Source organism: Hibiscus syriacus, unplaced genomic scaffold (genome assembly GCF_006381635.1).
Source record: "Hibiscus syriacus cultivar Baekdansim isolate YM2019G1 unplaced genomic scaffold, ASM638163v2 tig00110989_pilon, whole genome shotgun sequence".
Taxonomy (NCBI): domain Eukaryota; kingdom Viridiplantae; phylum Streptophyta; class Magnoliopsida; order Malvales; family Malvaceae; genus Hibiscus; species Hibiscus syriacus.
In genome coordinates, this window is record NW_024062943.1 from 70,787 (window position 1) to 129,454 (window position 58,668).

Sequence of the window (58,668 nt, forward strand, 5' to 3'; positions counted from 1 at the left end):
TTCTACATTGAATATTATGAGTCCATTGCGTTAGCACCCAAACCCAGAGTACATGTGATCTTCAAAAAAAGGATAAATTACATGTTTAGTATTTAAATTATCAGTTATGATATGTTTTAGCACTTAAATTTCAATTTTCTTAAATTCATACCTAATATTTATTTTTTTGTCATTTTAGTATCCGTTAAAAACTTAACGTTAATTTTTGAAAACAATTGAAAGTTTAGGTACTAAAATGGACTAAATCTGATAATTTAGATACTAAATGCGTTAAGTTTTAGGTAAACTACACAAATGGTCACTAATATTTGAGTTAATTTTCGTTTTCCCCATTGAAGTTTCAAAAGTAACAAATTGATTACTAATGTTGTCAATTTATAACAAAATGATCACCCCACTATCATCTCTGTTAAAGTGATAATGTGGTAATGTTAATATATGATTAATATTTAGTTTTACTCCTAAACTATTGCTAAAACATCACGTAGGTTCTTAAACAATGATTTTATATTTAATCTACCAAAAGAATTAAATTTTTCTCTCAAAAAACTCCACCAACTCCACTATATTTGAACCACCTCTATTGCAAAGCGACACTCAAAAAATGAAACCTGGAGAAAATTTAATATTGTTAAAAAATTGAAGTATTGACATTTAAGGTTTATTTTTTCTTTTTCTTTTTTAACAATGGCAACTGAATTTCATTAATATTGGAAGGAATCAAAATTACAACGCATCAAAATGTGGGAAAAATTGGAGACAATAGTTACCAAAATACACATACAAAACTAAAATATTAAACCGAAAGATACAAAGAAAAATAAAACCTTCTATTGAGAATGACGGCCAAATCAAAATACAATAACCTTCATAAAATTCATTGTCTCCGTCGAATGATATGTTTTACGAAATGCTAGAGGAGTGGTGAGTAGACCAAACAATCTAGTAGGCTGCTTCTCTACACAACTCTGTTAGAGTATGCTCAAAGATCAATCATATTATGATTGTATTGATATATTTTCTTTACCATATTTATTGAATAAAGACATTACCATTATTTTATTTTGTTATATTTTTGTGCATTAAATAAACTAAAACATAATAATATACATATAATAATATGATTATTATTAAAAGATCCTTAGTCAAGTATTATTATGGGCATGAACAATAATAATACGCTTAAGACTAACATGTTATTGATTGATGATAATGAGTTGTCATTGACATAGAGATGTCAGAATTGATACATGCATATGTTGTTAGAGAACAATGTATTGGATTGACTCACTATGAGCATATAGATTATTATGTGATGGTCACGATATTGCTCATGGTGACAACTATATGTATGATCCTTAGACTTGAGATCATTACTATCTCAACATATGCTTTTGTATGTTTTGATACAGTTAAACATACTCTGTAACTGGTTGCACTATAAAGATTGACATTGAACATATCACAATTATCGTAACCGTCTTTCGGTTGGGCCCCGAATTGGGCTTCGACTTGAAAAATGTGGATTGAGAGTCGCCACCGATCATTTATTTAAAAATAAATGGGTTGATCGGAGACCCTATTTCTTACCTGATCTGCGTCTTACCAGAAATATGTCGGGCTCGAGAGTCGGTTACGGTCAAGGAAGGATTAGCACCCTTGAACCGCCCTTTCGGTACTATGTAATTTCCAGTTGTCTTAATTAAGAAAATTGTAATTTTAAATTAAAAGGTAAAATTTGATCATGAATTACTTACCTCTGATTAATTGATGAAAATACCCTTAAAAAGTCATAAGATGTGTTAGAGGGAAAAAATGAATAAATGAAAAAATGAAGAATAAAAATAAGTAAAAAATAAAAGGAAAAATAAATAAATAAATAAATAAATGAAATATTAATATATATATAAATGAGTAAAATAGAAAAATAATAATCATAAAAATAATGATAGTAATATGAAAATATAATATAATATAAACAAATAAAAAAAATCAAAAACAAAAACAAATAAATATATAAATCAAATATAAAAGTATACATATAATGATAATTGGCTTATAAATAAACTATTATAAACATACATATATACGTAAAATGATAAAGTAAAAAAAACTAAATAAAGATAATTACAATATATATATATATATATATAGTAATAATAGGCTTATAAGTAAAATATTTTAAAAAAAGTATATATATAAATAATAAATATAGTATTAAAAAATAACCAAATGAATATAAATAAATAAAAAATATATGTATATATAATATAATAATAATAATATATAGTGTAAACAAAATCAATTAAAAATCATTTAAAAAAACATACATATATATATTTATATAATGACAATAATGTAAATAATAAATAAATAAAAATATCTATACAATAAATAAAAGGATTAATATAAAGAAAAATAAAGATTGAGGTCAAATTTGAAAGACAATTAACGTTGATATTGCGCATTAGGGGGATAAAAAATGAACACGCCTCGGGGTAGATCTAGGTTCGAAACTTCGAAACCCCACCCATTTTTGGTCATCGGCGCAACCCATGTTTTGGGTTATTCGAACCAAATCTCAAAAAAATAACGTGCACATGCGAGAAATGAACGAATAAAAAAAATGCTACCTTTTATTTCCTTTTTCGAATCGTTTACAATAGCTTTGCTTTTGTATTTTCCGTGTTTTCCTCTGTATTTTGTCTGTAAATCTTGTGTTACAATAGTGAGTTACAATGACTATTTATAGTGTTTGTGGATCATATCTTTAGGAGTTTAAATCATAGTAGAACTCTATCCTATTTTTAGGAGTTTGAATCCTAGCAAAATTCTATCCTATTTTTAGGAGTTTGAATCCTAGTAGGACGAAAATGTGTGTTGACAGCTGCCCCTCTTTGCCCATAGTCGTGTAACGGGGATAGGGCAAAGATTAAAAGACACACTTTTCGTTCGGTGGAGTTAAAAATTGACTCTGATGTTTCAATAACTCCCTGTCGAATTGAGTTACGGATGACTCCTCCATCGTGAAGCCGAGTTCATCTTGAAATGATATGAAATTGAAGCCGTAGTTCGGAATTTGAATCAGCACGTGGCTTCTCGTTGCCCTTCGGTCTTCTTCTCGGTTTAAAGACCTTGGATCGGAATCGAACTCAGAAATCTTCATTGACATATAGTTTTTTCTTGAAAATGGTTGCTTGTCCCTAAGGCACGGTTAACCCAGGTCCTCTTCTCGACTTGAAAACCTCGTCTGCAACCGGAAAGTAGTGTGATTGATGTGTCATCGAGCTGAATGGAATCAAACTCCATAATTTTGATGGCATATAACCCTTCTAGCCTTGAGTTATGATGTAAATGATGTGCCTTGGAACTGAGCGTAGTCGAGCTCGAAGGTCTTTGTTGACAGATACTCCTTCTTTGAGTTGGATATCCTTCGTCGTGAAGTTGAAATCCAATCTAAAGATGGATGATGCTTGTGTGCACGATTCCCTTCGTCGTGAAGTTGAGCCTGAAATTGGATATCCTTCGTCGTGATGTTGAAATGTCTGCTTGATCTTTCTGAGAGTCGACATCTAGATTCCACTGATAGCACTCAGCCTCAAGTTCCTTTATCCTCTTCCCCAGATCATTGTTCACAGCTTCAAACTCTGTTTTGGCTATCTCAAGTCCAGAAGGGACATGCCTGAGATGCTCCTCCATGGTCCGTGTGTCCTCACAGTTTGGCACCGGGGTGTTGTCATTTTTTCCTAATCTTCGCCACTCTAAATAGTCTGGGGTAAGCATGTCTTTAGCAGCCACAATATACATCCGTAACACTTTCTTCCATGAATCGGCAATTTCTTTGATCCTCTTCTTATAACTATCACCGTGATACTTAAACTCTGATTTAGCTAGTCCGCATATTGCTGAGACAAACTGACGTGCCCCATAATGTCTAAGTGCTAACAATGGAGCATACCCAACTGCATCCCAAAGTTCAGGTAAGGTCATAGTGTCAGAATCCCCACATTGGAAAAGAATGTCACTGAGGAACAACCAGGGGGCTCTCCAAGTAATATCTCAGTCTTGATAGACGAGTGAAGACTTTCCATCCACTTCTCTTTTGAAGTTCCTTCATGCCATTTCATGGTGATGAACTCTCTCAAAGGTGAATACGTAGTGCTAAATCGGTGGTAGGTAACCCCATTAGTCTTCCAGAAGTGGTTGTGAATCCATACTTGAAGGAGCTGAACACATCCAATGAATCTACCTCCGCCAACTCTTCAGCAATGGTTGAGAGACCGAAAGGTCTCGGCTAAGATGGTTGGTGATGGGATGACCCATTTCGGAAGTTGCTCAAATAGTTCCAACACGGCTGCGTCAATGCATCCCAAAATCTTCGGAAAGATGATCAAGCCATACAGACCTAGTGCAAAAAAGGTCTATAGTCTTTCATTCATCAGGGTGGTCATTCATTAGTTTCCTTATGTGGATCCACTCAATTCCCTGCCCGTTACCTTTGTTTCGGAGTCGGTCAGTCACCCACTTTTCATCAACTCCTGCAATCTTAGCCAGTCTGTTCTTGAAAGGCTGACTCTTGATGTGTTTGATATAGGCTCGCTCCAGTTTAATGCTTTCACAGTGCAATAGTGTAGTATACTCCTCGATGGTAGGTACCATGTCCTCCTGGTTAAAAGTGAAGCAACTATATCCCGGGTTCCAGAATCGAACCAAGGCTCTAATTAAGGGTTCATCGGTCTTAACATTAAGCAAAAGTGCAATGTCACCATATCGCTGACTGAGCTTCTGTTTCCAATCATTCTTCCAACTGCCCAGATGTCCCGAAACTCTTGGACGTCGTTCTGCTTTAGGCTAATAGAGGCGCAGCTAACTAGTTCTAACACATAGCTTCCTTGAAGATTGTCTCCATTTTCCTTCTGAGTCTTCTCGGACCATAGTCGTACCTCGGGGTTTTTAATCTCTTGTATTACAACACCTTTATCCATTAATTCAGATTATTTTGTGTAATGAACACCTTTTTAGGGATCAATGGCCTCTTGTTATGATGCAAATGATGAAAACAAAATAAAAGAGGACAAAATAAAAAAAATTAGTGAGGTAAATCAAAATAATAAAATGAAAAATCCTACCCCACATGATATCTCCCGAACATGCTTAGTATTCCTACTCGGACATGATCTCTATCCCGCATGCTAATTTCAAACAAATCCTAACCGCATATTTGTCTAGTTCGCATGCTTTGAACAGAAAGTAAAGCATGAAATTATTCTGGCATCCTAGGGTTTGAAATGAGATTTTGGGGTAGGTTCTAATTCTTCAAAGTCTCCCGGTTTAGGTGCTAGAAAACGGTACCCGAGTTCTCCTTGCTGGTGCCCCCTTGGGCTTGCCAGACCCTTAGTCCTAAACCCATCACAGGCTTGTGTGGACTAAGTTAAACTCGAGAGGACACATTCCCATATGTCTATGCGGAGAATAAATTCACACGAAGACATAAGGTATATGAATCCCTAAGGCTACTTGCTAGGCATATGCGGTGAATAAATTCACATGAATGCGTCGCTTTCACCCCCACTTAAAACGGGTTCGGAGCTCGGGTTTAGAGCCTTAGATGAAAAAATACTTTAAGGGCTGAAATCATTGAGAAAACGGTTAGTACAACTATTTACTCGAAAAAATATAATCAAAAGTAAGCAATAATGATCGAAATGTTACCTTAAAATTTAAACTTAACCTTTTCGTTAAAAAGACAACTGAAAATTACCTTAGCCTGACTCACTTGAAAGTCCCTAGCGGAGTCGCCAAACTGTCGTAACCGTCTTTCGGTTGGGCCATGAATTGGGCTTCGACTTGAAAAATGTGGATTGAGAGTCGCCACCGATCATTTATTTAAAAATAAATGGGTTGATCGGATATCCTATTTCTTACCTGATCTGCGTCTTACCAGAAATATGTCGGGCTCGAGAGTCGGTTACGGTCAAGGAAGGATTAGCACCCTTGAACCGCACTTTCGGTACTACTTAATTTCCAGTTGTCTTAATTAAGAAAATTGAAATTTTAAATTAAAAGGTAAAATTTGATCATGAATTACTTACCTCTGATTAATTGACGAAAATACCCTTAAAAGTCATAAGATGTGTTAGAGGGAAAAATGAATAAATGAAAAAAATGAAGAATAAAAATAAGTAAAAAAAATAAAAGGAAAAATAAATAAATAAATAAATAAATAATATATATATATATATATAATTGAGTAAAATAGAAAAATAATAATCATAACAATAATGATAGTAATATGAAAATATAATATAATATAAACAAATAAAAAAATCAAAATAAATAAATAAATATATAAACCAAATATAAAAGTATACATATAATGATAATTAGCTTATAAATAAACTATTATAAACATACATATATACGTATAATGATAAAGTAAAAAAAACTAAATAAAGATAATTACAATATATATATATATATATAGTAATAATAGGCTTATAAGTAAAATATTTTAAAAAAAGGTATATATATATATATATAAATAATAAATATAGTATTAAAAAATAACCAAATGAATATAAATAAATAAAAATATATGTATATATAATAATAATATATAGTGTAAACAAAATCAATTAAAAACATTTAAAAAACATACATATATATATATATATATTTATATAATGACAATAATGTAAATAATAAATAAATAAAAATATATATACAATAAATAAAAGGATTAATATAAAGAAAAATAAAGATTGGGGTCAAATTTGAAAGACAATTAACGTTGATATTGCGCATTAGGGGGATAAAAAATGAACACGCCTCGGGGTAGATCTAGGTTCGAAACTTCGAAATCCCACCAATTTTTGGTCATCGGCGCAACCCACGTTTTGGGTTATTCGAACCAAATCTCAAAAAAAAAAAAATAACGTGCACATGCGAGAAATGAACGAATCAAAAAAAAATGCTACATTTTATTTCCTTTTCGAATCGTTTACAATAGCTTTGCCTTTGTATTTTCCGTGTTTTTCTCTGTATTTTGTCTGTAAATCTTGTGTTACAATAGTGAGTTACAATGATTATTTATAGTGCTTGTGGATCCTATCTTTAGGAGTTTAAATCATAGTAGAACTCTATCCTATTTTTAGGAGTTTGAATCCTAGCAAAATTCTATCCTATTTTTAGGAGTTTGAATCCTAGTAGGACGAAAAAGTGTGTTGACAACAATATATGTAGTGTGGTGTGAATGATCGAGATATGATTTGTCCTTCATACATAATAGAAAATATATCACATGCCATTTGATTGAGTGAGACTACAAATGCATGGCCATGCTCGAATAAGTAGATATGAGATATAAAAAATTATTCGTTTATTATATTATACTCTAGATATCAAGAAATAATAGTTGATCTATACAAGTGTGACTGTTCCAAGACTTGTGCATATTCTAGATACAAAGGACAAAAGGATATAATACATTAAAAGAGTTAGTCACAAACATGTTATGTCGAATCATGATTTCCTGTAACTTAGGTAATAATGATATATTGCTAGATGTCACTCATTGTTTGTAATATTAGAATGGTTCTAATTATTACTACTAATATTTTTACATGAATCTAAAGGGTCACACCCAATGGTTGAAAAGAGCAATTTATAAATGTGTTACATATTGTACATATATTAATTGTTTTTAAAAAATTCATTTGAATGTAAAAGGTATTATTTTGTTCGAACAATTCTTGGAAACACACTCCTTGTTAGTTAAAGCGCGTTTCTATAAATTATTCGCACAAAATAATATTTAATGTATATATTCTTTAAAAAAATATTAATATACCTATATTGATCGAACCCATGCACATTTAATAGCTATCTAAATCATGCAACAAACAAGAAAAGGTTAAAACACAACACAACACAAGTCGAATAGATCACACTAAAATATGACAAAAATACATAAACTTTAAAGACCAAACTGCAAAACCATCAAAAGCCTAGGGTGACCATTACGAATATTGTACAAATTAGGCACCAAAATCGTAAATAAACCAACATCACTATTCAGAACTAGAACAAAGAAAATTATTAAAATTTGAGGGTCAAACTATAAAACAAACAAAAGTCATGGCCATAAACAATACAACACCTAAGCTAGGTACTAGAATCATAATTTAACAACCATCAATATTTAGGTTTAAAATGAAAATTATTAAAATAGGGTACTCAAACTAAAATAAGCATAAAAATAACATAACTAGTGTAAAGGGACTAAAAAAGAACACAAATAAAATTTAAACTACAAATTAAAATGAATATAAATCTATTTCAGTGACCAAATTAGAAATTTACAGAGTTAGAGGGACCCGGGGAGGGGTTTACCCACGCGCCCAAATAATAGATTCCTCTCCTCAAAATGGCGTCGTTTTGGCATGGGTATATATACCCAAGCCATGGCTGAAAATGGTTAATATTTCTCATTTTTCATTTCTCTCTCTCTCTCTCTCTCTAAAAGGAGAGAAATCATTTTCTCTCTGACTTCTCTCTTCCCATCCTCACCGGGGGAGGTTGACAGCCTTCGGCCACTGCCCGTCGAAACCCTCTGTCACCGTCCACGACGACCGAAGTTCAAAAGACAACCCAAAACGACTCTTTCTTCCCTAAACTCGAATCCAAACACCCCAAAAGCCTAAAGATACCTATATCGTCCTAGATCTACAGGAAACCGAAGAGGTTATCTTCGAAAAATTGGTGGTCTCTGGCGACGTTTGGCTTCTCGTGAGCGATGGGGCGTGAAGCTTCTCTTTCTATTTCTTTATTTCCTTTTTATATTTGAAATGGGCTCTCGATTTCCCCCGAAATCCCTTTTTTTCCTCCGATTTTTTTATTATGTTGTTGCTCTGTCTCGTTCTTGGTTATGTTGTTATGTGTATATGTAGATCTCTCATTCTTGACTTTTTTTTCGTTGCATGTATATGGAACTGACTTTCTTTTTCTTCTTTTCCATTTTTGCTTCTTTCAGCTTTTGGTGGTCTGACCGAGGATGACGATTTGATGGGGACAAAGCCCTGAATAGGGTAGCTATAGCATGCAAAGGACGGGGTAAATATTTTTTTACTCCGAGGCTATCTTCGTCCGCCCCAAGGTAGCTGGCGAAAAATCCGGTAGTGGCAGTCCTCAAGCAGTAGGGAACCACGGGCGCGTGCAACTCACACGGGGAGCGCATGACGGCGGCGGCTTGGCACGTGGCAGCTGAAGCACCTTAGGGTAATACCTTAATCATCCAAAGATCAGGACCGTTGGATCTTAGGCAGATCCAACGATTGAGATGAGGCGTCGGCTGGAAGTTGATGAGAGCTAGGGTTTCTGCAAACCCTAGCAACTTGGGCTCACTTCGGTTTGGGCTTGATGGATTGGTTAAGACCTATTTCAACTGTTTTGTGTGTGGGTTTACTGTGTTGGGCAATTTGTAATTATCTTGTAATAGGGAATTAACAATAATAAAAATGATTAATAATAATAATATTAATAATAATAGTAATAATAATAATAATATAAATTATAACCCGGACAAAAACGAGTGTCTATAATCTGTTATTCATTAAATTAAGGTTTGATATTAAGAGAAAAGTAAATTTATAAAATCATATTTAATTTATTCATACAATATCTATTTGACCCGTTATTCATTTTTTTAATTGTACCCGTTATTCATTAAATTAAGATTTTAATATAGGAAAATAAATAAATCTATAAAGTTCACTTTAATTTGTTCACAAAATGTCTACCTAACCTATTATTTATAAGATTAAGGTATGGCAGGCTAGCATCAGCCTCTGTTTCGTCATGCTTATAATAATAAGAAGAAGAAGAACAAGGGTAAATTACATGTTTAGCACTTCAATTATCACTTTTCTTTCGTTTTGGCCATTCAACTATTGTTTTGTTTCAAAATCATATATAACGTTATTTTTAGGTTTCATTTGATCACTTGCCATTAGAAAATTAACAGAAGTATTGACGTGAGATTTTTAAATTGTTTCCAATAAAGATTTCGCATTATCTTTTGGTGACACATCGACATCATCATTACTTTTTTAACTGTGGATGAAAAAAATGAAATCAAAATGCGACGCTACATATGATTTTGAAATAAAAAATAATTAGGTGATCAAAACGGAATAGCAGTGATGGTTAGGGTATTGAACGTGTAGTTTACCCTAACAATAATAATAATACGATATTCTCTAAGCTTTGACCTTCTTTTGGTGGTTGATCTGTCAATTTCAATGTAAGAGCGTTGACCTCCAGTCCTTTATTGATTTACAAAACCAGCGGGAAGCTCATGCATTGGCCTATAAATACCCACTGTAGGCTCATCCGTTCTCTGTGTAGCAAACAAAAAATCTGTCGAGAGCTTTCTGTTTTATTCTCAATATTTTCGAAAAATGTTAGGTCCCGTAGATTTAGACATTCAGAATCTGTTACTATATCGATAACAAAACATCAACTGATTTTGCTGCTTTCTTGGTGAAAAATGAAGTTGAAGACAATGAACAACGTTTACAGGCAACTGCCGGTAAGAAAACAAAGGTTTCTTAGCTTCTCGAATCAGATAGAAAGAATTGTGTTGGGATTATGAATGCTAATATGCGTATTGATATGTGGGACGACTTCCATCAATCATTTGTAGGAGTGCATAATGATTATGACCGATTGATACATGTTAGTACTTGTACAAGGTATATGGTGGATCAATTCACTACAGCAAATGTGTTCTGCAGCGGCATTTTCAGGGTAAACGTCACAAAATTTAAGCATGTAGCGGCGTTTATAATCCAAACGCCACAAAATGATACTTTAGCGGCGTTTTTTCAAGAAATGTCGCAATAGAGTGGAAATATAGCCGCGTTTGTAGATCAAACGTCATAACAGGGTCGTTTATAGTGGTGTTTTTCCAACAACGCCGCAACAGAGTGGTAATTTAGCGGCGTTTGCAATAGGGTTATTTATGGTGGCTTTTTTTAAAAAACGTCGCTATAGAGAAGTAATTTAGCGGCGTTTATCAAACAAACGTCGTAGTGGCGTTTGTGTAAAAACGTCGTAATAGAGTAATAATTTAGCGGCGTTTATAGTACAAACGCCGCAATATGTTTGTTTATAGTGGTGTTTCTATAAAAACGTCGCAAAAACATGTACTATGGTTGCGTTTTAAAAAAACGCTGCCAAATGGTCAATATATGCTCGACTCTTCTCTCCTGCCCGATCCCTAAAATCATTTCAACGCTCCTTCCCTAAAAGGGATTTCTCTGGTACAACAACGACCCTCAGACGATTCCAAGCGAAGTCGTCTTTTATCTATCCCGGCAACCAATTCGACCCTCTCACCGGCGAACAATTATCTCACGATTGCACGGTTTGATCCCTTCTCTCACTACTGAACTTTTTCATTTATTTTTGTTGGTATTCTGAAAATGGGGAAAACCCAGAAAGCTAACGTAATGGAGAAAAATAAAAGCTTTCGAATATGGAAAGAATATATATATATATATTTTTTATGGGTTTACTGCTAATTGGGAGCATTGTTTTTCTGCTTTCGAATAGAAGAATAATAGCTTCCGAATAGAAAAATAATAGCTTTTGAAAACGTGAACAAATGGTTGTGGTACAAAGAGCAGGTGTTGCATTCAGTAAGAAAAATTATCGTCGGAATGTCCACATGGCGTCTTTGCTCTGACGATGGATCAAATTATCATTGGGAGGCTATCAGTCCGAACTTGCCGTTGAAACTCTATGATGACCCGAAAGGCCCTCCTATTGTAAAACACCCTTCCATGGTCGATCTCCTAAATGAAGGTAATAATTAATTGCTGAAAGTTTCTGGCGCTATATTTTTTTTACTGTAAAATTTAATAGATCGCACGCATGTAGAATGTTCAAAGCTTATTGAGAACGATGATAGAGCCAAATTTGGTAACTCTGTGGTGTTGAAAGAATCTTCAATTGCAAAAGCAATATCTATCCTCAATGAAGACGATGTTGCCTTTACTGTTAGTCCAAGTAAACGTTTCTATCATCTATGTAATTTTTTTTATGTTTGATTTTGTTCCCAAGCCAACTCAAATCAAGTTTCATATTGTAGGTGGAAGGTCGTTATCTGTTTCAAGTGAAGCACTGAAGCGCGCAAGGAGTCTTCTTGGTGAACCAGAGGTAGGGGATTTATTTGGTGAAATGTATGAAGAGTTTCTCCATATAGAATTTTCACAGAGGAAAAACTTAATGATGCGTCGTCAAACAAGGAAAACAACTTTCTTACGTCCATTCCCCACGAAGGAGCAATGAAGACTAAATTCTAGTGAACAATATATGGTTAAGACTGTTAATGCATACTTTAATGTTTCTAAATTTGAATGTATTTTGTTGTTAAGTATTTGTATGCATAACGTGTGTCTTAATTAAAATCTATGATTGTTTTTAATTAAATAAAGTTATATGATAGTAAATTAAGTTTATTTAGAGAAAAAATAAAATATTTACAATCAATTAATCTTATATAGTTTAATGAAATTAGCGTCGTTTGTATCCAAAAACCCCACCATAGACCTGACTTTTTGCGGCGTTTGTATCAAAAACCATCGCAATAAGTTCATACATAGTTGCATTTTTCCAAAAAATGCCGTTACAAGGATAGTATTTTAGCGGCGTTTTTGTACAAACTCCCAGTAGATTATATCTATTGCAGTATTTTTATACAAACGCCGTAATATAATAGAAATTTCACGGTGATTTTATGAAAACACCGATAAATAGGCATACGTTAGTGGCGTTTTTTGAACACAAATGTCGCAAATGATTTCGACATTAGTGGCGTTTATTAGAAAACGCCGCTATAGAGTACAATTATAGAGTTTAAAATCCCTAAATTTCCTGATTGAAACCCGAGCCTTATTCTCTTCATAAACCCTCCATCAGTTCATCCGCTCTCCCTCACGCAAATCGGTCCCAGCGTCCAGTATTCACGCCATCGGTCCCATCGTCGCGCCATCACCGGCGAGTCCTATAGAGATATGTGTCGATTGTATGGATGAAACTTCCAACAATTTCTTTAACAGTAATACCCCTCCCCGGTTGTTTTGGGTTTTCTGCATTATAAATAATTTAGAGATTACGTTTGAAGTTTAAAATTCGAAGCAGTTTTGCGGGTCTTATCTTATTGTTGGTTTTCCTCTCAGTTCCTATAAAATCAAAATGTTCGTGCCTCTCTACTATGAATGTATTTGCTTATTAGGAGCTACAAATGGCTTCCATCATTGTTTATTTCAAAGTGTATTGTCAGGCTTTGTTCCTCTTATAATTTATGTTAATTCTCAGGTAGTTATTCATACTACAAGATTGCCAAAGCAGAGCACTGTAGGGGTTGTTCTTCATGACCTCAAGACAAAGGTAACCATTGCAATGCAATTTTATTTAAAACAATCCTTAACTTTTGCCTTCGATATATTAAAAATAAAATGTTCTTCTATGGCACCACCAACTATGGATGCTTGATCACCCTGTACATGCAAAAATGAAAATGATTTATGTTAAACTTCTGATTTGGGAGAAAAATGGTAATTTACAGTATCCTTTGATGTTTCTTATTACCATAATTTAGAGGAACAACTTTTTATTGTATGATTTTCAGCTTTTGCATGACTAACAAACAAAAGAATAATCCAAAGAAAAGAAAAAGGCAATAATATAATTCTTTTAAAAATTTGCCGATTGTAGTTGAAACTTTTTCACCTTGACAAGCTCTGATGGATTTTGCTGCAACATTATGCTAAACTATTATTAAACTTTAGACTTCAATCAGTCCAGCTTTTCAGAACTGTACTGAATCACATCAGAATTGTATTTCTCTTAAGAACATCAATTAGTTATCGAGTAATATGGATAACATCAATTTAGTATATAAACCCGTGTTATACATGTTCATCATAATTACCAGGGCATCCCTACATAGAACTGTATATTGTCCCTTATCCTGAGTTTTAATGGTTGGGAACTAAAAGGAAAAGAAGAAGAACATACCCTTTGGACATAAGATTCAGGCATGAGGGAGCGTAGAACAACCAGATGTTCATTCATTTGCTTCCTCCTGTTTCTCTCAAATGTAATATGAGTCATTCTTTGAGTCTCAGCCTCTTCTTTTTTCTTGCAAACCCTCGGCTTTCTCCTCCGTTTTTCCTCCCTTGAACTTCTAAGTTTATCATCAGGTCGACGTTTTCCGCTGCTGTCGAGGGGATGCATTGTGGGGGAGGAGTATTCACCACCATAGGAAAGCAATTCAGAACCGTACTGCTAGGAAACCGTGGGGTACCCAAATTTATATAGAAATAAGAATACCAACAAATAATGGATTACTCAACTGAATTAGATTTAATGATCATTTTACCTTCCAAATAAAGCATTCCATTTCATTGATGGCATGTGATAAGAATACCAACAAATAATTTAAAGGTTCTGCACTTTTTTTTATTCTTCATGCCTCTTTTGATTTCATGATTCCCTATTCCTTTCCCAAGATTTTAACCCTAAGCCTTCATGTTTAACATGTCAAGTTTTAACGATTAGGATCCCATTGGTTAATAAATATTATTTTTGTAATATTCTTTTGACTATGTATTGGCCTTTGGCTATGGTTTATGCATCGCATTATTTTGGTGCTGATAAGCTAATGTTTCATGGAAAACTGGAAAGTCTAAATATTTTATTGTTGCATTGTTGTTAACAAATATTTTTTGGTTGCTGTATTTATATTTTCAATTTATATTTAATAAACTATGAAAAACTGGTTCAGTAACTGTTTCTTGCATGATCAGCTTTGTTTGCTCAAAATGTAAGTAAAAAGTTTTATAGATCTTAACAATGTTGTGGGAAGGGGTATATTTGGAGTTACTAAATGTATTATTACTTGAACTTAGAACAGTTTATTTGGAGTTGCAATCTTTTTAAAACATCAATCTTGTTTACGTACTTCCCTTTTGTACTCTGTCTAAATGAAATATGTATCTTCTGTAGGTCCTTTTAGTTTGTATGCTTATTTTCTGGTCTAAGAATTGAAGCAAATCTTGTTCCTGAACCTCGGAAATCACTGGTGATGTTGGAGTTTGATCGAGTTGCACAGGTATAAGTGGTATTAGCACCACATACTTACTGAACGCATTATAAGTTGCTATTTTAGTTTATTTAATTGGCATGCATATATTAAGTTTACTTTATATTAGTTGTGGAAACAAATAATATTTAATTGGCATGCATATATTAGTTTATTACAGAGGTTCATAATTAATACGAAGTGGCATGCAATGTTTAATTCTGGCCTTTACTTTAGAATTAAGCTTAAATGTAACTATTTATGATCTCTCAGTAAAGCCTCGCTAAGGTTAGCTGTGGATCACCAAACATTTCTGGTTCTGGTTCATCGAAAGAGCATCATATTCAACATTTTCCAGGTTTGTCCATGACACTCATTAAGAAAAGTATTTTTATGTTGCTTTAAGATTGTCAAGTCAAGTGTATTAAATTATTCTTGGTGTCGCATAGTTGACTAGGGCTTAAGTGGGTTGTAATTGGAATTCTAACTTCTAACAATGATGCATTTCACTGAGAAATAGTATGCATTTCACTGAGAAAATGTTGAGTAGGCCTTAAGTCGGTTGTCCTTTTGGGTTATTCTTTTTCTTTATTTCTTGAGCCTTTAGCACTAAATATGACAGTTTAATGCTTCTGTTTAGGTTCTAAATTTATATATAATATTAGCAATTAACATTTGAATTTGAAACTCCAGAAATACGAAATGGATAAGAGTTGGATGGATTTTTCAAGGGTTAACGACGAATATCGAAATGGAGTCGAAAACTTTCTAAATTTAGCTTTTCTGAATGCAAGCCAAGATAATATGATTCTTTGCCCTTGTAAGAAATGTGTCAACATTAACTGACATTCGTGAAGTTGTGTACGAGCATCTAGTTATCCACGAGTTATTCGACTTATTATGCTCCTTCTCACCATCCAACTTTCAGAGAAGATGAGATGGAAGGGATGTTACGAGATGCATTTAATATGCATAATCATCAGTCGTATGTTATAGAAAATTATTGTGAAAATGATGTTGATGATTTCATTGAGACGGAAAGAATTGGATGTGATGAAGAGCCAAATGTTGAAGCGGCAAAGTTTTACAAGTCACTGAATGAAATGAATGAACAACTTTATGAGGGATCAAAGTTTTCAAAGTTTTCTTTCTGCATTCGTCTTTTCCACTTAAAATGCCTGGGAGGGTGGACTAGTAACTCCTTTACGCAATTGTTGGAGTTATTAGGAGAAGTGTTTCATTTTGCAAAAATCCCTCAATCATGCAAAGATATGAAGAAAATGATAAAAGATTTGGGTCTTGGATATGACAAAATTCATAGTTGTTCGAATGATTGCATGTTGTATTGGGGTGATCGAAAAAATCAAGAGTCTTGTCATGTATGCGAAAAATCTCAATGGATGACTACAGAGGCAGAAAATGTTACTGAAGATGACGCTCAAGCACGATCAAGAAAGGAACCGGTCAAGATTCTGCGATATTTTCCTCTCATATCTAGGCTACAAAGATTGTTTATGTCCTCAAAGACTGCTGAGTCTATGAGGTGGCATCATGATGGCAGAACCGATGATGGATTATTACGGAATCCTGTGGATTCTTTAGCTTGGAAGTCATTTGACAACAAGTATCCAAGTTTTGCGAGAGATCCTCGAAATGTCAGGCTCGGTCTTGCAACTGATGGGTTTAATCCATTCAAAATCATGAGTACTTCGTATAGTACTTGGCATGTTGTACTTGTTCCATACAATTTGCTTCCCTGGATTTGCATGAAACAATCATCTTTCATCTTATCCATGAGAATTCCTGGCGAGAAAGGCCCTGAAAATGATATTGATATTTACATGCACCTACTAATTGCAGAGTTGAAACAATTATAGGAAGGGGTCGAAACGTACGATGTATTGACGAAGAAGAACTTTAATTTACGCGCAACTTTATTATGGACAAGTAATGATTTTCCTGTGTATGCAAATTTATCTGGTTGGAGTACCAAAGGTCGTTACGCTTATCCTTGTTGTGCTCTACAAACATGTTCGAAGTGGTTGGTTAATGGAAAGAAGTTATCTTATATGAGACATCGTCGGTGATTACCTGATAATCATAGATTTAGAAGTCAAAAAATATGTTTGATGGGGATGAAGAGTTTCGAAATGCTCCTGACCAAACAACCGGTTCTCAAATATTCAGAATGTTGAAAAATATCAATTTTACTTATGGAAATATGAATCAACCAAGTAGTAAACGATCAAAGAAAAAGGCAAAACATGTCAATGAAGAGGTTGAAGTTGACGAACAAACTGATGATGAGTCTGATGAAGAGGATGATCCAAATGAGGTAGACTTGTGGAAAAAGAGGAGTATATTCTTCGAGTTGCCTTATTGGAAAAAGCAGATTTTGACATATAATCTTGATGTAATGCATATTGAGAAGAATGTTTGTGAGAATATTATCGGGACCATTCTAAATGATGACAGAAAATCTAAAGATAATCTTAAGAGTCGACTTGACTTAGTGGACATGGGAATTCGACATGATCTTCATCCGCAATTACGTCCAAATGGAAGAAATTTCTTGTCGCCTTCTATTTTTTCACTTTCGAAGAAAGAAAAAGAAGTGTTTTGCACGGTGTTGAAGGATATAAAGGTCCCATATGGGTATACATCAAACATTTATCGATGTGTCAGTATTAAAGATCGAAGACTTTATGGTTTAAAGTCACATGATTATCACATATTAATGCAAGATTTACTGCCAGTAGTTGTTTGCGGTTGCATGTCGAGTAAGGTGACGTCTTGTATCATTGAACTTTCTAATATAATGAAAGCCATATGTGGGAAAGTTCTAATGGTTGAAGAACTTGATAAACTACAAGATCGAGTCGCCTTGACTTTATACAATTTAGAGAAGATATTTCCGCATTCATTCTTCACAATTATGGTGCATCTGCTAATTCATCTTCCTCACGAAGCAAGAGTTGGTGGTCCAATTTTCTATCGATGGATGTACCTTATAGAGATGTGTTAATTGAATTACACGTTTCAAGTTACTATTGATTATATCTTTTAATAAAATGTATTTACGTAGTATGTTGTTTTGTGTATAGGTTCTTGGGCAAGTTGAAGTCTTATTGTCGTAATAAGCGTTATCCAGAAGGATCAATTGCTGAAGGGTATTTAGTAGAGGAACGCATGACATTTTGCTCTAGATACTTGGAAGATGTTGAAACAAGATGGAATAGACCAAATCGAAATGATATGTTAAGTACTGATGACTTACCTCAATATTATTTGTTTGGAAGTTATGGTCAACCATTAGGGAAAGTTGAAATTACACACTTAGATGACACGTATTGGGTACAAGCACACCCGATATGTTCTTTTCCATCACGATTCAATAGATCCCTTTCGCACGTAAGTCTTTCGGACCTAATCTTAATGAAATCTCTTTATCTTTTATATTTATCAATTTTTAACGACATAATATTCTTTATAGTGAGTTTAAAGAAGTATTGAGATATCGAGCACGCTCCCGAAGATTAAATCAACGAGAGCTACAGAAGTTATTCATAGAAACTTTTCATGAATGGTTAGGCCAGACGGTAAGCAACTAAATCTTACGGAACACTTATAAATTATATATGTCTTGCTTTTTATATCGACATCAATGCAAATTAATTCACCATTCATGTGTAATAGGTTTGGAGTGGGAGAGAAGTTAGTGATGAAGTTAAATGGCTTTCTCAATGTCCGAATAGAATAGTTAAAAGATATAATGTCTTCCTCATTAATGGGTTCAGGTTCCACACGAAATCTCGTGAAAGATTAAGGAGGACACAAAATTGTGGAGTCGTAGTTACTTCGTCAACTATAAGTTATGCTACTGTAAGGGACAATAATCTGCATGAGGGAGATGTCGATTACTATGGAAATCTTACGGACATTATTGAGTTAGATTATTATTAAAAATGAAAGGTTGTATTGTTTCGGTGTGATTGGGTTGATGTAAATAGATGTATAAAAAGAGATAAATCCGGGTTTACAATGGTGAATTTCTCTCGATTAATTCACACGGGTCAATGTTTGATGGATGAACCATATGTATTTTCTTCTCAAGTGAAACAAGTATTTTATTGTCACGATCTAATGGATGACGGTTGGTATGTTGTGCTTCGAAATACTCCCAGAGACTTGATAGACATCGAGGATGGAAGTAGAGATGACATTGAAACAGGATCAGAATGTTTACCTATACTACCACAAAACTTAGATGAAACTATCACTAATACAACACAATTTCAATGGGTTCGGGAGGACGTTGATAAAGATATTTATGACAACTGACATTACATAAGACTTTTGTATGATTTTATATCTTCATTTATTTATTTATTTATAATGTTATAACCTTTAACATGTTGTCTTTCAATATATTCATTACTTAATTCATTTTTTTATTACTCATGTTTGTTTATTATAGATATCATACCGAGGAGAAAAATAATTGATTTGTGGGTTGTTCGAGCTTCTGAAGACCATGAAGAAAGAAATAACGAGGAATCGAATGCACCCGACTCTTCTGAAGTTCCTAAAACTGTTGAAGAAGAAGTAGAAATTCAAAGTAATCTTCGAAACATTATTTACTACTTTGTTCATTTTCAAAACTGACCTTTAATAATTTATTATATAGTTGAAAATGCAAGAACACGCAAGACTCGAGGACGTACAACTTTGAAGGAATTATACCAACTTCCTCCTGGGCATCGTGTCAAAGTTTCAAGAAATGATGTCGGTCATCCTATTGGCCTAGAATCACGTCTTCTAGCAGGTTACTTAGGCATAGTTGGACGTAATGCGATTATATTACCCATCAATTACGAGTCATGGCGCGAAATGCCTAATAGTAACAAAAATCAAGCGGTGGATTTTATTAAGGTAATAATGTCATTATAATAGATACTCTATAGAAATTCAATACTAATTTATACTTACGGTGCACACTTATTTGCTGTATAGGAGAAATTTTCTTTAGAGGTCTCTGACGATTATGTGAAGCAAGCGTTAGGGAAGAGATGGAGGGACCATAAGAGCTCCGTAAAGAAGAAATACTTCAAGAATGATCTCAGTCTTGAAGAGAAGTTGCAAACAGTCCCACCAGGAATGCTCAGGTACCAATGGGAAGATACAGTCAGATTTTGGAGTTCAAAACAAGGACAGGTATGATGTATTTTTCAGAAATAATTTTAACGAATTTTAAATCATCATTAAAAGTGATTGTTTGACATTGTAGGACCGAGAGCATGTTGGTGTTGCTAGCAGACAACAACAAAAGTTTACGCACATGGCTGGATCAAAGAGCTTTGCTTGTATAGCTCATGAGGAGGAATTATAGATTATTGAAATAGTTTTTTGTATTCCATGTACATATTAACTCATAGTAATTATATTATGGTACATTGTGGGAAAATACATCCGGTTCTAAAGTTGGTCGAATCCAACTCTTCGACATACGAAGAAGGATGGCACTCCTATGACTGTTGGCGTTGCAGAAAATATGGTACATTTATTGGGTATATGTTTTAAATTTACCTGACTTTATTTATATTTGTACCATGACATTTTTTATTTTAATTAATTATTCACTTTATTATTAGGAAAAATTGAGGGAGAAAAAGGCGGAGCATCATGCTACTGCTTCGAGTCAAGGTATTGTTAATGATGATGACATTAAAAACCAAGCTATTAATGACGTTTTGGGTCCTGAAAGATATGGTCGGGTGCGCTGTCAAGGATCATTCGTTACTCCCACCAAATAGTTTGGATCCAGCTCATCACAGTACATGTCATCACAGTCTCGATCTTCCCACCACGAAGTTAGTCGTTTAAAAGAAAATTTGGCTGAGATGGATCAACAAATGGCTAACTTGAAAGCGGAAAATGAAGCAAGGGAAGCAGAGAAAGCAGCAGCGGAAGCAACCAGAGCAACAACAGAAGAAGAGAAAGAAGCAGCGGCAGCACAGAGAGAAGCAGCATATCAGCAGAGATATGAAGAATTTGAAAAATGACTCAATGATATGATACTAACGATACAGGAAACGTAACCTCAGAATCCACCATCGTAGTCTCATTTATGTTATGAACATTCTGTTAATGTTACTGAACCTTGTTTAACTGAACTTATATTACGTTAATGAAAACTTTTATTTATTATATTGGATTTGATGATGTTTGTTATGGATATAGAGTTTGATGTTATTGTTGTTTTGTTTGTTGGATAATGGAACATATTGAAAAAACAGATTTGGGGTAATCAAGCATTATTTTTAGAACTGTTAAATTCTGTGTTATTTAGCGGCGTTTGTAAAAAAAATGTTGCAATATACCATACATTTACCGGCATTTGTATACTAGAAACGCCGCGATATACCCAACTTTAGCGACGTTTGTATGAAAAACGCCGTTAATTCTCAACCCTTATTGCGTCGTTTTCAATACAAACACCGCTAAATCTGAAAACCTACTGCGACGTTTATGGGAAAAACGTCGCTAAACATCATCACCTTTTGCCGCGTTTGTGGAAAAACGCCGCAAAATATCAACGCCTACTACGGCGTTTGTAAGTAAAACGCCGCGAAATCTCAACACCTACTGCGGCGTTTGTAGGGAAAACGCCGCTAAACACCAACACCTATTACGACGTTTTTGTTAAAAAAAGCCGCTAACTTTAGCGGCGCTGTTTTCAGCAGCGCTTTTTGTTGCGTTTGGCAAAACGTCGCATGTGTTTTTAGCAGCGCTTAAAAACGCTGCTATATATAAAAAAACGCCGCAAAAAACCTATTTTACTATAGTGATTTCTTAACGTCACTATATATGATGATCATTTGGATTTGTATAATTGTGGGTGGATTTGGGACTCTTATCTTAATACTTTGAGCTGGTGATGATGATAAGTTGAGGGAGATGTGGAAAAATGGGTTATGGGAACATGAAAGGACGAAAAAAAAATAAGATCTATATAATGTAAATCGTTTATGTATTGTTGTTGTTCTAATAATTTTCTTTCTTCTTATCATATAAAAAAAATCGGAGGACGCTTTGTGATACGATATTGTTGTGTATTGTAATTAATAAAGTTATATGTGCATTGTTACTGTAGTGAATAAAGTTGAATACGTATTGTGTATCGTTATCAATTAAGTTGTATGTGTACTGTAATCATTAAAATATTTAATTTTCTAAGAAAAAATTATCTTCATATTGCAACGACGAAATCTCATAGTTAAAGGGATGATTATTATTCCTAAAAATCTCGAATAAAATTTTTCGAATAGATATTATCTTATAATCATCTCAGAGACTCAAACTAATAAAAATATTACATTTTCGTATTATTTATTGTTGTATATCATTAATATTGTTGTTTAGACTGATTAATTTGTTCTCAATGATATTGGACTAACTAATAATGGAGCATAAAATATATCTATTTTTACATGTTTTAATGTACTATTTTCCCTCTAATGTTTGCATATTTTCTCACTTGATCATCAAAAATATTTTCTGTTTATCTCTAAAAGTAATATCTATTCAAAAATATATTGTCAATCACAACATGTTATGTCAATTTTAGTAATTTTTACTTTTACAGTATGTTGTATGTATATTATAATAAATAAAATATCTTATTTTAAATATTTCATATGAAGTGTGTTATTTACTCTTTGTATATTATTGATATTGTTGTTGGTATTGGTTAATTGGGTCTCGGTGATATTAGGACAATCAATAATGAATCATCGAAAGGTATCTATTTTTATTTGATTAATGTACTATCTCCTAACGTTAATGTTTGATGTCTTAGGTCTACATGTGATGTCACGTTATTAAAAAAATATTTTAAATTACTGTTAAATATATTTTTATAAGTGTATATGTAAATAATTATAATTATAGTTTACTCTAAAAATATTTTTTTGTTAAAGTGACATCATATATGGACTTGTGACGTCCGTATGAAATATTGACAATAAGACAACTAACACTTTTCATCTAGCCAGAGGAACTTCGCTACAAAATAAAATATTGGGTCTAAAATGATCTAAAAGAGAATATAGGAGAAAATGATCATTCGTACATAAGTTAAGGGTAATTTTATTATTATACCTAAATTATTTTTTGTCGAAAGTTTCCTTTAACATTTACAAACATTTTTCAAATTACCCCTAGTTATTAAAAACTTTCGGTCAATAAGATTATACCACGACAATGTTCTGATCAGGTCAAATCCATCTGATTTTAATAAAATAATAAATGGTGTGTTAAGTCTTTCGAATTTTATAAAAATAGATGTGAAATATAAAAACAAATAAAGCACCAGGCTCGTACTTCATGCCAACACCGCCCTAGAACAAAGCGATGCCCATTGTTGGAGTTCAAGATCAAACTTGATTGTGGTAGAAATTATCTTTGATTAGGCTTAATCAATCTAAAACTGATGTTAGTGCATTCTTAATAATTTTAAATATTGATTTTCATTATTGTTTGCTAATAATTGACTTACTAAAATTGGATTAATAAATGATAGTTAAAGAATGAAATTTGTATTAATGATTGTTATATAATACTTGATATTTAATTGGATTATATGAGATAATTTGAGGTGTTATATTGGGTGACCCATAGATATGGGGATGCCCACATATGCAAAAGTTCTCCTTGGTGCACGAGTGTGCGGTGAGGGGTGCAATGTACCAATCCAATACGTGAACATAAAGCAGCTCTCGTTTTAAGATGGAACTTAAATGATTTCTCAAATAAAAATGCATTAACTGTCTAATGAAATAACAATAACTCTAGGCTAGGCCAAGCTTTAAAACTCTGAAATCCTGATTCAAGTTTGGCCTGAAGCAGGCAGGTTAGGCTTGTAGGCCTGGGGTCACCCGGCCGATACCAATGGGATAAATATATCATAGCGAGAACCATCTAAAAGCCGATTAAAATTCCTGTCCAATCCACATACAAAACTTCAAAGTAAAATAACATTATGGCAAAGAATCCACCTTCTAATTCACATTGTCTGTCATATCCGTGTCTTCAGCCATTATTATCTCCATATCCCTTATATCTCGCTTCAAAACGTTGCCAAGCCTTGCAATGGCCTCCGTTTGCTGTTGTAATACCTATTCCCCAGAAAAGATCATTCATGGTCAAGTCACAAATGTCTAGATGCAGTATGCATTATGGTTGTTGGTGGAAATAACAGGTAATTATGCTTTAAAAAAAATAGCATGAATGCTCTTGTCATAACTCCCCCGCCCGCGGAAAATGTAGAGTACAGAAAAGCTTAATAGGTTGCTCGGTCATACCTCATGCATATCAGCAAGACTCTGCTCGTGTATTTTAGTTGATCCTGGAAGATAAAGAGAACCTCCAGCACCAATAGCATTTGCTTGAACACGAGATTCGGCTAGTAGGTTTTGAACCCTCCTAGAAAGTTCTGCTCCAGATCCTTTCAACTGTTATTGCATCTGCTTGTCAGTAAAAGATCTTGACGATAGTATAACAGAAAATACAGATGTAAAGGATCAGAGGATAGGAAGACTAGCCTGTCTGGTTATTGTAGCCAACTTCTCAGCTAATTCAACTTCCCCTTTCATTAAAGGCACACGGCAACCCTTACCCTCTAATGCTTCCACTATTCTCATCATCTTTATGGCCATCATACAACAACAAAAAATCGATATAAGTACAGTAGTACACTGACCGCACTCCAAAGACAGTTGTATCCAGCACATTCTCTTTTCCTCATTATTTATTTATATGATTTTTGGGAGTTGGGGGAGGGCGTAGAATCAAGTAAAAAAGAAACATGAACAATCAACTTTATCAATAAAATTATGTTTCTGATCAGCTCCTAGGTTCAGGCCAATCATTTCTAATAGATGATAAAAAAGAATTAAATTTTGCCTCACCCTTAAGAGGCGCCTTTGGAGGCTTTGCTCCTTTTGTCTCATTCTCTCGATCCATGGAAGAGTTTCAGCTTGAAAATGCCTTTGAAGCTACCAAAAGAAATAGAATGTGAAAAGCATGCTAAGGAGAGTAATCTATTGAAACTAATAGAGAATACAATACCATTTTCACATTGCTCTGGGTCATTCGTAACCTTTCAGCATCTGAAAGGATTACTTCATCTTGTAGCTGCAATAATCAGCAAAACAAAATGTCAAATAGTTCAGCCTATATGGAACTCCTACTATCACAAATATAATTGACTTAAAATGAAAAAGCATAATCACTGGTAAGACCAAGTCTTCTGGTACATATGAGTACTCATAGAACTCTTGTATATTTGACCACATTAATTACTGTTTCTTCCAAAAAAACTTGCAACAAAACTTACAACATACAACACTGTTCAGCCAGATCTCTCCCTTTTCAATTGCAAAATATTCTTTGTTTTATCCTTATCCAATCACTTTCAAGGTTTCATGCCATTTCTAACACCCAGAGGTACTGACAAACAAAATCCACCATTTTAGAAACACAAACACACAATAGAACATGAGATTCTTCCCATAAAGTAATCAGATCAGGACAAGTCTTTCTAAAATTGGCATCATTTAGTTACCATACCAGTTTCAAAATCTTATAGAAATCCATAAAGTTGCTACTAGGACCATATCTGATGAAGATTTTCCAGCAATAACAATACATAGTTTAAAAAGACAATGAAGAAAATTCCCTCCCCATGCCCCAAATATAAGCAATTATTACCTTCAACCGCTGTGAAAGATCCTTAAAACCCTGAACAAGCTGAGGCCAGAGTCTTTCCCGATCAGCACTCTCCATACCCTCCAGTTTCGCAATAGCTTCCGCCCACATTATCTACAAATGTAAACTATCATCCGACCTTAGTGAAAGTAGAACTCCATGAACCCAACAAAAATGAGAAGTAGTAGTAAACTCACATCTGATACACCAGCTGGCTTCCCCCTGAATTGCGGGTCAATTACACTGAACAACAAATGCTGCATAAAAGTGAACTTAGCAATCAATAGACATGCAAACCATCTAAAACCTCATTCTGGGTCTTTATCAAGTTCCATGGATTGAAAAAGAAAATCATCAAATGATATGATTACAGATATTGCATTTATCAGAATTAGATAACAACACAAAACAGAAACAATGTAGCTTCAGGGTACAATATCTACAATTGTTCTTCCTCTTGATTTGATTCAAAAATTAATTCAAAGTAAAACTAAGCACTGGGACAAAAACAAACCTTGAAAGCATACTTAGGGTTCCCAGGATCCTCCTTGTAAGCATCCACAATCGCCTAGAAATCAAATAGAAAAATCAAGAATCAAATAACTACTACCTAGGGTTAGGGTTTAACACTTGTAAAGGAGAGAAATTACTTGAATATCACGATCGGCGAGAGAGAAGGGAAGAGGAGCGACGGGAGCCATTTGAGTTGTCAATTGAGCATTGGGGAAAGGAGTGGCGGATAACGTATTCTGGAATCCGAAACCAGTAGAAGGTGCAGCGATGGATGGCTGCTGTTGTTGAAACAACAGAGTCTGTTGCTGTTGCGTTTGAGAAGAGAAAGGAGTTGAGAAAAGAGAGGAACCGCCAAAGCCTGTAGCGAAAGATGGTGTCGAAGGAGTTCCAAACGCCGGTGTCGAGGAAGGAGTTCCAAACGCGGGTGTCGAGGACGGAGTCCCAAATGCGGGTGTCGAGGAAGGAGTTCCAAACGCGGGTGTCGATGACGGAGTTCCAAACGCCGGTGTTGAGGAAGGAGTACCAAAAGCCGGTGTCGAGGACGGAGTACCAAACGCCGGTGTCGAGGAAGGGGTCCCAAACGCCGGAGTTGAAGAAAGAGTTCCAAACGCCGGAGTGGAAGAGGGAGTCCAGAAGGCGGAAGTAGAACCTTGACCTCCGAACATTTTTGGATCGGCTTGATTGTGGAGTCTAATGAGTTCTTTTTTAAGGTGAAGGCGCCATTCAAAGAATCAAGAATGAGGCTACACACTTTTGCTTCAGTGTTCTCACTGGAGTATTTCAAAAGAGGGTAAAACATGCAAATAGTTCCTTGAGAATAAATTAATTTTTTATTGAGTTTCTTAATTATAGAAAGTTATAAACACATCACCCAATTATTTGTAAGAAAGATATAAATTAGTTTGTAGAAAATGAGCAGTCGTTTAAGCAGACTATTAAAGGCGGAATTGGGTAAATAATCCAGAAAGGTGAATTATTTAATCCAATAGGATAACAGAAAATTTATTTTGAGATCTAAGGTAAATGTTATAATATTAATGAAACTTGTTATGTTGGCGTGACGAATTTTATGGGATATATTTTTTAATAGTATGTGTCACATGGGTCCCACAGCCTAAATTTATTTAATATATTTTATTAGACTAGTCATGCCAGCGTAACGAGTCCGAATAAAAAGTAATTTTTTTAAAAAATTTTAAAAACTTTATTTAATATATATATATATATATATATATATATATATATATATATTTTTAATGGTGAAGGAACTTGTCACGCTGATGTGATCGTTATTGAACAGACAAAATTTTTTATAAAAAATCAATGGAACTTTTGTGTTGAAATAGCATCAAGAGAATAAATGTTATTTCTTGATGATTTTTCACTTGGAATCAAACATTTTATATAGAGACATAACATTTCTTCTCTTGAAGTCATTTCAACACAAAATCTTTAACACAACAGTCAACAAATTAAAAATTATACCCCTTGGAACTCGTAACAAAGGTGTGATGAGTTCCTTCAGCATTAAAATAATATATGTTTTTTACAATGCTTTTAAATTTTTTTTAAAAAAATTATTTTTTTATTGAGACTCGTCACGCGGACAAGACGAGTCTCGTAGGATATATTAAATATATTCGGATAATAGGATCCACGTGACACGGCCCATTAAAAATATATAACTCATGAAAGTCGTCACGCCGACATGACGAATTCCATGAACACTATAACATTTACTGTAGATTCCAAAATAAAAATTCGAGTGCCTAAATAATCCACCTGCGTGGATTATTGGGCTAAAAATTCCACTATTTACCTATTGTCTGATATTAGAGAAAGTTGTTTTTATTACATCTACTTTTCCTGTCTTATTTTAAGGGGAAAATACAATAAATTTCTCTTTAAAAGTGTAATAAAATAACTTAAATGTTTCAAACTTCATCTTCGTTTTTCTTAGAGCAAAATCATTGAAGTGTCATTCATGTATAATATTTAAAAATGTTTTTTAACTTTTTAATAAATAATTATTTTACTCATTTTTAAAGCGTTTTAAACATAATTATTCAATTTTGGATTAAAACAACCGTTTCATTGATAAAAAACTTTAGTCAACTTATAATTAACTCCTTAAAATGATACAACTAACATATACGAACTTGTAATATAATGTGATAATGTCACACACACATATATATACCACGACAATAATTTTTAAAAGAAAATTTATATTGTTCTATTAAATTATTTGATAAATATTTTGACAAATTCCATATGATAAGTTAGAGCCAAAATCAATTGCTACCACATCAAATTAATCATGTCTACTTATCATGTCAATATATGAACGGGTATTATAATCTCATATCTGACACCAACATAAAATATTATTATAAAATTTATTGACCAAAATCGAGAGAAAGATTTGAAACCATTCTCCACTAATTTATTCTCTCCTTCATGGAGACAAAAGATAATCGTCTTGTCACTAAATACAACCCTTGTTAAAATTTAAAAAGAAAAAAGAGTAAACCATCAGTGATCGATGTAACCACCTTGTTTCGTTAACAAATATCATATCTTTTGTTATGCAGTGAAATAGAGGTTAAGCCAAAGGGAAAGCTGTCAGTTACAGTAGTCGAAGCTAATGGTTTGAAGAACATGGAAATGTTGGATCCTTGTGTGGTCGTTTATGTTCGACCTCTGTTCAAGGTTAAGACAAAAGTCATGGACAACAACATGAATGAAACTTGATTGGAATCAAACATTTAAGAATACTATTTATACTGAATGCTAATGTCTAAACTTGACAAGTTTCTAGGTTTATTGACATAATTACCTTTTACCTTAGGCTTATGTATGTCTTCTATGTAGTGGTCGTGTTCAGAGTCCCTCTCCCTCCATCTAGAGATGAACATTTGTCGGATTTCAAACCGATCCGGATCGGTTTTTATCCGATCCGGTTTTTTCTCATAGAAAAAAAACCGGTTTATAAAATAACCGGTTCGGTTTTTAACCGGTTTGGAGGGCCAGATATCCTAACCGGTGTAACCGGTTTCGGTTTTAAAAAAACCGGTTTTTTTAAAAAATCGGTTATAAAAAAACCGATTTTAATATTCCAGATTACTCATAGGGAACCGATTCCCCCCCAAGGGGGTACCGATTCCTCACTGAATGGTTTGGCTCCGAGATTTCCAGAATGCTCGGAGGGAACCGATTCCCCCATAGGGGGTACCGATTCCCCCCTATTCAACGGTCGAAATATTTGAATTTTACACTTAGGGAACCGATTCCCTATGAGGGTACCGATTCCCCCACGCTCCAAGCATTTTTATTAAATGTTTTCACACTTAAACGGCTATATTATCTTCATTAATTATCACTAAAGTTCAGAAGTGATTCAAAGTGTATTTAAGCAAGCTTAGAAGCCAATGATCAAAGACAAGAAACATCAAGCAACTAGAATCAAGAGAGAATCAAAGAGAAAGCATCAAACCTCAAGTTCGATAAATTTAAATACTTAATTGAAATACTTAATTAACTCAACATAATTGAAATACTTAAATACTTCCAAGTTTGATAAATTCAAATACTTAAAAACTTCCAAGTTCGATAAATTCAAATACTTAAAAACTTCAAGTTCGATAATTGAAACAAAGTTTACGATAATTGAAATAAAGTTATAAAATAAACTACATTGTCATCTCTTCTTCATCATCTTCGCCTTCTTCGTTTGGAGGGGATATTCCAAGTTCGACTTCTTCAATGTGTAAGTTTGCTTCCAAATCGGCATCAATTGCATCTTCTAGGGTGGTGATATGTTGCTTACGAGCCGCTCCATCCAAATAATCCTTTAAACAAATGCATACTTCCACCGACTCGGGACTTAGTCTTGATCTCCGTTGCGATATAACCCTGCCACTAACAGAAAAAGCGGATTCCGAAGCTACCGTAGAAGCTTGGACGGTTAGTAAATCACGGGCCATGGCGGCTAGAATCGGAAATTGTGCTTCCTTTTCTTTCCACCAAGCCAAAATATCCAAACTTTCAAACTCTTCAAATGTCATTTTTGATAGAAAATCGCATGACATATAATTTCCCAACTCGCTACTTGGGGTGGTAGTACGTGATCGTTTGGATTGGGAATTTACAAGAGTGTTAAAAAGATTCAAATTTATGTTACTTGGACGTCTACTAGATGATTCCGCATTCATTCTCATTTGATCGTGTATTACACTACTTGATCCGTATTTATTTAAATAAATTGCAAACATGTCTCGAAAACATTTGTTAAAATAATTTATTTGGTTTTGGACAAAGTTGGGTTCATCATCGGTTAGATTAAAAGCAAACGTAATTTGTTCAATTAGTGTTTCAACCCCACCAACATTTAACGTTGGGTTTAAAGCGGCGGCACAAGTAAAAATGGGGGGAATCTCCTTAAAATATTTTAAAAGTTTTTCCTTCATTGCAAAGCCAATTTCTTGAAAAACTTCGGTTTCAAATTCAAAGTCATTTAGTCGGGTAGCCAACAAAAATATTTGATTAAGAACCAACGGGCTAGTAGGGTAATAAACACCGGATAAAAAAGTTGTTGCATTTTTAAAAACCTCAAGCAAATCGGTTATTTTGGCTATAGTTTTCCAACTCGAATCCGGATAAATGTTTGGGACATGACCCCTCTCGAAAAGCCGATCGTGAAATGTTTGCAATGTTTCCCTTTGCCTTAAGGCAGTATGCATCATCATCCAAGTTGAGTTCCAACGAGTTGGACAATCCAAATTAAGACCCAAAGCTTTTTTATTAACGGACTTACAAAATCGTTTATAATCATTTAGTCTTTTGTTGTTGTTACAAAGAACCGATTTTATCATTGTTTTGAATTCTAATCTAATCGGCTCAATAACCTCCAAACCGGCTTGCACGGATAAATTAATTATGTGTGCAACGCAACGAGTATGAAAAAACGCACCGTCTAAAATCGGTGAAAGTAATATTTTCAATCTTGGAACCGCGTTTGTATTATTCGATGCATTATCAAAGATATAGAAAAACTTTATTTCCTAATTTATAAAGACAAATTACCCTTTTTAAAAGTGTAAATAAATTAACACCGGTATGCGGCTCACCGAATAATTCAAACGCGATTGTCCTTTTCATCATTTGCCAATTATCTTGATCTAACCAATGTCACGTAACGGCTAAAAAAGAATTTTCGGTATTATGAGGGGAACTCCAAACGTCACATGTAAGCGACACACCATAACGGTGTTCTTGGAATCCTAAAATCATTTTTTCCCTCGCCGTACGCCACATTTTTATAGCATCTCTTCTAAGGGTAGTACGACTTACTTGAGTATAACGTGGTTGCATTAGTTGTTGAATTGTTGTCGTGAAATCTTCATCATCAAAGTGGTCGAACGGCAATGCTTTTGTAATCACGAACTTTGTAAACGCTTCTCGTAATTTTTCGTTGTCGTAAACAAAAACAACACCTTGCGGTGTAAGATTCGATTGACTAGGATCCGATCTTGAGCGAAGTGCATTGCATGATTTTGTCAAATGGTTCTTCAACGTTGTGTTTCCTTCCGATGCAAGAAACTTTAGACAAAGTTTACAACGCGCCCTCCTCGAGCCATTTGACATCTCACATAAATCGTAGTGATCCCAAATGTCTTTGTTTCGAGTGTGTTCGATCACTCTCACGACTTCAAGGTTTCCCCCGACGGAAGATTCAGCCGTGTTACTCATGATGAACAAAAAATTACAAAAGTAAGATTTGAGAGATGTTTAAGTGTTGTGTAATAAGATTTGAGGAATTTGTAATCAACCAAATACATCCCAACCTATTTATACATGTTTAGGGTGGTAAAATGGTAATTTTTTAAAGAAAAAAAGGTCAAAAACGGTCACAAAACCCCCCCAACGACTATATTAACGGCTAGTTTTTTAAACCCAGACCGGTTTTTTTTTTCGGATAAAAACCAGTTTTTTAACCAATTTTTTTCAAACTGATTTTTTATCCGGTAAAAACACCGGTCTAAGTTTTTTTCTCCAAACCGGTTAAAATAACCGATTTAAAAAAATCCGATCCGGTTAAAAAAAAGCCGATTTTTCTCAAAACCGGTTTCGGATATTTTTTTCGGATATTCGAATTTTTTGTGCACCCCTACCTCCATCGAATATTATTTTACAGTAAGACTAGGGTTTTGATTAATTCGATTTCTAGAAAATGAGTACTTCAATTATATTTTTTATTTTTGGTATTTAATATTTTTTAACCAAATTAGTATATTATATGTTATATCGATGAATCAAACTGTTTATTAAAAGAATAACTTAAAATACATGGCAGTAGTATATTTTATACAATAAAATATTGAAATGGATATCATTATGGTTCAACGTTTACAGAATTGTTTTCTTTAATGAAAAAACATGGGTTGTAGTAAGATCACATTGTATCTCAAGACCTATCTGTCCGAAAGTTAAGTACCTGTCAACTTCAGATATAAAATTTAGCTGACCCTATTCTCATGTGTAATGAGATAAGAGGAAGGTAAGATAGTAGGCTGACCCCAACGCCAGGTTGAGAGCAGTTTTCGTGGAAGACCTCCGACAGTTAGAATTATAAATTACCCACCGTGGGACTCGATCCCACAACCACAAGATCAACTTCAGATATCACTTTCTTTAATAAATAACAACCATTTAAAAAAGTTATCAAATGACATTAAACTAAACACGGTTCGAAAAACCAAAAGAAAATGAGTTGCAAAAATTCAAAAACTCCATAAAAAAGGGAAAATAAAGGTGTAAACAGAAGCACCTAAGCTTAGGTCTTCTTGGAATTGCTAGCTGCCAATTGAGTCTCAGGCTGAAAACAAAAGATAATCATAAACAACAAAATATTTCAGAAAACCGCACAGTTTACATTAATTTATTCCATGTTTGAAGCCTTTATTACCAAGGAAATTTAAGTTTAAAATAGTTACCTCTTTCTTGACAGGCTCTTCCTTCTCAGACAAAACTAATTCAATATGGCAAGGGGAAGACATAAAAGCTGCCAAAAAACAGGACACGGTCCGATTAACAAAGGAGACATAAACAGAACAGTCTTCATATGACATTAGGTGCATGGTTTCAATACATACGGTTGATTCTTCCATGTGCACGGTATGTACGACGCCTTTGTTTCTGAGCCTGGTTTACTTGGATGTGAGAAATATATAGGACATCAACGTCCAAACCCTTAACCTGAGAAATTGACATCAAGCCCTTAGATGTGGAAAAAAAGGAGTGATGCAAACTCAAAACCAACGGACTAGGCATACCTCGGCATTGCTCTCTGCATTCTTCAGCAAATCTAGAATAAACTTGGCAGATTTTACAGGCCAGCGACCTTGTCCGTTAGAATGTCTGTTCTTTGCCTGAGCAGTTCGACCTACACCACGACAAAAGCGTCGGAATGGTATGGCTTGCTTGTGAGCCATAACGTCCTCCAAATACCTCTTTGCCTTGCCCAAAGGCAACTTTCTGATGGCAAAAGCTGTCTCCCTTGTGTTCTATAAAAGCAGAACCCAGTATGAGCCTCATTGATGAGCACCAGCAAACAGTTACAGCACAAAATTGGCAACGAAAAACAGAAGAGATGCAGAGTAATATGTCATAAAACCGAACTGAACATTAACACAAATAGAGAGACAAATGAACTTGTATCCTATCAATCCAAAAACTAAATTACTTGCAAAGGTTTACAAAATGTAGCATCATTTACTGAACCTTCAGTCACCAATAAAATCCAGAGGTTCACCCAAGAACAATGCACAAGTAATTTTCCTGGAGTTTACGAGAATCTAGTTCACAAAAGGCAACTAAACTCTGCTTTTTCTCATCAGGTTTAAGAATCCAAAATTCAGCCTCAAACTGAACTGAACAACATCAAAACACCTCAAGAAACAATTAAACTCATATCCTATCAATCCAAAAACTAAATTCCTTACGGATAACTACAAAATGTAGCATCATTTACTGAACCTACAGTCACCAATAAAATCCAGAGGTTCACCCAAGAACAAGGCACAAGTAATTTTCCTGAAGTTTACGAGAACCTAGTTCACAAAAGGCAACTAGATACTGCTTTTTATCATCAGGTTTAAGAATCCAAAACTCAGCCTCAAACTGAACTGAACAGCATCAGAACACCTCAAGAAATTTTTTAACTCATATCATATCAGTCCAAAAACTAAATTCCTTACAGAAGACTACAAAATGTATCATTATTTACTGAACCTTAAGGCACCATTAACAACCAGACATTCACCCAAGAACAATGCACAAGTAATTTTCCTGAAGCTTACGAGAACCTAGTTCACAAAAGGCAACAAGGCCCTGCTTTTTTTCATCAGGTTTAACAATACAAAACTCGGCCTAAAACCAAATCAAACAAACATCAGAACACCTCAAGAAAATTTTTAGCTCATATCATATCAGTCCAAAAACTAAATTCCTTATAAAGGACTACAAAATGTAGCATTATTTACTGAACCTTCAGGCACCAGTAACAACCAGAGATTCACCCAAGAACAATGCACAAGTAATTTTCCTGAAGCTTACGAGAACCAAGTTCACAAAAGGCAACAAGGCCCTTATTTTTTTTCATCAGGTTTAAGAATACAAAACTCGGCCTAAAACCAAACCATACAAACATCAAAACACCTCAAGAAATTTTTTAACTCATATCATATCAGTCCAAAAACTAAATTCCTTACAGAAGACTACAAAATGTAGCATTATTTACTGAACCTTTAGGCACCAGTAACAACCAGAGATTCACCCAAGAACAATGCACAAGTAATTTTCCTGAAGCTTACGAGAACCAAGTTCAAAAAAGGCAACAAGGACCTGCTTTTTTTCATCAGGTTTAAGAATACAAAACTCGGCCTAAAACCAAACCAAACAAACATCAAAACACCTCAAGAAAGTTTTTAACTCATATCATATCAGTCCAAAAACTAAATTCCTTATAAAGGACTACAAAATGTAGCATTATTTACTGAACCTTCAGGCACCAGTAACAACCAGAGATTCACCCAAGAACAATGCACAAGTAATTTTCCTGAAGCTTACGAGAACCTAGTTCACAAAAGGCAACAAGGCCCTGCTTTTTTTTCATCAGGTTTAAGAATACAAAACTCAGCCTAAAACCAAACCAAACCAACATCAGAACACCTCAAGAAATTTTTTAACTCATATCATATCAGTCCAAAAACTAAATTCCTTACAGAGGACTACAAAATGTATCATTATTTACTGAACCTTAAGGCACCATTAACAACCAGACATTCACCCAAGAACAATGCACAAGTAATTTTCCTGAAGCTTACGAGAACCTAGTTCACAAAAGGCAACAAGGCCCTGCTTTTTTTCATCAGGTTTAACAATACAAAACTCGGCCTAAAACCAAATCAAACGAACATCAGGACACCTCAAGAAAATTTTTAACTCATATCATATCAGTCCAAAAACTAAATTCCTTACAGAGGACTACAAAATGTAGCATTATTTACTGAACCTTCAGGCACCATTAACAACCAGAGATTCACCCAAGAACAATGCACAAGTAATTTTCCTGAAGCTTACGAGAACCAAGTTCACAAAAGGCAACAAGGCCCTTATTTTTTTTTCATCAGGTTTAAGAATACAAAACTCAGCCTAAAACCAAACCATACAAACATCAAAACACCTCAAGAAATTTTTTAACTCATATCATATCAGTCCAGAAACTAAATTCCTTACAGAGGACTACAAAATGTAGCATTATTTACTGAACCTTCAGGCACCATTAACAACCAGAGATTCACCCAAGAACAATGCACAAGTAATTTTCCTGAAGCTTACGAGAACCAAGTTCACAAAAGGCAACAAGGACCTGCTTTTTTTCATCAGGTTTAAGAATACAAAACTCGGCCTAAAACCAAACCAAACAAACATCAAAACACCTCAAGAAATTTTTTAACTCATATCATATCAGTCCAAAAACTAAATTCCTTACAGAGGACTACAAAATGTAGCATCGTTTACTGAACCTTCAGGCATCGTTAACAACCAGAGATTCACCCAAGAACAATGCACAAGTAATTTTCCTGAAGTGTACGAGAACCAAGTTCACAAAAGGCAACAAGACCCTGCTTATTTTCATCAGGTTAATGAATCAAAAAACTCAGCAAAATCCGAACCAGACAACATCAAAACACGTCAAGAAACAATTAAATAATATCATATAAATGAAAAAAACTAAAATCCTTACAGAGGATTACAAAATGTAGCATCATTTACTGAACCTTCAGGCACCAATAAAATCCAGAGGTTCACCCAATAACAATGCACAAGTAATTTTCCTGAAGCTTACAAGAGCCTAGTTCACAAAAGGCAACAAGGCCCTGCTTTTTTCATCAGGTTTAATAATCCAAATACTCAGCCAATATATATATATATATGCCCATAAACAGTGCATGATATAAGGCTATGAAAATCACTACAACAATCCTCTCCCAATCAAAAAATAAACAGATAAGTTCCACGACAGTCTTTAATCATTAAATATGATAAATAGCAAATGGATGTATACATGCATTGAAAAAAATACTGTAGCATTCTCAGCTAAATCTAATTTAACAAACATTTATTACTGCCAAATGATTTTTTGGTAATCTTCAACCAAATTCCAAAGCTTCGAATCAAGAGTCAAGTAAAATTATATAATACCTTGAAATGAACCCTGAGATCAGAGCCCCTTGCCTTACAGGCTGCAAAAAAATGAAAACCATACATCATTAGTTTCCATCAAAGAAATATGGGGTCATGATAAAAAGGTGGAAAGCTCAAAGATAAAAAAAATGGCACGTTACACTTGGTGGGGTTCTCGGGCTCCTTCGAATACTTCACCTGAAAAGACAAGGGTTCAAAACAAAATCGAGTTCAGTTTTATATAGTCTAACAAAACAAGGAAGAGACTTCAAAATATAAATTGTGAAAACAAAGTGAAGAGAAATGAACCATGGCGGCCGATCTTGTTGCTGCCTGAGGTGTTTTGCTTCTGCGGGTACGCCGAGCAGAGGTAGAAAGCGGCGAAGAATGTTATGATTTGGACTAATATATTGGTTCTGACTAGGGTTTTGGATTAGGGTTGGGTTTTGTGGGGGTAAGAAATTTGATAGAAAATATATTTTTGTATGGTCCAACCCAAAATCATTTTATGGGTCTAACACTTTAGAGATCCAAACCAATAACTGATTTTTCTTCTTCTTCAATTTAAAGAGAAATTTTTTGTCATGAAAAATCATAAAAATTCAAAAAAAAACTCTTTTTTAAAAAAAATGTGTTCTTTTTTACATTTTTGAACATTCTATAATTTTTATTTTTATTTTAAAAAATAAATTGCTACACTTTTTTGAAAACTACAAAAGGATTATGACTTTTTTATTTTTTTAAATGAGAACTTTCTATATTTTTTCATTTTAAATTTTTACAAATTTTATGAAATTTTATAAATTTAATACATATTATGTGTTAATTAGTAATTATTTTTAATAAAAAATATATTTTATTAAATAAAAAGATGAGGTATAACAAATTCAACAGAGCCTCGTCACGAAAATTTAAAGAAATAGAAGAAAAATAAAATTAAAAATTTTCACTAAATTATAAAATTAAAAATTAAATAAGATTCAATTTAAAATTAAACTGAAAAAATGAAAAACTTCACATATCATTTTTTTATTATTAAAATTAGATATAATTTGTGATAACTGTCACATAACATAATAAGAACATTTTTTAATTATAGTTAACTGTTTGGGCAGAAATAGTGTAACACCCCAATTATTGTAGTTATTAAGGCCACTCAATAGGAGATATATTTTTTAAGTAAGGATAATGGCAACATGGTTGAAATCTATTGCTTTCCAGCATAGAAGAAATGATATATTATTTCTTGCTTGTTGATTCACAGCTGGATTTGTTGACAAAAGAAAAAAAAAAATAATGGAAATGATGTGGTTTGTGTGATAAAGAATATTGCAACTTTAACAGGTGCGTTGTTTACTTGAATGCCTCTCAAATTCCTATTGAGTTGCCTACACTCTTTGATAAAGACAATGAACATATGGGAATTTTATTATTTTAATATTATTATTTTATTTAGATTTCCAAGAACCATACAATTGTGATATTTTGAAAATCTCTCTTCTATAGAGTGTATATAAGTAATGGAGGAAATCATGTGGGAAGGCAAAAATACAAACCCAAATTTATCCTTATCTTCACTGTTCTCATGCTTCGCTGTATCTACGAGCTCTGCTGGACCATGGTGCACGGGGAATTGTCGTTCCAGAAGTGTAATGCGGTATTGGAAACGGTGGAGTTTACCGAGAGAGTATCGGAGGATGAGTTTAAGAAGCGATTGAATTCTTATAGCAAACCTATTGAGCTTGATCGTCTGTTTAATGGCCTTCCAAATGTGCTACGTCCATCATCAGGATCACTTGGTAATTAAGGAGATGCTGGTGGCAGGACTACATCCTATAGCCATTCTGAGCATCAAAATATTGACTTGGAAACTGCTGTGTATACTCCTCCCATTCTTATACCTCCTCGAATTATGTCATTTCTGCATGATCTAGCCAAGCAAATGGTTCGAGCTGGTCACCAGCAGCAGTTACTCAGAATTTATAAGCATCATTTGTGTTCAGTTCGAGTATTCCTGGAGAAGGTTCAGACATGGAAGCTGCTCTTTTCGTTTGTTCACTGGCTTTGGCAATGGAATCACGTGAAATGGAGCAGTTATAGAGAAAGAGAAAAATATTTAAAATAAACGTGAAATGGAGCATGGTGCAATGGAATCACGTGGTTTTGGGGAACTATTATTAAAGTGCAAATGGGTAAATCACAAGGTGTGTCATCCAAGTTTGGTGAGATCTTTACCTTGTCTCTTAATTTCCAAGTGTTTATAGTTATGACATAATAGTTTTTACAAGATCAATTTAGTCACTAATTTAAGTAATTAACTATTTTGATGGCACCATTAGTTTTCAATTTTACCAATTGAGCTCTCTATTATAGAAAGGATTTTTAATAAGTTATTTTTATGGCGAGAAATTTATTTTAGATTTGGGTTCGTATATTTGAAGGTTCGGGTTCTTGAGAAAATGATTGAAGCTAGAAATTGAGTTGGTGAGCTTAAATTCTAGAGTAATTGTTTGGGTTTTATCGACGTCATGAGTTCGATTCCGCAGTCCGTTTTGCCAAATTCATACCCGAAGGCCTCGAAATTTCCAGTCAAACCCTTTGACTTTGATTTTGACAGAAAAGTCAAAATTTTCGAAAAGTCGTATTTTATGTTTTTCGACGTCCTGAATCCGAATCTGAAGTCCGATTCGCCAAATTCGAACCCGGTAAGCTATTTTTCACTAATTTATCACCCGATTCGATCTATTTATCACAATTAAGCTATGTTTCTGATATAATTTATGTTGATATGCATCTGAGGAATTATTGGAAGTTGAATTGAAGATCAAAGGCGTTCAAATGGAATTTTTATGGTCGATCAGTATTGCACAGAAATCGAGATAATACTTTACTATCTCTTTATGCTTTATGGAACATGTTTATATTGATAAATGCATGAACAAGATAATGTTGGTCACTTTGGTGAAGTTGAATAATTTATACACACAATATGATGTGGTAGAAATTCTGTAACTGATTACGGATCGAATGACTAATATAAGAGATTGAGGAATTGTTAGATTAAATTACAAGTTTGTGATTATTGATAAAGAAATCAGCCCTGTATCTGTAACTTATAATTTATTTCATCAAAGGTTAAATGTTAAAGGTACTTGGATGAGAAATTATGAGAATACTCCGGTAGGGTAAAATTACGAAAATACCCTTATGTTGTAGGATGACAATAATTGTCCCTGGAAGTTGGTTAATAACTCTGAAAAGACATTGATTCGATATAACTACTGATGTGCATAAGAAATGTTAGTTTTACTTGGAAATTACGGATAACCGGTTTTTAACCCCTAGAGGGTTTGTGCAAGATATTAGAATTCTATTAAGGAATCATTTCAAGATAAGAGAATGTTCGGTAAAGCAATTGATCATAAGATCTCTAAATTATAATTATTTTCGTTAAGAACTAATACTGAAATTATCTGGTTAAGAAATTACGGAATTGCCCTTGAGAGGTAAAATAGTCCTAGTTAACCCTGAATGAGAAAATACTATGAGGATTTGTAATTAACTCGATTAAGTACGGATTTGATTATTAAGATCCTGACTTAGTTGAGGAAAATTCCTGATTTTCCGTTTGTAAAATCTGAGAAGATACTTGACCCAGAAATATCCGAGTTATGAGTAAATACCTGAAGAATAATTTGTCGGGGTGTTCTGTTGTCATAATTGTTCGAAATGACTGAAATAAATGATAAGATTGAATTTAATAGTAAGATCGGATGGAAGGAAATGATTGAAATACGCTGAATCTGTAAAATGACTAAAATACCCCTATAATGAAAATAACCCAAGAATACCACCAAGTTCAAGAATGATTGGATATCTTCGAGCTTTGAAATAAATGGAATAAAAATGAAAACCAAAATTACCAAAATACCCTTGTGTCATATTCTAAGTAAATGTCTTGGATTAATTAAGGAATCCAAATAAGCATAGGTATTGGACTACCTTTAAAAAGTTATGGAACACAGCTTAAGTAAGCCAATCAACTTTAATGATAAGTCAGTACCTGAACGGCATAGATATTACTTGAATGCGTGTTCGTCTACTCAAGTTTAGCTAGATGATAGTTTTGGAAGTATTCAGCTCAACTCTAGATCGCATTCAGTATTAAGAATTGGACGTTTGTTTGACAAATAAACCACAAAGACCAAATTAAACTGAATGGAAATGCAATATGTATTTGGAATTCAGAAACGTCTGAATTACTCTGGAAAACTCTGAAGTAATAAGAATAGACATGATTATTAAATGAACTAAATAACCTCAATGAATGAGGATTAAATAAGTGATTTGGATGAGTCTGGAAACACTATTGAACTTACATGATGAATTATCTTTATGGGTTATGAACCATAAATCAAGTACGTCTGTACTTCCTGATATCGTTAAAACATGGAAATGAAATAAAGACAGTTGGGAGATCTATTTAGCGATAATTATGGGGATGATCTATGGATCTGCAGAGTGAATACACTGGAAGAATAATGAATTGACTTGTTGACATGCATCAGTTTGAGAGTTGTAACTCGAGTTGTTTGATAATACGGTCGATAGTCATAGATTGTAAATGACTTGAATCTTTGATTCTTTATTTTCATCTAAAATCACTTCGGTCATGTTTGAAAATGCAAGTAACGCAGAAGGAAAAGATTCGGAATACCTCATTTGGTTCAATTGGGCTGAAATCCTATGAATTCAAAGTATATTCCTGAATACCCCTGATTGTTTGGATAATGGAATCACTCGCAGTAAATCTAAATTTAGAATTATTATGTATAAAGGTTCCTGAACGTTTTCCTGATGCACATAGAAACTTAGTGGAATTCTAAAGTATCAATCTAAAATGTCTAATTAGATCGGTTAGAAATCGATTCTCTTCAATAAGATCTTATTACTGGAATCTGATCAAATTACACAAGTTCATGTTATCCATATTGACAACTACAAAATACATCTGAAAATATTTGGATTCTCTAGTGTGTTCCTTATATTTTAAAAAATTGTTTTATTGTTTTAACATGTGGTACATTGAAATCTATGGTTACTGTTTTATGGATACACCGACTTATCGGTGATGGTTTATGGATTTGTATCATTGTATAAACTGTATCTTGGAGATACAGATTTGTAAAGTACAACTCTGATCAAGCTGGAAAATTTTTATGGACCTAATGTGACTCTTAGGTAGGCTCTGTGGCCTGAGATCATTCTCGGGTAGGCCCTACGGCCCTAAGATGTGTTCTTAGATTGGCCCCACGGCCCCGAAATCTATCTTGAGTAGGCTCTCAGGCCCTAAGATGTTCCCTTAGGTTAACTCTTTGTAAGATGGTTTAAAAACGAGTTTAAAAAGCTCCACTACAGTATGGTTTATGGGATTTTACTGAACTATCATTTGATTAGTGTACCTATTATGATTTTATCGTACTGATGGAACACACTAGATATCCTATTCGGCCTCATGAAAACGTGACTGTATGAAAGGTTTATTATAAACTGAGATTCATGGATTCTACTTGATGAACTACTAATGGAACCCCAGATTATCCCGCAACTGGTATACGTTTGAATAACTAAGGAAATTATGGCTTTCCATTTATCTGCATGTCCTTTAGCATCATCAGGTAGTTCTGTATTACTGAGCTTTCCGAAGCTCACTCTATTTGTAACACCCCAACCCGTATCCGACCCGGATCCGAGTATGAGGTGTCACATTGACTTTTCAAACTTTGACTCTTGACAAAATTCAAAAAAAAATTAAACATTTCATTAAAGTAAAAGCGGTTTAGTTACATAAACTGGCCACAATAACCAAAATCAATCAGAGCATACTTAATTCAACCAATTAGTACATTCCAACTATACTCAAAATAACCAAAAACATTTAAATCCTCTATTTTCTGATCTGAAATTTTGTAAGGGAGATGCTGACCTGTATTGCTCCTCACAGCTTCTATATTCACTTTCTGTAACCTACGTGTGAAACACTCACACGCTAAGTCGATGACTTAGTGAGGCATAAAGAAAACACATCTAATGGAATTCATACCCACTAATCATGCTTGATTGTTTTATGCTATCAAATTATACAACTCAATTACATATACATCAACATATATTCATGTATATTATGTAACAGATACCATAACCCCTATCACATATATATCATATCATGCAATTCATATCACACATCATATACATATATCACATACATTGTTCTCATATCACCAACCTGTTTATCCTTACTAATTCCCTTGTCATTACTTCAATTCTGTCATATGAGCATATAATGAATATAAACATATTATATATATTTTAATATGCCACAATACATTACTAATTTCTATAATCATATAATACATAAACGCATAGTATCTCATATCACCATGACATATATGCACTTCTACCATGTCACGAGAAATACACATATCATTATATCAAATTATGTTCTCTTTTCAAAGCCCATGTACAAATGTGAGAACTATAGATATGCGAGTCTATAGAGGTTGTGCACTATGTTATCACCACAGCTCGTATAATTGCACCGAAGTGCCACGTATAATTGCACCGGAGTGCCGCGTAGAATTGCACCGTAGTGCCATATAATAATGTCCATAAGGACCACATATCATTCCTTAAGAATTATATACATATACTAGGGATCAAGTATGTGTCTCACCAGACTTCACACATGTTCCAAAGAATACATATATGTCCCGAATGACCACATATCATTCCTTAAGAATCATATACATATGCCAAGGATCAAGTATGTGTCTCACCGGACTTCACACATGTTCCAAAGAATACATATATGTCCCGAAGGACCGCGTAGACCCTCGACTCTTTGCATGCCAACTATACCCCTAGCTCTCATGACACATAACATGGGCATTAATATTTATGTTAACATACATTCACATATACACATAGTCATGTAGTTCTTTCACATAGCTCATCGTCATATAAATCACATATCCCATATACATATAAACACATGGTTCACTTACGCGTAGAACATTTCCATATAATCGCATAGTCATATATATTCATATAACATATATTTCTCTTTCATATATCTCATATCATGTATTATATCTTGTGATCATATAATCATGTTACTTATAATCACATAACTTCTACTCATAGAGTTCAACATCATTAAACTTAGTTCCCTTTTCATATCATCATACATTTATATATTCTTATATGTCCTATCAATAACCTATAAACTTACTCATATTCTCATATATCATATTTTAATATAATTTGTATAGTAATACTCTATAATTGTATCATATAATGATTTTACCCAAGTACTTCTTTATAAAGTTTATATTACAGGTTCAATTAGTCTCATTCTATCTTATAAATAATTTCCACTTATTTTATATCATTTTCCTTTTCCACTCACATAAATCATCTATTTATTTAGTTCAATTTCTCATGACTTCCACAATACTCTTTAATAAAACTTTGTAGCTCTTCACTTTAATACATAAACCATAGTTTCCTTTAATTTATCAATCTTCCCTATATAACTTATATATCCTTATTTATGCCCTCGAATTCATACTATTCTCTTAGAGTCTCCTAACATTTCTCGTATAATCACTTATACCATATCATATGACTTATACTTGATTATCTTATTCTCTCGTGTTCATTTCATTTCGTATGACTCTAGCATATAACTTATTCTATGTTTTCCATTATTACATAATAAAGTTTTACATAAATCATATAGCATATACAATGCATATCATTATCTTTAGTCATGCATACATACAATCAATGTAATATAGATAATCACATATAATTATAACAACACATAATCATGTCCATGACTTCATGCATATTACTCTAGGAAATAGACTCATCGCAAGTCTTATTTCCATTAAACACTACATATCACTAGTATGCACTCACCTTGGCCTCACTAGTCAATTCCAATCTCTTATCTTTCCCTTGATTGATCTTACTTGCCAAATGTTCTGGAATTGTTTTACGCGCAGAATCTACATAAATGTACATTTTGAGGCAATCATTAGATACCTACACCTTGTAATTGGATACTAGCAACTTAAACGAACTATTAAACCAATATTCATATTTTTCCTTTAGGGGGAATCGATTCCCTCCTGTGGGGGAATCGGTTCCCCTATGAGATTTTGGAATTTCTGGTTCGCTTGAGGGGTATCGATTCCCCATTGAATGGGTACCGATTCCCTTGAATGGGTACCGATTCCCCTTGCCCAGAAATCATATTTCAGTACGAAATTTACTTCATTTTATCTTAAACACTTCATATTTCAACCTCTTCTATATACTAAACTCAAACACACATACTTAAGCCCATTTGTACTCATTTAATCCATCTTAATTCTCAAAATCCTCTCATCTTAATGAAATTCAAGAATTATACTCAATTTTCAACATGTTCTAAATTCCTTTCTATCACTCCAAATCTCTTAATTCAACTATTGACAAGTCAAATTCAACTTAAAATTCAACTTATCAACTTTATTTCAAGATTTCATTCAAAAACTCAAAATCTTTAATCTCTCATATACCTTTCATCTTGTTGTTTTAGAACCAATTAAGCTTTCCTTAAGCTTAATTACCATCCAATGATCAAAACCCAACCTTTATTTGAACAAATAATCAACTAACGAAGAAACTTACCTTTGCCCTTGAGCTCTTACGGGAGGAGAAAGAAGAAAGGAAGAAGAGATGAAATGTTTTCATCTTCCACGTTTCAATCTCCTATTAAAGGGGATAAAAATATCTTTATTGTCAAATGACCATTTTGCCCTTTACTACTTTGGATAATTACTAAAAACTTCCAGGGATTATCTCCACATAAATCATTGAACTTTTCAACTTTTCCACTTTAATCACCAAATTCTAAAATTTTACAATTTAGTCACTAACCTATAATTTGGGATGTTACACTATTACTCACCATTGCAGGTTAAAAGAATTGTACCAGTGCAACTATTGATATCCATAAGGAAGTTTTTTTTGGCGTTGCTTACAGAGTATAGTATATATGATTAGGGGGCATGTAATTATATTTTATTTTATATACAAGTCTGAAAAATCTGTTTTTATTTCTGAATGCTGATAAAGCAATTATGAGTTACATGTTTTAATAAAAGTTTTAAAATTTTCGCTATTTTTACAGTGGGTCGCTCCGGTGGCCCTAATGTGACACTCCAGATCGGATCGGGTTATCCGCATCGGTTTGAGGGGGTTACATTTAGTGGTATTAGAGCCAGGTTTAGTCAAGTTTTCAAGATAGACCGGCCGATCAAATTTTAAAAGTGTCTGATCAGTACATGCCCTAGACTACATCGTACCTCTCTGAGCCGGAACTCCAAGGTTGAGTCCCTATCTATAACGAGCAAACCTAAGTTTTCTATCCGTTAGGACTCTACCATTGCATAAAGGAATATCATTAACGTCTGTCTAAATTCTGTAAAGTACTTCACGAGCCATGTGAGAGTTACTCATCTGAGAATTTCTGACCCGACTCTAGAAATGAATTGGGGATATGTTACAGCTCTATGAGTCTATTCTCGTAACCAAGGCTGAATTCATTCTGCAAGGATAAATTTGTTCTGATTATTTTATTGGACTGAGAGATAGTTCTGATGAGAATGTATACTCAGCTGGTTAAGAATTAATAGATGAATGATACTTCTGTAAAAGCTACTGAAAGATATGAAAGAATTGATGGAAGTTTCATCTCTGCAATTATGTGACATGAATGAATTTCGAGGATGAAATTCTTTTAAGGAGGGGAAAATTATAACACCCCAATTATTGTAATTATTAAGGGCCACTCAATAGGAGATATATTTTTTAAGTAAGATAATGGCAACATGGTTGAAATCCATTGTTTTCCAGCTTAGAAGAAATGTTATATTATTTCCTGCTTGTTGATTCACAGCTGGATTTGTTGGCAAAAGGAAAAAAATAAAATAATGGAAATGATGTGGTTTGTGTGATAAAGAATATTGCAACTTTAACTGGTGCGTTGTTTACTTGAATGCCTCTCAAATTCCTATTGAGTTGCCTACACTCTTTGATAAAGACAATGAACATATGGGAATTTTATTATTTTAATATTATTATTTTATTTAGATTTCCAGGAACCATACAATTGAGATATTTTGAAAGTCTCTCTTTTATAGAGTGTATATACGTAATGGAGGAAATCATTTGGGAAGGCAAAAATACAAACCCAAACTTATCCTTATCTTCACATTCTTATACCTCCTCGAATTATGTCATTTCTGCATGATCTAGCCAAATAAATGGTTCGAGCTGGTCACCAGCAGCAGTTACTCAGAATTTATAAGCATCATTTGTGTTCAGTTCGAGTATTCCTGGAGAAGGTTCAGACATGGAAGCTGCTCTTTTCGTTTGTTCACTGGCTTTGGCAATGGAATCACGTGAAATGGAGCAGTTATAGAGAAAGAGAAAAATATTTAAAATAAACGTGAAATGGAGCATGGTGCAATGGAATCACGTGGTTTTGGGGAACTATTATTAAAGTGCAAATGGGTAAATCACAAGGTGTGTCATCCAAGTTTGGTGAGATCTTTACCTTGTCTCTTAATTTCCAAGTGTTTATAGTTATGACATAATAGTTTTTACAAGATCAATTTAGTCACTAATTTAAGTAATTAACTATTTTGATGGCACCATTAGTTTTCAATTTTACCAATTGAGCTCTCTATTATAGAAAGGATTTTTAATAAGTTATTTTTATGGCGAGGAAATTTATTTTAGATTTGGGTTCGTATATTTGAAGGTTCGGGTTCTTGAGAAAATGATTGGAAGCTAGAAATTGAGTTGGTGAGCTTGAATTCTAGAGTTATTGTTTGGGTTTTATCGACGTCATGAGTTCGATTCCGTAGTCTGTTTTGCCAAATTCATACCCGAAGGACTCAAAATTTCCAGTCAAACCCTTTGACGTTGATTTTGACTGAAAAGTCAAAATTTTCGAAAAGTCATATTTTATGTTTTTCGACGTCCTGAATCCGAATCCGAAGTCCGTTTCGCCAAATTCGAACCTGGTAAGCTGTTTTTCACTGATTTATCACCCGATTCGATCCATTTATCGCAATTAAGCTCCGTTTCTGATATAATTTATGTTGATATGCATCTGAGGAATTATTGGAAGTTGAATTGAAGATCAAAGGCATTCGAATGGAATTTTTATGGTCGATCAGTATTACACGGAAATCGAGGTAATACTTTACTACCTCTTTATGCTTTATGGAACATGTCTATATTGATAAATGCATGAACAAGATACTGTTGGTCACTTTGGTGAAGTTGAATAATTTATACACTCGATATGATGTGGTAGAAATTCTGTAACTGATTACGGATCGAATGACTAATATAAGAGATTGAGGAATTGTTAGATTAAATTACAAGTTTGTGATTATTGATAAAGAAATCAGCCCTGTATCTGCAACTTATAATTTATTTCATTAAAGGTTAAATGTTAAAGGTACTTGGATGAGAAATTATGAGAATACTTTGGTAGGGTAAAATTATGAAAATACCCTTATGTTGTAGGATGACAAGAATTGTCCATGGAAGTTAGTTAATAACTCTGAAAAGACATATTGATTCGATATAACTACTGATGTGCATAAGAAATGTTAGTTTTACTTGGAAATTACGGATAACCGGTTTTTAACCCCTAGAGGGTTTGTGCAAGATATTAGAATTCTATTAAGGAATCATTTCAAGATAAGAGAATGTTCGGTAAAGCAATTGATCATAGGATCTCTAAATTATAATTATTTTCGTTAAGAACTAATATTGAAATTATCTGGTTAAGAAATTACAGAAATGTCCTTGAGAGGTAAAATAGTCCTAGTTAACCTTGAATGAGAAAATACTTTGAGGATTTGTACTTAACTCGATTAAGTACGAATTTGATTATTAAGATCTTGACTTAGTTCAGGAAAATTCCTGATTTTCCGTTTGTAAAATCTGAGAAGACACTTGACCTAGAAATATCCGAGTTATGAGTAAATACCTGAAGAATAATTTATCGGGGTGTTCTGTTGTCATAATTGTTCGAAATGACTAAAATAAATGATAAGATTGAATTTAATAGTAAGATCGGACGGAAGGAAATGATTGAAATACGCTGAATCTATAAAATGATAAAAATACCCCTGTAATGGAAATGACCCAAGAATACCACCAAGTTCAAGAATGATTGGATATCTTCGAGCTCTGAAATAAATGGAATAAAAATGAACACCAAAATTACCAAAATACCCTTGTGTCATATTCTAAGTAAATGCCTTGGATTAATTAAGGAATCCAAATAAGCATAAGTATTGGACTACCTTTAAAAAGTTATGGAATACAGCTTAAGTAAGCCAATCAACTTTAATGATATGTCAGTACCTGAACGACATAGATATTACTTGAATGCGTGTTCATCTACTCAAGTTTAGCTAGATGATAATTTTGGAAGTATCCAGCTCAACTCTAGATCGCATTCAGTATTAAGAATTAGACGTTTGTTCGACAAATAAACCACGAAGACCAAATTAAACTGAATGGAAATGCAATATATTTGGAATTCAGAAACGTCTGAATTACTCTGGAAAACTCTGAAGTAATAAGAATAGACATGATTGTTAAATGAACTAAATAACCTCAATGAATGAGGATTAAATAAGTGATTTGGATGAGTCTGGAAACACTGTTGAACTTACATGATGAATTATCTTTATGGGTTATGAACCATGAATCAAGTACGTCCGTAATTTCTGATATCGTTAAAACATGGAAATGAAATAAAGACAGTTGGGAGATCTATTCAGCGATGATTATGGGGATGATCTATGGATCTGCAGAGTGAATACACTAGAAGAATAATGAATTGACTTGTTGACATGCATCAGTTTGAGAGTTGTGTAACTCGAGTTGTTTGATAATACGGTCGATAGTCATAGATTGTAAATGACTTGAATCTTTGATTCTGTATTTTCATCTAAAATCACTTCGGTCATGTTTGAAAACGCAAGTAACGCAAAGGAAAAGATTCGAATACCTCATTTGGTTCAATTGGGCTGAAATCCTATGAATTCAAAGTATATTCCTGAATACCCCTGATTGTTTGGATAATGAAATCACTCGCAGTAAATCTGAATTTAGAATTATTATGTATAAAGGTTCCTGAATGTTTTCCTGATGCACATAGAAACTTAGTGGAATTCTAAAGTATCAATCTGAAATATCTGATTAGATCGGTTAGAAATCGATTCTCTTCAATAAGATCTTATTACTGGAATCCGATCAAATTGCACAAGTTCATGTTATCCATATTGATAACTACAAAATATCTAAAAAATATTTGGATTCTCTAGTGTGTTCCTTATATTTTAAAAAATTGTTTTATTGTTTTAACATGTGGTACACTGAAATCTATGGTTATTGTTTTATGGATGCACCGACTTAACGGTGATGGCTTATGGATTTTTATCATTGTATAAACTGTATCTTGGAGATACAGATTTGTAAAGTACAGCTCTGATCAAGCTGGAAAATTTTTATGGACCTAATGTGACTCTTAGGTAGGCTCTGCAGCCCTGATATCATTCTCGGGTAGGCCCTGCTGCCCTAAGATGTGTTCTTAGGTAGGCCCCACGGCCCCAAAATCTATCTTGGGTAGGCTCTCAGGCCCTAAGATGTTCCCTTAGGTTAACTCTTTGTAAGATGGTTTAAAAAACGAGTTTAAAAAGCTCCACTACAGTATGGTTTATGGGATTTTACTGAACTATCATTTGATTAGTGTACCTATTATGATTTTATCGTACTGATGGAACACACTAGATATCCTATTCAACCTCATGAAAACATGACTATATGAAAGGTTTATTATAAACTGAGATTCATGGATTCTACTCGATGAACTACTAATGGAACCCCAGATTATCCCGCAACTGGTATATGTTTGATTAATTAAGGAAATTATGGTTTTCCATTTATCTGCATGTCCTATAGCATCATCAGGTAGTTCTGTATTACTGAGCTTTCCGAAGCTCACTCTATTACTCACCATTGAAAGTTAAAAAAATTGTACCAGTGCAGCTATTGATATCCATAAGGGAGTTTTTCTGGCGTTGCTTACAGAGTATGACACATGTGATTAGGGGGCATGTAATTGTATTTTATTTTATATACGAGTCTGAAAAATCTGTTTTTATTTCTGAATGCTGATAAAACAATTTTGAGTTACATGTTTTAATAAAAGTTTTGAATGTTTCGCTATTTTTACAGTGGGTCGCTCTGGTGGCCCTAATTTGACACTCCAGATCGGATCGGGTTATCTGCATCGGTCTGAGGGGGTTACAAATAGATAAAATAAAATAAAATAAAATCAAGGGGTATAATGGACTAAAAAACTTTTAAGTACAAACTTTGTAAAACATGCATGCTTTAGGGAGCAATATTTAAGTCTTTTAAAATATAAGGACTGGTTTAAAGTTCGGCTCTTAAATTATAGACGTACTATGCAATTAACCCACACTAAATTAAACAGAATGACAATCAACTAACAAGATAGCAAAGGACATTTAAAAAGCAGAAAACAAAAAGGAGATATCCCTCTCCTATTCCCACTTTCCTCCATAAAAAAAGCACGGTAAAGCTGCAGTCTGTAACATTAGCGATTATCTTCTTGGTTTCTTGCTCAATCTATATCGGCTCCGTTGATCTCAGATCATACTTCTTACTTTTACAGTCGGGATAGATAATTGATCTGTCAACAAGTTGAATAGTGTCTCTAATTTCTTTCAGAGGAACAATGAAAATCATATTATAAACAGAGAGATGCATCACATTGATCGATGCGCCTAAATTGCACATGGCACGTTTGATTCCAATTTTTCCATTCTTACAAGGTATGATGAACATGTCTTGGTCATTATACTTCGGTGGAAATTGTTGATACGTTTTCGCCAGATTTACCTTTTCATTTCCTATGAGTTGTCTTTTTTGGTTGAAAGGTCTTTAAGGTATCTAGCATACTTTGGCAACTTCCAGATTACCTCAATAAGCGAAATGTTTATCTCCACTTTTTGGAATATGTCCATGATCTCCTTATCTTCAGCTAGCTTTTCTCGCTTCATTAATCTAGAAGGAAAAGAATGCGAAACTTCGTAAGGTGAAAGGGAAGAAGATTACATACAATACCTGAAATAGGTGGAGGTGTCATTTTGGTTTCTTTTTTCATTTTGGGCGGTGCGACATTCTCTTCTGGGACCTTAGGTGAAATAACGGTACCACTTCGGAGGGTGATTGTGCTAACATTTTCTCTCGGATTAGCTTCAGTTTGTGACAACAATCTTCCTTGAGACTCTAAACGTCCCACAGTTTGAGCCAGTTGACTCGTTTGCTTTTCGATCTCTTGAATACGAGCCTCGGTGCGATTTTTGAATTTTTCTAGAGACAAAGCTAGTCTCTTAACAATTAACTACAATGATGATTTTTCTTGTTGTTGTGGCATAGACAACATCTGTTGATAATTTTGATTTGCTCTCTGATTGTTCATGTAATTGAAGTTCAGATGGTCCTTCCATCCAGGACTGAAGGCTTTGCCGTGTGGGTTATAAGGCCTTTGTGGAGGTCCTGGAAAGTTACCCACCGAATTGACTTGAGCGTTAGACTCCTCTTGTAGCATCAGGCAGCAATCCGTTAGGTGATCTGGCATTGTACATATCTTGCATACTCTTGTTACTCCAATTTTTCCTGAAATAAGAGAATTAACTACACCAGTTAATTTTTCAATTTTATTTTTAAGTGAAACAACACTTACTTTGTGAACTCGTCGACTATGTTCACTTGAGGGGCCAAATTGCTGTGAAATAGCAGCCATTATAAAAATTCGATTCCTTGCTACTTCTAGGGTCATGTTGATGAGGGCACCTCCACTGGCGGCATCTACTATCTTTTTTCTACTAGAAGCATTCCCTCATAAAAGTACCGAAGGAGCGTTTGTTCAAATAGGTCGTGTTGCGGACAATTAGCGTAGAGCTTTTTAAACCGCTCCCAGTAATCGTAAAGTGATTCTCCTTCATTCTGTCGAATTCCCATGATGTTTTTCCTCAATTCGCTTGTCTTTTCTGCTGGAAAAAATCTTTCAAGAAAAACACACTTTAAGTCAGCTCAGGTAGTAATGAAATTTATTGGTAAATAAAATAACCAATCTTTAGCAGATACTGGTAAGCAAAAATGAAAAACTCTAAGTTTGATTTGGTCTTTGGATACTCCATGAGCTTCATACTAGAGCAGACCATATGAAATTCTACGAAATGTTTATGTGGACTTTCACTAGGAAGACCGTGATAGGTAGGAAGGAGATGGATTAGTCTCGTCTTGAGTTGAAAGAAAGTCTCACCGTTAGAAAAAGCAATACAAAGTGACTATTGAACAAAGCAATTAGTTAAAATAACATTTGTTTAATTTTTTAATCATCGACAACATTAAATATACATCATACAAATACAATTAGTTAAAATTTAATTCTTTAAACAAAGCAATACTCTATATTATTACTCAAATTGTTTACTAAATATATTTAATGAAGTAAAAAAGATAAAATTTAAATCTAAGATAAAATAAACACCATTTAATTAATTAAATAATATATAATAATTTTATCGCTACAGTATAACTATAAAATTAATATTAAAAAGTTAATTCTAAAATAGGATTCGACTTTTGTAATATGAATTCTATTAAGTGACATCTAAGTTAAAAGAGAATGTTATTTTATTTAGAAGTTTTAGATTTAATAATTTGAATAAAATATAAACAAATACTATCTTGAATAAAATAATTTGTAATACCTTGATTATAGAATACTTCTTTATTAAGCTTCTCGATTATTAAAAGTTACAAAATACTCCTTTTACTATAGAATGTTATTTTGTTAAGTCTCTCGACTATTAAAAGTTACAAAATGGTCATCCGTCTATTCATTATGTTCCAAACTCAACATCTTCTATTAAAAAATTAATTTTTGTTTAAGTTGAAAGTTAACACGATGATCGGGATAAGATAGTCGTTTGAGAGTTTAGGATTAAATTTTACCATATCACAGTCAACATATTAACATTCAACTCAAAAGTCGTTAACTTTTTAGCGGAAAATGATGAGTTTGGAACATAATGAATAGTCGGTGATCATTTTGTAACTTTTAATAGTCGAGAGACTCAATAAAGCAACACTTTATAGTCTGAAGATCATTTTATAACTTTTAATAGTCGATAGATTTAATAAAACAATATCCTATAATCTGGAGACCATTTGTGTATTTTATTCTAAAAAATTATCTAATAAGTTTGTTTTTATCTCTAATCCTAACATATCAATAATTAATTTTTAAACATAATTTTAATTATAATAATCTCATAATGTATCACCAACGATCACTTGGTTCTTGCTGAAATTTATTAGTATTTGAAGTTAAAAGGTAAAGCTGAAGCAAATTCTGAAAAAAGAATACAAATAAGGTTGAACGGGAGACTTTGGCTGTCCGCGACGTGGAAGTGAAGTAAAACATTAGGGTGGAAAAGTAAGGCAAAAGGAGCGCAAGTATAGAAGGCCAACACGGTCTCTTTATCCGACTTCGCACTTCTCACATCATATGTTCTCTTCCCCCACACTTGTCGAAATACATAACACCCTAGCGCCCTCACTAATCGGTTTTCGAAACTAAAAGAAGAGAACAACAACGGAAATGGAGTTTTCCCAAGATGACTTCGATCGCCTATTAGTCGCTGAACACACTCGAAAAACTGCTGAAGTCACCTACGCCAAGGACCCTCTTGACGCCGAGGTTCCTTCCTTTTTCATTGCTTTATTTCTTTTCCTTTTCTAAAACCCATTTTTTTCGTTTCTTTGTTTGCAATAGCTCTCCTCTGTAAATCAATCTCGATAGTAATGGAGTTTTGGTTCTTTTATTCGCAATGTTATATGGGTTGAGATTTGAGTTTTGTGTCTTTTTTATAATAAAAAATGATTGCTTTGAATTTCTTTGTGATATGTTAAAATTTGGTTGCAGAATTTAACCAAATGGGGAGGAGCTTTACTCGAATTAGCTCAGTTTCAGACTGTTGCAGATGCAAAGAAGATGATAAATGGTATTCTATCTTGTTCTTGAATTTATTCCTCTGTTGTATTTTTTTCCCTTTTAGTATTATTTTGCTAACGCTATTTATATTGATCATTTAGATGCAATTTCGAAATTGGATGAGGCGTTGGGGATAAATCCATCCAAGCACGAAACTTTATGGTGCATGGGAAACGCGCTCTCCACTACTGCATTCATGACTACCGATTCTGATGAGGCAAAAGTTTCTTTTGATAAGGCAGCGCAGTTTTTCCAGAAAGCAGTTGATGCGGTAACTTCTTTGTTTTCCTCTTTTGTTCGTTTTGAAAATCACAAATCGAGAGTTTTTGGAAGCTAATTTGGGGGATTTTGGGGGTTGTAGGATCCGGGCAATGAGCTTTATCAGAAGTCTTTGGACGTTGCAGCTAAGGTAAACTTGCTTTTCTTTATATACAACTACATGATTTAACTAATATTGATGTTTTTAGCATTTTAGCTGCATTGTTTGATGTGATAATTATTTGAAGTGAACTTCATCAATGATAAAGTTATGGCTTGTGCTTAATTATATAATCAAATATTTGGTTACTATACCAGGTTAGTGGGTCGATGTTTTCCTTTTGTTTTACTGAGGCTAAGCTGGTTTGGATTTCTTTAATCTCCTTGTGTCAAATGGATATGTTTATTTTCCTTGGGGAAGAGAAGAAAAGTATCAAAGGAGTGTTGGTTGAGGAGTATCCTTCTGAACTGCCTAGGTTTTTAATAAGGGTGATATCTTTTATATCCGGTGCTGTCTCTTGCCTAAACTTCCTAATAAAGCTTGGAATTTGTTCGTCTTTGTAGGCTCCAGAGCTACATATGGATTTCCAAAAGGCCGCAGTTAGCCAACAGACTATGGGTGGGGCATCTTCGGCTTCTTCAGCTTCAACTGTGAGTCTCTTTTTCTTAATCATATTCTTCTTTGACTTCCAAGCCTTCCCTGCTGGTTCCCATACTTCCTTTTCCGTGGAAGTGCTTGCTTGCTTGCATTGTCCTCTCTCGCCACACGATCTAAGTTAGCAGTTACTATGTTGTATAAATAAGTTCATTATGTATTCATATAATTATATGTAAGCCCCGATTCTGCTATTTTTGTTTCAAATCATTAACCTCGTTCTCCAACCATGGACTCAGATAAATATTTCAAGTTTCAACATTGGCGTAAGGTTGCATCTCAATCATTTAGAAATTCTACATGTTCTGCATTTCTGACTGATCCACGATAAATTGCACATTCCTTGGGTCTTGGGTTCCTCCCTCCCACAACAACAATTGTAACAGGATGTTGAAAACTTGGCCCCTTGGCCTTGCATACTGCTGTTCCAGGGATGGCAACAATTTTCAAATGAATTTTCTTTGTCAGACTTTGATGTTCATTAGAAATTTGATGATGGTTTTTGTGAGGCATAAGTGATAAAATAGTCCTGCTTGGTAGGTATGTATTCTAGCTCAAAGAGCTGTAATTGATAAGGAAAGAAAGTGTTCTTAACACTCCTAGTTTTTTTTCAGACATCAAGTTCAAAGGATTGATTGGGGACTACAAATACACAATCATTGTTAATTTTTTAGTAACCGGTTTTCAATTAATGAACAGAATAAAATTTCTGTGCATGGGTTCTTCATTCTTGGCCTCGGAGTTCGGACTTCAGAGCCCTAAGAAACTTTAATAAACAGTGTCCATCGCTTTGCTCTAAGTTCATAGAATATTTTTGCTGATTCATTTATATATTTCCAGGCACCCAAGAAGAAGAAGAAGAGCAGTGATTTTAAGTATGACGTATTTGGATGGGTAATCCTTGCTGTTGGAATCGTTGCATGGGTGGGAATGGCGAAATCCCATGTTCCGCCACCTCCTTCACGATAAAGGCGTTTGCTTCTGGTTATATTTGGTTAGAAGGTTACAGATTGAGGTGGTGAGATGTAGTAAATTGGAGCAAGTGAATTGTTCCCATTTTGTTTTCCCCTTAGGGTGGCCATCCTGGTTGGATATTTGTTCTGGATTTAGTCATTTGACAGATACAATGATAATAAGCATTCTGGGTTTCAATATTTGGCATTGCCTTGTTGATCTGTATCCGTAGGTAGTCTAGCATGCGCCGTTCTTCTATAGTGAAGGCGAGTGGAGCAATCATTTTGTTAAATAATTCCTTCGCCTCCTTTAGTATTTTATTATCTTATTTCTTTAAATATTTTATATTCTTCTTAGATATCAGATGTATAGTAAAATTAGGGGTGTTTAAAAAACCCATAATCATTAACCGAAATAACCGTTACATTTAACATATTAATTGACGGAATCGTTAATATTAAACGGTTTCGGTTAATCTAACCACTACAAACGATAGTTAACAATTAAGATTATAGTTACTAATTTTGTTAAATGTTTAATCAATGGTTAACTATTAATAAATTAAGTTTATAATTAAATTTTTATTTATTATATTTTTACAAAATAATTTAATATAATTTTTTATTGTTCTAATATATATATATATATTAATAAAATTTGCACACAAATAACTTAATATTTTTTTTTATAATTTATAATTTTTTATTTCTTTGAAAATATATAAACATACTTACACCAGTATAATTATGAGTTTATTATTAGATGCCAAGTTATTGAGAGATGTACATACTTACACCGGTGCAAGTATGTGTTAAGTGTTACATTTTTTTATTTTATTCACTTACAACAGTATAAGTATGTGTTAAGTGCTATATTTTTTTGTAGTACGAATTTTGAAAATATTTGACAAATAATTATAATAGGTTAACAACCGTTAACCTGTAACCGAAGCGTTAATAAATATTAACCATTAACGGTTAATCGTTTCTTAATGATTAGATTGTGTTTAGAAAAATCTCACAACCGTTATAACAGTTAACCTACCGTTTAAACTAAACGATAGTGTTAACCGTCCATTAACAACCCTAAATAATTATATCTACGCTATTACTTTGTATATGCACTTACTGAAATTCTTATTTTATATATATTAAAAATTATCTACTTAATTATGTTCCAATAATACTTGGTTGATCAAAGTGGTGCGTTGCAGTAACTGGGAAATAGGCATGCAATTTCTCACAGAGGCTTAATTACTTAATATGTCAAATAAATATGAATAAATTATTAGCTTTTTTAAACTCAAATTAAAATAATTTTTACAATTCCAATATGTGAAACTGAATAACGATTTTGACAAAATGGTGGAAATACATTGATTTCGAA

The 58,668-nt window shown here is 33.7% G+C and overlaps 3 protein-coding genes, 1 long non-coding RNA gene and 11 other non-coding genes across 17 annotated transcripts; 1 reads left to right on the plus strand and 14 right to left on the minus strand.

Moving 5' to 3' along the window:
• Positions 1–23,942: 23,942 nt before the first annotated feature.
• Positions 23,943–27,178, minus strand: LOC120149133 (nuclear pore complex protein NUP54-like). Of its 2 annotated transcripts, XM_039162023.1 has the most exons (10): positions 27,088–27,178; positions 26,566–27,033; positions 26,430–26,483; positions 26,113–26,172; positions 25,919–26,029; positions 25,277–25,342; positions 25,117–25,203; positions 24,751–24,852; positions 24,511–24,660; positions 23,943–24,324 (listed from the first exon to the last, which is right to left on the minus strand). In XM_039162023.1, exons 1-10 carry the CDS (start codon positions 27,091–27,093, stop codon positions 24,208–24,210), a joined length of 1,221 nt encoding a protein of 406 aa, XP_039017954.1. In that variant the 5' UTR covers positions 27,094–27,178; the 3' UTR covers positions 23,943–24,207. The 2 variants fall into 2 exon arrangements, with proteins under 2 accessions (XP_039017954.1, XP_039017953.1); XM_039162022.1 differs by having other exon boundaries at positions 26,566–27,173.
• A 5,994-nt stretch (positions 27,179–33,172) lies between these two features.
• LOC120149138 (60S ribosomal protein L17-2-like) lies at positions 33,173–37,582 on the minus strand. Its single transcript, XM_039162029.1, has 7 exons — positions 37,487–37,582; positions 37,339–37,375; positions 37,196–37,236; positions 33,763–33,993; positions 33,583–33,685; positions 33,424–33,491; positions 33,173–33,305 (listed from the first exon to the last, which is right to left on the minus strand). Exons 1-7 carry the CDS (start codon positions 37,487–37,489, stop codon positions 33,264–33,266), a joined length of 525 nt encoding a protein of 174 aa, XP_039017960.1. The 5' UTR covers positions 37,490–37,582; the 3' UTR covers positions 33,173–33,263.
• Positions 34,188–34,319, minus strand: LOC120149200. Its single transcript, XR_005518445.1, has one exon. It is a non-coding gene; the product is annotated as a small nucleolar RNA snoR74 (small nucleolar RNA).
• LOC120149202 lies at positions 34,443–34,574 on the minus strand. Its single transcript, XR_005518447.1, has one exon. It is a non-coding gene; the product is annotated as a small nucleolar RNA snoR74 (small nucleolar RNA).
• LOC120149207 lies at positions 34,698–34,829 on the minus strand. The gene has a single exon (XR_005518451.1). It is a non-coding gene; the product is annotated as a small nucleolar RNA snoR74 (small nucleolar RNA).
• Positions 34,954–35,085, minus strand: LOC120149211. Its single transcript, XR_005518455.1, has one exon. It is a non-coding gene; the product is annotated as a small nucleolar RNA snoR74 (small nucleolar RNA).
• Positions 35,211–35,342, minus strand: LOC120149203. Its single transcript, XR_005518448.1, has one exon. It is a non-coding gene; the product is annotated as a small nucleolar RNA snoR74 (small nucleolar RNA).
• Positions 35,310–36,886, minus strand: LOC120149139. Its single transcript, XR_005518438.1, has 3 exons — positions 36,726–36,886; positions 36,215–36,429; positions 35,310–35,915 (listed from the first exon to the last, which is right to left on the minus strand). It is a non-coding gene; the product is annotated as an uncharacterized LOC120149139 (long non-coding RNA).
• LOC120149201 lies at positions 35,467–35,598 on the minus strand. The gene has a single exon (XR_005518446.1). It is a non-coding gene; the product is annotated as a small nucleolar RNA snoR74 (small nucleolar RNA).
• On the minus strand, positions 35,724–35,855 carry LOC120149208. The gene has a single exon (XR_005518452.1). It is a non-coding gene; the product is annotated as a small nucleolar RNA snoR74 (small nucleolar RNA).
• Positions 35,980–36,111, minus strand: LOC120149209. Its single transcript, XR_005518453.1, has one exon. It is a non-coding gene; the product is annotated as a small nucleolar RNA snoR74 (small nucleolar RNA).
• LOC120149204 lies at positions 36,238–36,369 on the minus strand. The gene has a single exon (XR_005518449.1). It is a non-coding gene; the product is annotated as a small nucleolar RNA snoR74 (small nucleolar RNA).
• LOC120149206 lies at positions 36,494–36,625 on the minus strand. Its single transcript, XR_005518450.1, has one exon. It is a non-coding gene; the product is annotated as a small nucleolar RNA snoR74 (small nucleolar RNA).
• LOC120149199 lies at positions 36,749–36,880 on the minus strand. Its single transcript, XR_005518444.1, has one exon. It is a non-coding gene; the product is annotated as a small nucleolar RNA snoR74 (small nucleolar RNA).
• A 17,326-nt stretch (positions 37,583–54,908) lies between the features above and the next one.
• On the plus strand, positions 54,909–57,537 carry LOC120149136 (mitochondrial import receptor subunit TOM20-like). Of its 2 annotated transcripts, XM_039162026.1 has the most exons (7): positions 54,909–55,121; positions 55,347–55,425; positions 55,517–55,686; positions 55,777–55,824; positions 56,238–56,324; positions 57,169–57,289; positions 57,494–57,537. In XM_039162026.1, the coding sequence occupies exons 1-7, from the start codon at positions 55,023–55,025 to the stop codon at positions 57,499–57,501; spliced, it is 612 nt and encodes a 203-aa protein (XP_039017957.1). In that variant the 5' UTR covers positions 54,909–55,022; the 3' UTR covers positions 57,502–57,537. The 2 variants fall into 2 exon arrangements, with proteins under 2 accessions (XP_039017957.1, XP_039017956.1); XM_039162025.1 differs by lacking the exon at positions 57,494–57,537 and having other exon boundaries at positions 57,169–57,480.
• Positions 57,538–58,668: the final 1,131 nt, after the last annotated feature.

Excerpts from the sequence above, each read along its gene's own strand:
- LOC120149133 (XM_039162022.1), bottom strand. The coding sequence starts at position 27,093 with ATGTTCGGAGGTCAAGGTTCTACTTCCGCCTTCTGGACTCCCTCTTCC. Across the intron at positions 26,173-26,429 it reads ACCCTAAGTATGCTTTCAAG|CATTTGTTGTTCAGTGTAAT; the intron begins GTTTGTTTTTGT and ends ACTTTTATGCAG. Across the intron at positions 24,661-24,750 it reads TGGCTACAATAACCAGACAG|TTGAAAGGATCTGGAGCAGA; the intron begins GCTAGTCTTCCT and ends ATGCAATAACAG.
- LOC120149136 (XM_039162026.1), top strand. The coding sequence starts at position 55,023 with ATGGAGTTTTCCCAAGATGACTTCGATCGCCTATTAGTCGCTGAACAC. Across the intron at positions 55,426-55,516 it reads TGCAAAGAAGATGATAAATG|ATGCAATTTCGAAATTGGAT; the intron begins GTATTCTATCTT and ends TTGATCATTTAG. Across the intron at positions 56,325-57,168 it reads CGGCTTCTTCAGCTTCAACT|GCACCCAAGAAGAAGAAGAA; the intron begins GTGAGTCTCTTT and ends ATATATTTCCAG.
- LOC120149138 (XM_039162029.1), bottom strand. Across the intron at positions 33,994-37,195 it reads ATCTCAGGGTTCATTTCAAG|AACACAAGGGAGACAGCTTT; the intron begins GTATTATATAAT and ends CTGCTTTTATAG. Across the intron at positions 33,492-33,582 it reads TGCACATGGAAGAATCAACC|CTTTTATGTCTTCCCCTTGC; the intron begins GTATGTATTGAA and ends GTTTTTTGGCAG.